Consider the following 72,089-nt stretch of genomic DNA (forward strand, 5'->3'; position numbering starts at 1 on the left):
GCTTTCTCTGCTCCTCCTCCAGCTTCCTCTTCTTCTTCCCCTCCATCTTCCTTCTGGCATGACGTCTGTAGTTGGTGTTCCCGTCTGAAAACCCCTCAAACCACGGAACAACACTTGCGCCTCGTGTTCTTCCCAGTCTGTAAGCTCGTCATTCTCTCTGTTGGGCGTGAACACCCCTGTTCGAGCCTCTTCCATTGCAACAAGTATTTTTTCCTCGATTCCTTTAAGACTTGCCTTCTTCAAAACTTGGCCTGTCTTTGGGTCCAACGCCCCCCCCCATGCGCATAGAACCTAGTCCAGCACCTGGAAGGCCAGCTCAATGTAATTGGAACAACCCCTGCAGCCTGCATCTCTTCCTCAGACTTATCCCACTTAGGACGGGCCACCACGTAGCCACCTGGCCCCAGCCTATGGAACTGCTCCTTTTTCGCGGCATTGATCGTGTTTATTCTCGACCGTTCCTTAGTTAGTTCCTATTCCTTGAATTTCACGAAATCTTCCGAGTGATCTTTTTCCTTCTCAAGTGTTCTCATGAATTCTGGAGTCTTCTTTCCTCCTTTGACGTACGCGGCCCATACAGTTTTCTTGTGGTTGTTGAATGCAACCGACATCTTCCTAAGAGCAGCTATCTTGACTTTCTCCACATCTTCAGCTCTGAAAAGATTTGGTAGCACGAAATGTGAAATGAGAGCTTCCCAAAGCAATTTTTTGGCTCTATCGTCAACAAAAGTAAGATCTGGACGTGGCTTTGCTGGGGTTTTCCATTCTTGAATGAAGACCAAGAGTTGGTCCTTCACAAGAACTCCGCACTGATGAACGAACTTGTCCACATTCTTCTTAGGCTTGCTTGGTTTGACGTTATCTTTAATGGCATCGATGTTGTACTTTATGCCTTCCTTCAACTTTTTGGCCGGGCCTCGCACTCTCCCTGCAGACGATTTGCTCGATCCGGAGGCTTGAAAGAAGAATGATCTCGATTCATTAATATATATATATATATATACAAAACCATTTAAAAACACGTGATGATCACTAGATGTCTGCTTCTATAAAGATGTACCTCGCCGGAATTTGCTATTTCAGGATCATCATCATAGTTCTGCACTTCATCAATTCGGTCGTCTCGATCGAATATCATATCACCCTCCCCGGTATTGTTCAGATATTGGGAGCCGTCATCTTCTTCATTCAGATCATCATCTGGCCGGCTCGTGGAGCGTATGAGATTAAACATAGGCTCTTCTCCTTCGTCTCTACTGGTATTGTCCACCATACCTTTTATTTAACTAATCAAGAAGAAGTATAAAACAATTTAGTATGCATCTCAATGCGGCACCCCGACTCAGACAAACCGGAACACCCCGTATTCCAGCCCAGAGATCGAGGAGAAGTCTTCTAGAATACGGCACTGCTTAGCATAGAATAAACTGGCTTTCTATTATTACACGAATATGAATAAAACGTCTCCTATATTACAATGAATAACATCAGCACATCGACAGTACGCCATCCTCAGTTTCTCTATGGAAGCAGCAGAACAACTCGAAGCAGCAGAATAACTCTAGCAGCAGAACAACGACGACGGTGGTGAACTCCACTCCGCAGGGACTCCGGCTGGAACGCTTATCCTAGCTCGCATGAACAGAAACCACGACAAGCAAGCAATCAAATCCGGCATGACCTGCAAGCTGGCATGACATGCCAGGTCAGTACATTGAATGTACTTGCAAGGTCACAATAACCAGAAGCATTCAAGACAGACAACGGCATGGCAATTATAGGTTAAATAGGAATTATCATGAGATCATCAGAATAACATGGCATGACCAATATAAACATGATACAGCTAACACAACATGAACATATTAATCCGACAATACTAGCATGCAACATTATGACACTATATGCACCATTTATCCTGCTCGGGTTACCTTGTAACCAACACATGCATCACTTACCAACCTCGGACATCACACAATCATCTCATGATCAAATAAAACTTGGTATGAACAATACTGTAGTGATCATTAAATGACCACAAGGAGCTTGATCTTTACTCACGATTCTCACACAACATCACGAATATCCAACAACTCGGTACCCTCGATACCACGGTGATCCTTACGGCGATCACAACCACGCCCAACACTTGGTCTCAAACTGTCATCCTTACGGTGATCACAACCATGGGTTGTCATTAATTAAGTTATTCTTATTACTGTTGACTCATGGTGTACCCTACTTTCGAACTTGGACCTTATCCGCGGGCGTGGCTATCGATAGATTTAATATACACTCTACAGAGGTTAGTACACTATACCCACACTACGGAACCCATGGCCTCGCACTCCCATTCGGGTGGACCAACGACGTTCCGACAAAACCACTCTATTGCCATGACACTCTCCCGGCCACTCCGACTCACTCCCCTCTGGGATAAGTCATGGGTGGCCCCATGTCTACATCAAGACACCTCAAACCACCATCATGGCCCAAAACAATACACCGTCCCAAACAGGGACATATGCACATAACAACAACAACGGGCACACAAGGCTTATGTCCGCCTACCTGATCAGGGTACCGCGCGCCCATAACCTTCCCTCGTTGGAGGCACCAGTGAGAGGCAGAACAATAGACCCAGTTAGGACCATCCCATACCGGTAAGTGTGGTTGCACTGGTCAGCATCGTTTCAGCGGCACCATGACTCAGCCAACAGTTGTTCAAGTACAATTTAATCCAGTTAACTTGAATGCAAATATGCCGAGCCATGATAAAATTTATGAACATGATATCAACATAATCATGAGGGTATCACATAACTATCCACCATATCAACAATAAATCATATCCACTGAGCATGGCACACTGACTAGCATGACCATCACCAGCATGAACATGTACTACTAGCAAGCATAAACATATGAAAGTAAATACTAGCAAGTAGAACATGATAACAGAGTACTAGACAACATAGCATAAAAGTGAACATGCAAAACTAAACATCACCGGAACAATGATAACCATCTTTTTAACAAGCAAACAATTAATAAAGATTCAAGTTGAAAACCATCGCTACTACATGACTATCATGCAAGTGGGTATCGTGGCTTGCCTGGGGATGAAGAAATCACCGGGAGAAAGTGCGAGAAACACGCAGAACGAATCGCCGGAAAACGTTCTCTCTTGGAGGGGGCTGAATAAGGGCAAGGACATAATGGTCATTTTCGCAGCGTCAAACCATAGTGAAAGCATGACCAACAGAACGGGCTCGACGAAACAAACAAGTAGGCTTTGGAATCACCTCATTTGGAGCTATAGTTAAAAAGTTATGAAGGGTTGAAGCTCAGGGACCTTTTTGCAAAAAATTCTTCACCAAATAGGTCCCTGAGTGGATAAGGCAGAAACGCAAATTGGAAATACGTTTTCTGTAGATGAAAACGCACGCGCCCAAAATGCGCTTCCACTTGCCACGTCAGCGCAGATAGGTCAACACGGGGCCGGCCCTTGTGTGGCTAACAGGTGGGGCCCGCGCTGCTTCTCTCTCCTCCCGCTTGTCTCCTTCTTCCTCTCGACAGAAGCAGGGGAGAGGCGACGCGGTGCAGCGCCAGCGATTGCCCCAGCAGCTCCGGCCGTCCCTGGTGGAGCTGGGACCACCGGCAGCTGCAGAACGGAGTGCTGCTCCCTCCTGGAGCAGCAGCAGGCACTGGGGAGGCTTGGAGTGACGGCGGCTGGCGGGGGCCGAGGGCAGCGGCGGCGGTTAACCTTGGGGCACGCGGCTAGGAGCACTCCGGTGACGACGGGAAGGATTGGGGAGGGTCACCGGAGCATGGGGAGGACGTGGGTGAGGTCAGGGAGAGGAAGGGTGGCTCGGGTCAGCCGGATTTGAGCGAAGCACCGTGGCAAGGCTACGGCCATGGGAGGGCAACGGGAGCTCCTCGAGCTTAATAGAGAGGCTAGGCGAGGTCCGGGGAGAGAGGCAAGGCCGATGGAGTGCTCGGGCGAGACGCAAACAGGCTATTTATAGACGGGGCGAGGGCACCTGAGCCGGTCCCCGCCGAGCGAGTCCGGCCACGGCTTTGTCGGCCGCAGCAGTCACAGGGAGGAGGAGGAAAGACGACGAGGGAGGAGCGGACGAGTGCCAGAGGCTAATGGAATCGAGCAATGCTCGCGGATGAGGGGAGGAAGAGGACAGAGGCGAGGAAGAAGACGATGGCCACGGGAGCACTGCTCGATCTTTGGCACGGCTCGTCGGGGAAGAAAATGGAGGGGGAGCGGGGTCCAGGCGAACGGCAACGACGAGGCGGAGCTACTGGACATGCGGGGACGAGCCAAATCAAGATGGAGCAACAATGCCGAGGCCAACAGTGACTAGACCATCGTTTTGGCTGGCTACCCTCGTGGTCACCACAGGCATGGAGCGTTCTGGAGGTTTTACTGAGGCGAAATCATGTGTACCGTGTAGTACTTTGATGATAGAGTGTTACTACGGTAAAGATACAGGCAGAGACAAAGAAAGATGAGTAAACCATGCTTCACAAGTTTGCTATCGCAAACTTGGCCACACTCTAGAGATAAAACCAGAGAGGGTAAATGGTAAACTTGATGTCTGGGAATCTTATGGTAGCAAGGACTACGGTCCTGGGGGTTTTGAGGGTAAATGGACCAAGATTTACTGCAGTTGCTTCATAACTGCATTTTTGGTCCATAAACTAGATCATGATGGTGCACTCACATGGAGTGTCCACTTGAGCTCAAATTGGGCAAGGCAGAGTCATTTGGTCATATAAAGATGATGTAAAAAGCTAATGCCAAATGGACAAACCAAAATAGCACTTGCTTCAGAAACATCTCCTCTGAACAGAAACTTGGAATAATCTTGGTGGTCAAATGGATCAATGAAATGATGCCAAATTGGGTGGAGATATGTTTTATGGATATAAGAATGATATGGTAATTTATCAGGATTTTTGAAGCAACATAAAATACACTTGCTTCACAACCTGAAAATAATGCGAGAATCAAAGATTTGGTCCTGTGCTCACGTAGATGATTGGATGGGGCTGAAAATGGGTGGAAGGGATTAATATGATCACATTAAGGAGTGTGCAAAATTTCATCTCATTTGGATACTCCTAGCTAGTACTTCCTTCACAAAGCCTGCTGTCTGATAGAAACTTTGAAAATTCACTCAGGAAGATTGGCTAGGAAAATAAAGTTGAACTTGTGCATGAGGCAATTATTTGGACATACAAACATGCCAAAAAAGGTTGGGAGCCAGTAGGAAAAATATAAGTGACACTTCCTTCACAAAGTGCCATTTAGGGCAGAATAGAAAAAGGAATATTGGGGAATTATTTTTGAACATGGCAATGAAACGTTTTGCCATATTTGAGCAAGATATGACCCAAAAAATTTATGAGAATTATTTGGGAATTTTAGGAGTGAGGGAAATATAGGTTGCTTCACAACCTAGGGCAATTTGAGTTATTCATTTAATAGAGAAGGAATATTCCCAATAAAAAGAATATTGGGATTTGGGCTAGGATGAAATTGACAGGGTCTAGGGAAAGATTTGGGAATGACAAGCCACTCTAGAAGCAAAGAAGAGGGCATCTTCTTCAATTTCCAGACCACAAAGCCACGAAAAAGAAAAACTCGGGCAAAAACCTCGAAAAAACAAAAGAAAAAGAAAGGGCCAGAAATCAGGCTGTCACAAACTTTACCCCCTTAAAGAAATCTCGTCCTCGAGATTTGGTTTCTCAGGGAACAAGTATCAATATTCTGACTTAAGGAAACCATTTCCAACTCGGGTATCCTTTTTCTTTTATTGTTGTTCCCACTAAATTTTTATCTGACTGGCCCTGGGTGGTTTGCTTTATTGTATCCACATTCTGACATATCTTACCTGGCTTGCTCATGCTTGTATAGGCTCCAATTTCTTTTTAGATCTGCTGACTAGCTGAGTGTGATTTAATCATCACGACTGAAAGATATGTTCATCTCACAAATCCAAAAGTGATTTCCGCTGGGTGTGCCACCCGGCACCGACAACCTTTCATGTAATGATGATCAGATTTTTCTGATGAAAACTCAAGCTCTCACTCATTGCATTGGGTTTCTCCACTAAATGCAGGTCCTTTGGGTTCCAAATAGTGAGTTAAAACATAACAATTTCCTGACAGATTCCGAATCATCGCAGAAGTTTCTGAATCATCTTAACCGGTCCGACTGTCGTGAGTATCGGATCCATATCAAATATTTGATTTTCTCCTGTCGCGGCTAGCATAAAGGGTTTGGCCTGTATGATAATATCTGCAGACTTGACTGGCGGTAGTTCTGACGGAAAATTTTTGTTCACGACAGGCTATCCATGATGATTCATATATAAGTGAGGACTGAGGCTTCCGGACTGTTATTCCTCATGCCGATTACTCATGCCGTAGGCATATCCATGTGGATCAATACTGACTTAGACTGTCCGGGGGATCTGCACCGTGGGGGTGATGTACAATTTTCATACATGCATCACTGGTCTTGCCCCTTCATTATCGTTTTCTTGGTCTGGATCTTTGGCTGAAAGCACTGGGCCATATTGCTTCTTCGTATGACCATAGGTACTGTCGGTGCAATTTTTTTTGGCAATTGTAGTTTATTCTCATTTTTCTGACAGGGTAACCCATTAAATGGTAGGTTCAACACCTCTCAAGTTCTGATCGTTGGGAAATGATCATCCGAAACCCTTGCAAGAAATCGACAAATAAATCAGTAGCCACCAGAACGGTCTTTACAACTCAGATCTGGGACATTACTGAAATAACTCAACCACGGCTCAGGACGGCCGAATAGCAGCTCAGAGCATGAGACCGGGTTGATAAGAAGAAGGTGGCAGCTCCCTAAAATAGCCAAAAGGCAGCTATAGGGCTACTATCACAAAAAGAAACTCAACAGCTATACGAGACGGCCGAAAAGCAGCTCAGACTCGTGACAGTAGTTGAAGAGAGAAAAAAAATCGGCATCCACCCTGGATAGCTAGAAACAGCTCAGATCACAGGCGTGGTGCCGTCAATGGAGAAAAAGGGGACAAGGGCTCATCAGGATCATTTTCGAGGTTCACGGGTACTTGTATTGAGCTCATTGATGTCGTCAATCCTCATAATCCTTTGTCACACTGTGGTGTATATTGGCTTTCTTCTCTTAATCATCCTCACGTGGTTATCGGATCCTCATCCGAGTGACTTGTAAGATCTTGATGGTATGCTAATTGAATATATATGGGGACCTGATTCTGAGACAGACGTGTATTCGGGCTGATTCTTGAGATTCACTGCCATATGCTGTCAATTCACAGTGTACTACCTTGTATCAATGTCTTACTGAGGAATATTTGCTGCCTTGTGCTCGAAACTTTCATCGGACAGCTTGCTGAAGAAGACTGTGTATCGTGCTTCAGAAGCATACCCCCTTAAAGACTTTGCTGGGGAAAGACTCAGTACCTTATGATGGAAGCTTTTGTGGTTGCTTACTGAAGAAGGCAGAGTACCTTGCGTGAAAAATTATCCATGTATCGTACTGAGGAAGATAGATGAATCTTGCCTTGGAAGCTTCTCTGGTAACTTGCGAGGGAAAAGTGGGTTGCTTACACCAGAAACTTATTATCGTGATATGCGGACCGATTTCCACATATACTTGCCATCTTAATATTTCCGATGTTGATTTCTTGTGTGAAACAGGGTTTTACTGGACTATCCTCCTTTCTGGGTATATGCCATATTTTGGCTTTCCTCCAGGCACATCGAGTTCCAAAATCATCCTCAATGAAAAAAAAACTTGTATCTAAGCCATACCTTTAATAATATTCTGTCAACCTTGCACACAATTTATCTTCTTGCCGATTTAATCATTTTGTTGTGATGAGTGCATGCTAATGCAAACTTGATACTGACGGTCCACCCAGGATTTCTTTTGCATTCAGACAAGATATACCAATTTTCATTGCAGTCTGCTGATAATTCCATTTTGTTTAGTTGAGTTTCCAAATTTATGCATTTCTTGCTGACTCTTTGGGTCCGGTGTCGGATGACGAGCAACTTTAATAGGGGAAAACTTTGTAACACTGAAGGCCCACAGAAAGGAACAAAAGAAACGACTAAAACAAAAGCACACAAGCATACTACTAAGATAATTAATCAAGCAATCATCACATATTACTGCTACTCACACAATAATATGCCTGCACAGCTAAGCACACAAATCTTGCGGAAACTCCGATATTGCGGTCTAATATGCTGTGGCGGCGTGCACAAAAATTATATCCATGTGTGGAAGGCGTTGGCGTAATCGAAGCTACACCAAGCACTGGCTGAATAGTGGCTGGATCTGGATGGATACACAGGTGAGGACGGACTTAACGACCAAGTAGCAAGACACAAAAGTCACGACTACCTCATCATCAAGCGTACAAAGGGAATCATGCCCGTCCAAAGAATGAAATGACGAGGCAAGATAACAATGGAAGACTGGGTCTAATGGCATTGCCCTTTTCTGATTACAAAGGTCAGCAAGGGTTGCCAAAAGAACGAGATGGAGGGCATGGATGATGATGTGGTTGCATCACACTGAAGAGAAGGTATGATTAGAAGGAGGGCGTAGGTAGTGGATCGGAACCGATACCACCTACACTCACAAGATTAACCATTAGTGACTAAATAATAATCTATATGCATGCTATGCGACAAACAAATGCAGCAATCAAGTGCAACAAACCAACGGGGGTCTATACTAATGCTTCCAAAAGATCGCGCGGTCTAGGGCATTCTACAGCCAGACCTGCTCTGATACCAAGCCTATGGCACCCCGGCTTAGAGAAACCGGAACGCCCCGTATTCCAGCCTAGATCTCGAGGAGAAGTCTTCTGGAATACGGCACTGCTTAGCATAGAACAAACCAACTTTCTATTATTACACGAATATGAATACAAGGTCTCCGATATTACAATGAATAACATCGGCACGACGATAATACGCCATCCTCAGTTGCTCTATGCAAGCAGCAGAACAACTCGAAGCAGCGGAATAACTCTAGTAGCAGAACAACGACGATGGTGGTGAACTCCACTCCGCAGGGACTCCGGCTGGAACGCTTATCCTAGTTCGCACGAACGAAAACCACGACAATCAAGCAATCAAATCCGACATGACCTGCAAGCTGGCATGACACGCCATGTCCGTACATTGAATGTACTTGCAAGCTCACAATAACCAGAAGCATTCAAGACAGACAACAGCATGGCAATTACAGGTTAAACATGAATTATCATGAGATCATCAGAATAACATGGCATGACCAACATAAACATGATACATCTAACACAACATGAACATATTAATCCGACAATACTAGCACGCAACATGATGACACTATATGCACCATTTATCCTGCTCGGGTTACCTTGTAACCAACACATGCATCACTTACCAACCTCGGACATCACACGATCATCTCAGGATCAAATCAAACTTGGTATGAACAATACCGTAGTGATCATTAAATGACCACAAGGAGCTTGATCTTTACCCACGATTCTCACACAACATCACGAATATCCAACAACTCGGTATCCTCGATACCACGGTGATCCTTACGGCGATCACAACCACAACCAGCACTTGGTCTCAAGCCGTGATTTTACGGTGATCACAACCACGGGTTGTCATTAATCAAGTTATTTTTATTACTGTTGACTCATGGTGTACCCTACTTTCGAACTGGGCCCTTATCCGCGGGCGCAGCTATCGATAGATTTAATATACACTCTGCAGAGGTTAGTACACTGTACCCACACTACGGAACCCATGGCCTTGCACTCCCATTCAGGTGGACCAATGGCGTTCCGACAAAACTACTATATTGCCATGACACTCTCCCGGCCACTCCGACTCACTCCCCTCTGGGCTAAGTCATGGGTGGCCCAGTGTCTACCTCAAGACACCTCAAACCACCGCCGTGGCCGAAAACAATAGACCGTCCCAAACAGGGACATGTGCACATAACAACAACAATGGGCACACAAGGCTTATGCCCGCCTACCTGATCAAGGTAGCGCGCGCCCATAACCTTCCCTCATTGGAGGCACCGGCGAGAGGCACAATAATAGACCCAGTTAGGACCGTCCCATACTGGTAAGCGTGGTTGCACTAGTCAGCATCATTTCAGCGGCACCATGACTCAGCCAACAGTTGTTCAAGTACAATTTAATCCGGTTAACTTGAATGCAAATATGCTGAGCCATGATAAAATGTATGGACATGATATCAACATAATCATGAGGGTATCACATAACTATCCACCATATCAACAATAAATCATAACCACTGAGCATGGCATATTGACTAGCATGACCATCACCAACATGAACATGTACTACTAGCAAGCATAAACATATGAAAGGAAATACTAGCAGGTAGAACATGATAACAGAGTACAAGACAACATAGCATAAAAGTGAACATGCAAATCTAAACATCACCGGAACAACGATAACCATCTTTTTAACAAGCAAACAATTAATAAAGATTCAAGTTGAAAACCATGGCTACTGCATGACTATCATGCAAGTGGGTATTGTGGCTTGCCTGGGGATGAAGAAATCACTGGGAGAAAGTGCGAGAAACTCGCGGAACGAATCGCCGGAAAAGGTTCTCTCTCGGAGGGGGTTGAATAAGGGCAGGGGCATAATGGTCATTTTCACAGCATCAAACCATAGTGAAAGCATGACCAACAGAATGAGCTCGATGAACACAAAGAAGTAGGCTTTGGAATCACCTCATTTGGAGGTACGGTTAAAAAGTTATGAAGGGTTGAAGCTCAGGGACCTTTCTGCAAAAAATTCTTCAGCAAACAGGTCTCTGAGTGGATAAGGCAGTAGCGCAAATTGGAAATACGTTTTCTGTAGATGAAAATACACGTGCCCAAAATGCGCTTCCACTTGCCAAGTCAGCGCCGACAGGTCAACGCGTGGCCGGCCCTTATGTGGCTGAAAGGTGGGGCCCGTGCTGCTTCTCTCTCTCCTCCCGCTTGTCTCCTTCTTCCTCTTGACAGAAGCAGGGGAGAGGCGACGCCGTGTGGCGCCGGCGATGGCCCGGGCAGTTCCGGCCGTCCCTGGTGGAGCTGGGACCACCGGCGGCCGCGGAACAGAGTGCTGCTCCCTCCTTGAGTAGCAGCAGGCGCTGGGGAGGCTTGGAGTGATGGTGGCTGGCGGGGGCCGAGGGCAGCGGCGGCGGTTGACCTTGGGGCACGCGGCTAGGGGCACTCCAGCGACGAGGGGAAGGATTGGAGAGGGTCACTGGAGCATGGGGAGGACGTGGGTGAGGTCAAGGAGAGGAGGGGTGGCTCGGGTCGGCTGAATTTGAGCGGAGCACCGTGGCGTGGCTTCGGCCATGGAAGGGCAACGGGAGCTCCTCGAGCTTAACTAAGAGGCTAGGTGAGGTCTAGGGAGGGAGGCATGGCTAGTGGAGTGCTCAAGCGAGACGCGGACGGGCTATTTATAGCCGAGGCGAGGGCACCGGAGCCGATCGCCGCCGAGCGAGTCTGGCCACGGCTCTGCCGGCCGCAGCAGTCAAGGGGAGGAGGGGGAAAGACGACGAGGGGGGAGCGGACGAGCGCTAGAGGCTCACGGAATCGAGCAACGCTCGCGGACGAGGGGAGAAAGAGGACAGAGGCGAGGAAGAAGAAGATGCCCACGGGAGCACTGCTCGATCTTTGGCACGGCTCGTCCAAGAAGAAAATGGAGGGGGAGCAGGGTCCAGGCGAACAGCGACGACGAGGCGGAGCTACTGGACATGCGGGGACGAGCCAAATCCAGCTGGAGCAACGATGCCGAGGACAACAGTGGCTAGACCACCGTTTTGGCTGGCTACCCTCGTGGTCACCACTGGCATGGAGCGCTCTGGAGGTTTTACTGAGGCGAAATCATGTCTATCGCATAGTCCTTCAACAATCGAGTGTTACTACAGTAAAGATACCGGCAGAGACAAAGGGAGATGAGTAAACCATGCTTCACAAATTTGCTGTTGCAAACTTGGCCACACTCTAGTTTAGAGATAAAACCGGAGAGGGTAAATGGTAAACTTGATGTCTGGGAATCTTAGGGTAGCAAGGACTACGGTCCTCGGGGGTTTCAGGGTAAATGGACCAAGATTTACTACAGTTGCTTCATAACTGCACTTTTGGTCCAGAACCTAGATCATGATGGTGCACTCACATGGAGTGTCTAGTTGAGCTCAAATTGGGCAAGGTAGAGTCATTTGGTCATATGAAGATGATGTAAAAAGCTAATGCCAAATGGACAAACCAAAATAGCACTTGCTTCACAAACATATCCTCTGGACAGAAACTTGGAATAATCTTGGTGGTCAAATGGATCAATGAAATGATGCCAAATTGGGTCGAGAGATGTTTTATGGATATAAGAATGATCTGGTAATTTATCAGGATTTTTGAAGCAATATAAAATACACTTGCTTCACAACCTGAAAATAAAGCCAGAATCAAAGATTTGGTCCTGTGCTCACATAGATGATTGGATGGGGCTGCAAATGGGTGGAAGGGGTTAATATGAGCCCATTAAGGAGTGTGTAAAAGTTCATCTCATTTGGATACTCCAAGCTAGTACTTCCTTCACAAAGCCTTTTGTCTGACAGAAACTTTGAAAATTCACTAAGGAAGATTGGCTAGGCAAATAAAGTTGAACTTGTGCATGAGGCAATTATTTGGATATATAAAGATGCCCAGAAAGGTTGGGAGCCACTAGGAAAAATATAAATGACACTTCCTTCACAAAGTGACATTCAGGGCAGAATAGAAAAAGGAATATTGGGGAATTATTTTTGAACATGGCAATGATTTTTTTTGCCATATTTGAGCAAGATATGACCCAAACAATTTATGAGAACTATTTGGGAATTTTAGGAGTGAGTGAAATATAGGTTGCTTCACAACCTAGGGCAGTTTGAGTTATTCCTTTAATAGAAAAGGAATATTCCCAATAAAAAGAATATTGGGATTTGGGCTAGGATGAAATTGACAGGGTCTAGGGAAAGATTTGGGAATGACAAGCCACTCTAGAAGCAAAGAAGAGGGCATCTTCTTCAGTTTCCATACCACAAAGCCACGAAAAAGAAAAGCTCAGGCAAAAACGTCGGAAAAACAAAAGAAAAAAATAAAGGGCCAAAAATCTGGCTGTCACACTCAAATAATAGTAGATACTTGATATGCATCTCGAATAATAGTAGATAATATATATGCATCTTTAAAGAAAAAACTGAATCATAGTAGATAATTAATATGAATCATCGAATATAATCTCGAATACATCATCGTCTCGAATATTATCGAATAATATATATAATCTCGAATACACATCGTATCGAATATTATCGAATACATCACTAGCTAGCTAATATAGATATAATACAATCGAATTATCTAGTTCACTTGCGGTTCCTGAGGCATGGGCGGTGGACACTCAAAGAGAAGGAACCACCACAGGATCATAGCTCGGGTGAGATCCCTGAAGAACCTGCCAAGTATTGGAGAACCTGACGTCCATAACAGCCATGTAGCGACGGACGTGCTCATCCTCATCCCTAACACGGCGGGGTACCACCTCTGGAAGAGCGGACCTCTAGGTCTTTCCAATAGGGCAGGTCCCAAAATATAGATTTCTTCTTCCACATGGGTGCGTGTCCGTCAGCGTCATTCGGAACAGATTGTCCGGCAGGACCCTTTCCAAAGATTACCTTCAAATCCTTGACCATGTCATGTACATCATCACCGGTACGGTGGTGAGGCTTCGTCCAGTGATCTGCCTCACCTTTGAAATGCTTGCCTTTCTTTCTTACGGGACGCCTGCGCGGAAGAAATCGACAATGTCCCGGGTATACATTCTTCTTACAATTATCCAAATATATACTGTTTGTATCATCCAAACAGTGCGTGCATGCGTAGTATCCCTTGTTTGTCTGTCCTGAAAGGTTACTGAGAGCAAGCCAATCATTTATGGTCACAAACAGCAACACCTATAGGTCAAATTCTTCCTGTTTGTGCTCATCCCACGCATGTGTACCTTTTTCATTCCACAGATGTAAGAGTTCTTCAACTAATGGACTTGGATGAGCACTGGCATCATAATGAACTTCCACTTCATGCACAACCAAGGAGGAAGGTTATACATACATAGGGTCACATGCCAGGTGCTATGGTTGCTGCTCTGCTCCCCAAAAGGATTAATGCCATCTGCGCTTAGACCAAACCATATGTTCCTTGTGTCACCTGCAAAGTCCTCCCATTACTTTCTCTCGATTTTCTCCACTGCGACCCGTCAACGGGTAATCTCAACTTCCCGTCTTTCTTACGATCTTCTCTCTGCCATCGCATCGACTTGGCATGCTCTTTGGAACAAACGTTTCAGCCGTGGTATTATAGGAGCATACCACATCACCTTCATAGGAATCTTCTTCCTGGGGCGCTCGCCCTCGACATCGCCAGGGTCATTGCGGCTGATCTTATAGCACAATCACCGTATACTGGGCACGCGTTCAAATCCTTGTACTCACCGTGGTAGAGGATGAAGTCATTAGGGAATGCATGTATCTTCTGCACCTCTAATCCTAGAGGGAAGAAATCCTTCTTTGCTTCACACGTACTCTCGGGCAATTCGTTGTCCTTTGGAAGCATCTTCTTTACCATTATTGGCAACTTTCCAAATCCCTTGTCAGATACACCATTCTCTGCCTTCCATTGCAGCAATTCCAGTGTGGTGCCCAGCTTTTTCTAGTCAGCTTTGCCATTCGGGTACAACAATTTATTGTGATCCTCTAACATGCGCTGCAACTTCTTCTTCTCCTTTTCACTTGCGTAGTTTCACTTTGCATCGGCAATGGCCTGACCAAATCATCAGCGGGCGCATCTGATGCCTCTTCTTCAGCTTCTTCCCGCATTGCCGGCTCACCTTCTTCCCCCATTGTTGTACCATCGTATTCAGGGAACCCATGGTCAGGATAGTTGTCGTCATCCTCTTCTTCTTCATTGTCTTCCATCATAACCCCTCTTTCTCCGTGCTTGGTCCAAACATTGTAGTGGGGCATGAAACCGGACTCAAACAGGTGGACGTGGATGGTTCTTGACTTAGAGTAATTCAGATTATTCTTACAGTTAGCACATGGATAAGGCATAAAACCATCCGCCCGCTTGTTTGCCTCTGCCGCAAGCAAAAAAGTATGCATGCAATTAATGAACTGGGAAGAGCATTCTTCATTGTACATCCATTGCCGGCTCATCTTCATTTACACAGCACCGAATAGACCAAATTAATACAAGTTGATACATCAAGTTCATACAACACTTATTCTCATAAAACAACATAAAAAAACTCTCTAGCTAAAGCATTTAAATGCAACAACAAATGCGATCAAGATCACAACTAAGGTAACAATTGATTCAACAGCATAATTATACCAAGCCTCACTATCGATGGCATATTTTCTAATCTTTCGAATCATCAAGCGCATTTTCTCCATCTTGATCTTGAGATTATCGACGACATCGGCAACATGCAACTCCAATTCCATCTTCTCCCCCTCAATTCTTTTCAATTTTTCTTTCAAATACTCATTTTCTTTTTCAACTAAATTTAACCTCTCGACAATAGGGTCAGTTGGAATATCCAGTTCACATACCTCCTAGATAAAAATATCTATGTCAACTTGATGGGCATAATTTGTCATAAACACGAAATTCAACAAATAGTTACAAAAGATAATATACCACATCCGAATCATAACCCGGACGAGGTCCGACGGGGACGGATATCAAAACCATGGCACTATGTATAACAAACAACGTACATGTATGATAATTATAAAAGTAACTATATATCTAAATAACACAAACATGATTTTTTTTCTTATTCTAAAAAGATAAGAACAAGAGGCTAATGACAAGGTTTGTGCCGGCGACGAGACTGTGGTGGCGATTGATGGTGGTTAGGACGAAGACGGGAAGGCACTAAGTAAGCCACACCTACATATGCAAACTAAGAGTTGTTTTGACCTCAAATTGCCTATAAATCAAATAAACTACAACATATAATTCCTCCCAAACTAAAAACCCACACATCACTATACTTATAGAACATTGCAAGAGCTAATCACTACAAAAAAAGACACATCCGTGACATTTTGGGCCGAACGAAATTTTTCGGTCATACTTATGACACTTCTATGACGATAATTGTGACAAAACTCAGTATCATCATAGATGCGGTGGGCTCGTACTTCTATGATTAAAAATGATGACAGAAAATGGGCTTTTTGTCCTGGGCGGGCCAGAGACGCAGCTACATGACATTCTTTGGGTCGAGCGAGGGCAAGGAACATATCGGGGAGTTCCCAGTTAAGGTGGGTGGTCAGGGACCGAGCGATGCGCGTTTCTCTCGTACCGTACGCGCGTGGGTGCGAGGCGTTGGGCTCTAACTGAACCCGAGCGAGGCGTCGCCTAACTGACTCGAGCGATTGCACTGCAGGCTACCATTACTAAACCCCAGCGATTGAGCGATTCCTTCGCTACTGCTGCTAAGTGAAGCGGATCGATGCTGCCTCTGGATGAACAGTGAGCATTGTTGGGGGGGTTTGGATGAACACCTCCCGATGGGGGTGGATGAAGAGGACCCCATGGTGTTTCCTCTGGATGAACAGGACCCCGATCGAGCCGGTTGGGGTTGGATGAACAGGACCCCGTGGAGGGCTGGATGAACAAGACGACCCCGTGGATGGATGGTTTAACGGTAGTTGGTGGAGGGTTGGATGAATAGTAGCCCGTGGAGGGGTGGTTGAACAAGACCCCATGGAGAGGGCTGGTTGAACAGTAGCCAGTGGAGTAGCACACGGTGGAGGATGGATGAACAGGAGCCTGTGGATCAACAGTCGGGGGTGGAGGATGGAGGAAGTCGACGGTGGTTGAACAGTAGCCCGTGGAGGCTGGAGGAGGTCGATGGTGGAGATGAATAGTATCCCATGGAGTCCCGCTTTGCTGTACGCCACACCCCTCGCGATGAACAGGACCCCCGTTTCGACTGTAGCGCTCCAACACAAGTCTGTTTCCTCCGTTTTGTGGTAGGCCACACCCCTCCCAATCAACAGGACCTCGTTTCAACCGTAGGAGGTCTAGAAGTCTGTTTCCTCTGTCTTGCGGTATGCCAGACCCCTCTCGATGAACAGGATCCCGTTTCAAACGTGGCCGGTCAAACACAAGGCAGTTTCCTCCGTTCTGCGGTATGCCAGGCCTTGTTTCCATCGGTTGTTCCGTCCTACCCCTCCCGATGAACACGACGATGCATTCCATTCTGAACAAGCCGGTTGGCTCCCTATGAACACGACGATGACGCTGTTTCTCCGATCTGACCCAGCCATGTACATGAGCCCTGGCCGTACGAATGCGCGAGTAGGCGTTCGAGACCCTGCCCGTATGTACGTATGTGGCCATATTTACTTTCTTGTACCATGGCCGTTGAACGTACGTGTATATGCTACGTGCGCACCTCTACTACAACACGTGCACGCCTCTATATCGACCAGTATGTATGTACACGTTCACGACAAGAATGACAATGTTACGTGTGCTTCGACTAGGTGGGTCCCGACTGCCAGACACTTCCTTGCCTGCAAAGATGTAGCTGGTGGGTCCCAGCAGTCAGGGGGCGAATCATTTTTTTGCCCATAATATGGACGTACTTCCTTGTGTGCGAAGATGTAGCTGGTGGATCCTAGCAGTCAGGGGGGAAATGTTTTTTTTGCGCAATACGGTGGCCCGTCTGGTGGGTCCCTGCTGTCAGGTGGAGTAATATTTATTTTGCGTGTAATAAGGAGGCACTTCCTTGCGGCCGCTGTGGACCCAGCTGTCAGCCTCTGCATGTAATCACTCTTCCGATGGAAGTCGTTCCTTGACCACATTGGCCACGCCGCGCCGAGAGCACCAGGGTGGCGGAGAACGGCGAGGCCTAGGAAGGGGACGACACGGAGCCGGGGAAGACGCGGCAGTGAAAGCCCGCGCGGTGAGGAGTACAAGCGTTCACTAGTTCGGCTGCGGTGTGAGGCTTCCGATGACTCTTGTTTGTTCATCATGTTGACCACACCGTGCCGAGCGCACTAAGGTCGATGGACGACGGAGAGGCCCCAGACTGGAATGACCCGGAGATGGGGAAGACGCGGCAGTGGAATCGCAGATGGAGAGGAGTGGGAAACTTGACCTGTTCGGTGTGCGGAAACACTGCGACCCATGGGAGACAGGAGCAAGAACAATGGTTGAAGAAGGAGCACGACTGTTCGATTAACATCCAATGGTCCAGCTGCTATAATCATTTGTTGATTAAGTTGACAAAGCCCTGCGTACACGTCTTCTTAGTAGGCCCACAAGTCAGCCACCAAGTCTGCCGGGTCCCAGCTGTCATCGGGAGGAATATTTTATTTTTGCATAAGAAGGAGGCACTTCCTTCCGTGCGAAGATACAACCGGTGGGTCCTAGCTGTCAGGGGGAGGAAACAACTTAATAAGGAGGAACTTCCCTTGCGTGCAACCATGGACCTCGTGGGTCCCGGTCATCAGGCTCTCACGTACAGTCCTCTTCCGATGACTCTCGTTTGTTGACCACGCCGCGCCGAGCGCAGCGAGGCGGTGGACGACAGTGAGGCCCCATCCTGGGAAGACGCGGTAGTGGAGTCGCAGAAAAAGAGGAGTGGGAAACTTTACTGGTTCAGGTGCGGGGTGGGCCTACACTCGGTAGAGAATAACAGGAGGCGTGGAGTGGAGGGATGGTCTGGCCGTCGGCGGGGTAGCGTTTCACTGCGAGGCGCGCAAGACAAAGCCGCTGGACGCCGGAGGCTGGAGCAGGCGGTCCCGGTAGTGCTGAGGGAAGAAGACGAGAGATTGGAGAAGAATGCCGGCCGTTGGATGTAAATCCAACGCCTTGCTTAGGCTTTGACCTACTGGCCCACATGTTAGCCAGTCCATTTGTTTTTTTAGTCCATTTGGTGGACTGGGTGAAACAATGATGTAGCATCTATGCAGCCCGTTTATATATATGGTAGAATTTAAATCCCATTTGCATTTTTCTTGAAATCGACGGACTTGCTGGGCTGGGTGAAAATATCATGTTGGGCTGGACGGGGAAATGTTATAAAAACATAAACACATGATTGCATGTCTATTACCGCATTGGTCAGTAAAATCTTTGCAAGCTTATGTACGCAATCACTAGGAGTTAACTTGCCAAGTTATATATAAACAATTATTATTATTATTTCGTAAGAACTTTCAATTTACAAAATAAAATTTCATTTTACTTTGATGAGTTAATAGGACATGGGGTATTATTATTATTTAGGCTAGACGTGGGACAGTTGAGTTGGATATAGGGAAAAGTACTGAGAGAAAACTCAGTTTACATCGAAAAAGAAAGTGGAAGAAAATTCAGATATAGGATAAATGAAAACAGAAAATAAAGGAAGTGGGAAGGTCTATAAAATGGTTGGACAAACGACGGGTTTAACTGAACTATTATTGAAGGGAAAACATAGGTCCTGTTTTGCATTCTTATAGAAAAATAGAACTGAGTTGTGCATCATCTTGAAAAAACAAACTTGGGGTGTTGATGTTGTAGACAAGCTAGGTTGGGAGGCCCAGAGGCCGCTTGATCAAAAAAAATGTTGAAACATGTCATGGGCTGCCCATGTTAAACAACAAAACCTGGGCCATGGACATGGTGGGCCCGGGACTGTCAGCCTCTCGACGAATAGTTGTCTCCCGATTCCTCTTGTTTTGATGACTATGTTGGGAATGACAGACGGCGGCACCGTGGCAAGAGCACCAAAGCAGAGGACGACATCGAGACCGTGGACCAAACGAACTAGAGCGGGGGAAGACGCAGGCGGAGGGGAGTACGAGGGTTGAGTTGGTCAGATGCAGGGTGGCCGGTGGAGCTCCTTGGTATCGTTGTCTTCTTTCATCTTGGCGTAGAAGGGGTTGATGATGGTCTCGGCGAGGTCAACCACAGAGTCCTTCTCCTGCCTGTTGTCCATGATCTTGTATTGCTTCTGGATGTCGACAAGCTTGTTGCACCAGATGGCCGAATCATCGCGTTCTTCCTTCTCTCCACCGTAGCGAAGGTGAAGTCGGCGCTGCCGATGAAATGGGCGAATGCTCCAGAACCTTTGATGGCCCTACAATAGTGGTAGACGAGAACCTTGTCTCGCATGCATACCTGGGCGACCGCAATTCGTTGGTCCCTGTTAGGAGATGAATGTATGGGCGCAAGGTCTAGTCCTCCGACCTTGAGCTTTCTCGTCCTGTAGGTACTGCTTGAACTCGGTGAGGCAGAGCTTTACCGAGTCCGGATCATTGGTGTACATCACATTCAACTTGGTGCCACCATGGGAGTAAATAGAGAACTCAAAGGTAAACTCCTTGCTGAAGTACATATCCAGCAGGCTCACCCCTCGGGTCGCCATTGGAGTCTCTCCAAGTGAACGAGTGAGTAGGCGGCAACAACACTAATCTAAGTGTGTATAGGCGACAACAGTTACTACCCATCCTTCGCCCGCCGCATGCCCGACACAATATGCACCCCCTGCGCATTCAAACGCCTCTATTAAGAAACCTATTCCAGCCACACACGTCGGTTCACGAGTGGGTCTGTATTGGTACTGTAATAACAAGTGTTAGTGGTCACTTTACTTAAATTTAATTAGCTTTAATTAAAATGTATTCTTAAAACAAGCAATGTATTGGCTTGTTCTATCAGTGCCACATGATCAACATGCACCACAATTAGAATTATTATTCTAAGCATGCACATGATCAACACATTTGCCGCACTTTCACACAGAAAATACTACCAAGTTTGAATAGTTTGTTATGCTTGATGTCCTCTGCATCATCATGCCATGTTTCCTAGCTTGCAAGATTCAGAACCAACAAAGAAGATTCAAATAATAAGTACAACAAAGATGCCTACACATCTCATTGATTCCCAACTTCCAAGATTCAGAACTAACAAATAAGATTCAAATAATAAGTACAACAAAGATGCCTACACATCTCATTATTCCCAGCTTGCAAGATTCAGAACCAACCCATTAGAGCCTTTTGATAAAGTGAATATCGGGATTAAATCCATCTTGGCTAGCCGTGTCATACAACCCAAGAACCTGGTGAATGCTCTTGACCATCACAACATATGTAGTAGAGTATTCTTGTTTGCACAGATAAGAAAGAGCATGGATTTAGGACTCTAGCAGCCGTAGAGATGGTTGTACAAACATTGGCCTTTTCTTTTGGCCACCAATTCTATCTATGTTCCTGATGCATCAATCTTTGACACATCCCTTGAAATTACTATAATAGTGGCACTAGTTGAAAAGCAAACTTTATTTCCAAAACAAGAAAAGATTGCGATAGAATAGCTTTATTTAAAAAATACAACGTTGGCACAACATGACAAAGCACAATCATGTTGATAAAGGACAATACTGACCGGTGTGAGGGGCCCTATGCTACCACGTCCTGATCTGGTGAACCTGCAACTCCACTCGGATGAGGTCAACTTGTAGCTCCATGATTCAATTCATGCGCCTTTTTCTGCAGTTCACCTGAAATCAAGCAAAGATTGCATCATTCAGCTATCAAGAAGTACTTGCTCTCATGAGCTGGCAAGTACTTCTTTAGTAGTTGCACTAAAACTGAGCAACATTAAGGTTTGTTGTCCTGCTCATGTAACGTGCAACTATAATTTGCTTATCCTTTTGTGCAGTTCCACAAAAATAAAGTGCCATTGTGGTGACAATGACGGCTCATCTTGCAAAAGCTAATCAAATGTTGGACGAGATTACCTACAGAATTTGATGGAGATTTTGGAAACTCCACTCACCATTTTGTGTAGTTCCACCAAAATTGAGAGCTATTGCCCACGTGGCATTTTAGTTGAACTGCACAAGACACTCATTCCAAAAGAAAGTGTTTTATGCAGTTCACCAAAAGGTCACAATAGCAACAGGTGAAATGGATATCCCTATCTGCACAAGAAGATAGAAAGTAAACAGTTGCTGGTCAATAAGAATATACAAAACATACACGAAATGAAAAGAACATATTAATTATGTTCATGGAAATCACGCAAGGACAATAGAAATTTTATAACATCGGCAATGCTTCATGTTACCGGGAGCATTACGATCAACTATGACATTCGTCAAATATGGGATTACTTTAATGGTGGCATTGCTTGTTTACCAGATACAGTAAATCAACATCAGCTAAAGAGTTGGTTTCAGGGCATGGGACCATGGGGACACCAGGTCACTCAGCAGCGTAAAGAAGCAACTTACTTATCATACTGGCAAAAATAGCAGGAGTACCATTTGTTAACATAGTTTAATTGCATCATATCACTAGAGGCATTAGATTAACAATAACATTGGTTAGACATGTCCTTAAGGTAATAGTGTGATCGCTTCATTTTACATGCGCCCTTACATTAACAACAGCAAAAGGATGGTATAAGGACATGCGACAGTGGACGCATCAGCACAATGTACCTACAAGGAGGCATAAAGTGGTGATGTTGAGTTTGTTAATGCTCTGTGAGGGCTTCAAATCTAATCCTGGAGAACTTTTCCTATGTGAGGGCAGCAAATCTAATCCTCAGGACCTTTTACTATGTGAGGGCAGCAAATCTAATCCTGGAGACCTTTTACTATGTGAGGGTAGAAAATCTAATCCTGGACATACTCTGTTGACTTGTCCACCTGCCGCCACTTTCTATCCTTTTTTCAACCAATAATAGATCTGTTCCTTATCCAGTTTGTACTGAGTTTTCCCATTATTTCCCTTTTCAACCAAGAGACCGATTGGGTATCCGGTCTCTACTACTTTCCCTCTGTTATTTCCTCTTTGAATCAAGTCCTAGATTTATGCTAAGATTTTCCCCCCTTTCTTCGTTGTTTGAACCAAGTCCTAGATTCGAATGCATGAAGTAGATTCACCTCTAATAATACTAAAAATTTAGGTTGATTTGGAAGAGCTGATGGAAGTAGAAAAAGATGCAGATGCAGACATGTTGGGAGCTGGGGCAGTAGAGCAAGGCCGATTTCGAAGAACTTCTACCTGAGGTTTGTCGGGATGTCGGCGGCGACAGGTCCGATCTGCGCATAATACGGTAGGAGGAAGAAGGGTCGGAGGACCTCCCGAGCCGGTGATGTGTTGGAGTGAACATCGCTGGCAAAGGATCGGGCCCCGCTGGCAGCTATGGGTTTCCTCCCTCGGTGGCGATGACCGCGTGAACGATGCACCTTTTAGTCCTCTACACACACCGGGCGAAGGGATCCGGTCGGATCTGTGACCAGTGGTGAGCAGAGAGAAAATGTTGCTACCGATGTCTTGTGATCTAGAGAGGATGAGAGAATGAAGAGAGCAACCCTAGTAAAGCAAGTGCTCAGGCCCCAGCGTACATAGATAGTGGAGTGATTATCTTTTTCTCTCCATAACAGGCAATTCAATTTGTGTATATGGCATTAAAGAAAAGAAACTCTTTATAAGGTGACTAACTGTACGACTCCTACTTACTACTAGTAGTACTAGTATTGTTCACTTGTGCTCCCCGGCCCTCCATTCATTGAATCCACACTAGCTCAGCACAAATACACTAGGAGCATGCATGAGGAGAGCATGCATGAGGAGGGCATGCATGAAGAGGGGTGTTGAGATGAGCATGCACGAAGAGGGAAAAACTATGCTGAGATGAGAATGCAACCAAACACACCCTGAACAACCCCACGGGTGAATAAACATATAGTAAGTATTTATATAGAACAAACAAGCTCGAACTATTTTCGCGTAGTTAAAATTTGATGGCGGGGCTTTTCCCGGGCAGTACGCGCGGCAGTTTTCGGGTAGGCGGTTTGACAGAGAGGCAGGGATGGGTGAGGGAGTGGCGGATTTAAACTTACTGTTGGAAAGGTTGGGCTGTGCCGATTTGACGACACTATAGTACTGGAAAGACTTGTGATATGACTACTCACTATAGTCATTAATTACTGGCGCTACGACTGGGGTGGTGCCCCCGTTCCATTCCGCACTCTAATCTAGTGCATGACACGTCGACCTGGATGCTGGCTCTCCCACATGTGGGGGAAGTATGTAGTAAGAAGGAGCAAAGAATGATGCGGTATATACTACTACTACTACTACTACTACTCATGTCGGAGGAGTGCGAACCATGGCAGCCCAGTGAACCAGCAGTGCGAACCACGGTAGCCCAGTGAACCAGCAGTAGAAAACAATGTGGTGATATGGCCATAAAAAACAATGTGCTATGGTCCATACTGTAGCATGTACAATACTACTCCTCTTTGTTTGGATCCCTAAATTAGAGCTAGTTTTGGTTGAAATAGCCTCAAATTATCGAAACAGGAGGGGTTAGTTTGAGCTAGTTTTCTCTAACCCAGCCAAAAAAACTAGCCCGATGGAGAGGTTCTAATTGGGTTAGTTATCCTCGGCCCCACTAAAAGAGAACTAAAAAATCTCCCCTACCCACACGAGATCGCTCCCTCCCCCCACCCCCTCGCACGACTCCACTCTGTTCCCCATCGGGCCGTCCTCCCAAGAGCTGCTCTGCCACTCTCCCTCTCTCTCCTCCGTCCGCCCTCTCCTTCCAGCCTTCGCCGCCCTACTCCGGCCACCCTCTCCCTCTGGCCTTCGAAGGTCGCCCCGCTCCCCATTCACCGGTCGTTTTTCTCCCTCTGTCGTGCACGGCGGCGATGCATCTACTAGGGAGGTCGAGAGTGGGGTGAGTTTCTTCGTTCCTTCTCTGTCTCACAGCCATATCATTGATCTTCCTCGCTCTAGCGCTAATTCTGATTTGGAAAAGTAGATCCTCATCAAACTTGGTATAAATTTGTGGTGCACGCATGGAATTGTTTGATGCTGTTTGAGGAGGTAATAAATCTTTCTAGAGGTCCAAAGATTTAGTTCACCTTTCTAGGTATTTCAGTTTGAGGCTTGCATTATTTCTAGAGGCCCAAAGATTTAGTTCACCTTTCTAGGTATTTCAATTTTAGGCTTGCATTATTTCTAGAGGCCCAAAGATTTAGTTCACCTTTCTAGGTATTTCAATTTCAGGCTTGCATTATTTCTAGAGGCCCAAAGATTAAGTTCCCAGTCGTTGGCAAGTGGCCCTGCCACCCATGCTGGTGCCAACCTCAACTCGCAAGCACCGACGTTGGAGGGGTTCCCGGGACTTGGGCTCTATAGAGCCTTCCTCCAGAGCGACTATGACGAGCTCCTCCCTTGGTGCGTGAGGGGCTCCGGGCTCCCTCCCTATCGTGAATGACTTCCGTGATGAGTTAGCTCATGCTTTGTTTCATGGAGTGTATTTTTTTGTGAAGCTTGATTGACGAGTTGTATGTTTAAGTGTGATATCTCATTTGTATGGACAAAGTAAAATTTATCATGTTTTTCATGCTTGATTTGTAAAGATGGTTCGTTTATGTCAATATTGAGCGGGAGGAGGCCACATAAGAGCCGACCACACCAAATCCGGTAGGAAATAGGGTCCAAAGTATTCAAATGATTGACAAAGAGCATTTATTGTTAATCTAACCCTGCCATCCATACACCTCATTGGTTTAGAGTTAGTTCAGGGTTAGCTCAGGGTTAGAATCTAACTCTAACCTCTAACTGAGTAAGAGTTATCCTCGTCTCGGTTCATCGCCATCATACTTTCCCCATTCCTGTGTTTTCAGTATCCTGCGAATCAAAGAGGCCCTTTTTTGCGGGAAAAATCAAAGAGGCCCTTAGACTGGTTTAGGTCCGGTCATTTTTTATAAACGTATTATATCCAAAATTTAATGAGCGTGCTCCGGTTTCTACGAAAATAGTCTGGTTTCATGTAGTAGTTCATTTATTTATTTATTCTTCTGCGGGGGGTTTGCATGTAATTCGTGAGGTCTGAAATGTAAAGTACCCCAACATATGCTCTAAGTCGTGCATGAAGTATGACCCAGATGCTCTATGTCCCACATGTCGGCGAAAGGGAGCACATGGAAATAGCCTAGGAGTACATATAGGAGGATAAATGCATGAAAAAATATGTACTGTGAAGTGTAGCTGTGGTTCGAAAAGAAGACCTAAAGTGATGACAGCTATAGGTCGCACAGACCCAACTAGTGGTACTAGATATACGACTATTTTTTCCCTCAAAAAAAGAGGTATGAGTGCTTAGTACTCCTATTCTATCAACACGAGTCCCATCTGACAATAGCATCCTTGCTACAGCTAGCTCTCCTCCCTTGTTTCTCTCTTCTAATTCTAAACTCGGCCGACGCCCGGTGGGCGGGGTTGGTTTGATCAACTGCGGCCCCACCTCACAGTGAAAACGTTACGACTGGAATAAAAATGCCATATACTCCCTCCGTTCCTAAATATAAGCCTTTTTAGATACTATTTCAAATGGAATACAACATACGGATGTATGTAGATATATTTTAGAGTGTAGATTCACTCATTTTGCTCCGTATGTAGTAGTCACTTGCTGGAATCTTTAGAAAGGCTTGTATTTGGGAACGGAGGGAGTACTATACTAATAAAACATTAAGGCCATGAGGCGATGCAGTGTTGGTTACATGAGGTGAGAAGAAGAGATGCATCCATCGACGACGTTCACCTTCTCGACTCAGGGCGTCGGCCCACCGAACGGAGCCTAAGTAGTAGCGGCTTTCATGGCCAGGTCGATGTGCTTCTGAACAATGGCGTCCAAAGATTCCAGCCGCTGGAAGAAGGACATCTTTTTGTCCTCGCTTGCCTTGTAGTGGCCTATGTAGACGATTTTCTCATGGACGTGGATGTGCAGGTCGACGGTTTCTTGCATGGCGAGGCGGTGCGCGGCGAGTGCGGCCTCGAGGTGCACATTCTTCGTCGCGACCTCCCGCACCTGCACGGCCACCAGGGCTTGAAAGAATTCATCAACATGGAGGCCGATGAGGGTGGCAGGCAATGAGGCGCCTGGGCGCGCGCGCGGGAGCAGACGGCAAGGTCATCCGCGCGCTTCTTGATGGCGGTGAACTTGCGGATGGAGTTGACCATCATGTCGTCCATGCGAGAGGCAAAGCCGGCATCGGCGAGGGCTACGATGCCGGCAGTCGCCAGCACTGTTTGGAAACGTTGTGTGCTGTGGGGCCGCATGCCAGTGCCTTGGATGATTTGGCACAGCCGACTGCCGCTCGCTTCCATCGCCTCCATAGGTGCTTGTGGCTTCTAGTCACTTGGTCTTGGATTGGAGTGAGCAGTGTTGCGCAGAGACTAGGAGTAGATGGATTGGAGTGGTGGGGCGCCTTTATATGAGAGTCCAAACTCTGTTGCATTCACATCATGCTGGCTCTATTCTGCTTCTCCAATTAAGTCCCTCTGCATGTAATTGAGAATGCATCATTGACTGTTCAACATCTTGGGAACCACTACCCTCTCCCTCCTTGGCATTCAAGCACCAATGGTGGCGATTGACGCTCGCGTCTATCGCGTGTCAGGAGACGTTCCCGTCGACGACGAGGTGCCTATGGTGACTTCGTAAATTTCAAGATGATAGTATCGGCTTAGTCTTTCGGAGGTGCTCATAGGGGTAGTGTGTGTCTGTGCGTTCATAGGGGTGAGTGTATGCACGTGTATATGAGCGCTTCCGTCTGTACTGTGTCAAAAAAACATAAATGCATGTAAAAAGAGACTAGGCAGTATACTCAATATTGTGCACCGCGGAGAGGAAAACGAGAGAACTACGTGTTTATTTACGGTGTAGATTCACTCATTTTGCTCCATATGTACTCCGTCTATGTGTAGTCTAGTCACTTGTTGAAATCTCTAGAAAGGAAAATACTCCTTTCTGGTTTACAGGGCTATACTAGCAAGTACGTACTACAATAGTGGGCTCACATAGCAATTTTGTCTCATGCAAGAGCCTGGCTATATGCGTGCTCCAGGGTTCGCAACTGCCACGTTCGGGTTGCGCTCGGCTCTTCGCCTCTTTGAGAAGATGAACAATGACGTTACTACTACTGCTTCTATAGTATCGAATCCACTGCTGCATGTCCGTCCACCGCGAGTGGGAGGGATAGCTTGTTGTAGTACTATAAGCAAAAGCATGTCCTCGTCTGCGAGCAACCGCGCGCATGGACGAGGGAGAAGGTGTGTAGTAGTAAAATCAACCTTATCCTCGTTGTACGAGTTGACGTGACACATCGTAGCACTCGCCCCACATGCTTGCCTCTAAACTTGGCTGAAAGACCCGCAATGTACAATATATTTGTTGCAACCTCTAACATTTACCCACCACAAATTAAAATATATATTCCTGTCTTGACCAGATGAGCATGCAAACTACAATCACCAGGATGACAGATAGGGCCAGAAGACTATTTAATTAAAAAAACTTCGAGACAGCCACATAGCATGGAGCCGACCCCAACGATTTTAAGCTTACAGGCACGGTACACGCTATCCTAGACTACTCTACACATGAAACTACCACACGAGTGTCCAGGCTGCGCTTGGCTCTTCGCCTCTTCGGGAAGTCAAACAATGATGGAGTACTACTGCACTGGAGGAGTACTACAGTACACTTCTGGCCATCTGCACCAGTTGAAATGCTACATGTCCACCGCGTGCGGGAGGGAGAGCTTGTAGCGAAAGCTTCTCCTAGTCCTGCTAGCCACCACGCTCATGGGCAAGGGAGGGACGCCGCTTCATTGACTTAGTGCTCCAGCCTTTGCGTGTATGACAGGTGGGCCCAACAGGTAGGTAACCAACCTATCATACAACCAAAGGCAGGTGCGGTTAAGTGTGCGAGGGAGAGGATAATCAAACTTCTCGTTGTTGTACGAGTTGACGCGACACATCAAAGCACTGCACTTGATATATTTCAATAATTTGCGTTTACCGATGCATTAATTACAACGCATGCATGCATGTCGTGACTCTCCTTTTGATACTTGCATGTGTGGATTTAATGCACCTTGAAATAGTATAAATATGTGACGGTAAAGCTTTGTAATGCCCCGGCCATAAAGCGAGAGATGGTTGTGCACGAGGAGGGCGAGATCATGCAGACCGAACAGGACCCGACGATGGAGCTCTCTATGGTCTCGATGGACCTCACCTTGGTCCACTGCCACTTGTGCCTCCGCCCCTTGACGCCTCCAGTGTATGAGGTTCAAATACAGCTCGTCCGTTCGGCTGATCAAGCAAGGTGCAGGTTTCTTGATTGATGTGTTGTTTGATTGATTTCTGCAGTGCAAGGGAGGGCACCTGGCCTGTGTGGACTGCCGCGTCGAGCGCCCCGGGAACTAGCGGTGGTGCGAGAAGTGCAAGCATGGCGGTGGCTTCGACGTACGGAACACGACGGTGGACGTCGTCCTTACATCGGTGAGGGTGGAGTGCCCGCATGAAGGTTGTGGGCTCTACGTCACTTACCAGAAGCTCGCCGATCACCAGAGCGTGTGTCCGCTTGCACCCTGCAAATGCCCCGTGCCCGTATGCGGCTACGAAGGCCTGGCGCCGGCGCTCTACCACCACATAAGCACCACGCATCCCATGCACGTGCACAGGATCCAGTACGGCAAGGTGCTCCAGCTGCAAGTACCACTATCGGAGCCATGGCTCTTGCTGTTCACGGAGGATGATGGCCGCGTGTTTTCCTTGGTCGGCGGCGTGCTTGACATCGGCGCGCCTATCATCGTGTCGGTCGTCTGCATCAGAGCAGGGGCATCCCCACTACCGCACTACGTGGCCAAGTTGTGGGTGGACGGACCGCCGGGGGACCAAAAGGCACGACCGACGCCGTCAAGGTGGAAATGGAGGTGACAAGCAGCAAGGATCTCGGCGACGTCGCTGTGCAGGAGCTGGCCTTCTTCACAGTTCCGCCCAAGCTGCTGGCCGGGCCTAAGCTAGTGTCCCTCCACATTCATATTGACCAGCTCACGTCCTAAATGTTTCTACAGTGCCTTCTGTTTATCTTTGTAATATGCTAATATAGGGATTAGCTCGGTCAGTAATTACTTCAACATCAGATCAGTAATTTCCAACAGTCAAATGGATATTTTGTGCTTGTTGGATATAAAGTTCCTTTGGCTAAGAAGTGCTACTTGACATCAAAATGGACAAAAGGAGATGTATTTAGACGTATTTTAGTTCTAGATACGTCCCTTTCTATCCATTTTGATGACAAGTATATGCTTGTTTGTTCACGAAGTGTCTCATACTTGTGCGAGTTGACGTGACACATCAAAGTAGTAGTACTAGTAGTAGTACTCCCTCCGACCCGAATTTCTCTGCGCATAAGTCGAGGCGCAGATACCAAGCAGGGCCTGGTTGTGTTAGACAAATCACTGGACTGTGCACCAGGCAGACAAAGCTCGTGTCGTGTTGGTGTAGTGTGCGGCCCGCACATTAACCAAAACCTCAGCCCTCCAACTTAGCCTCCACGTTTTAAACTTCTCAATCTCAAGGCCAAGGAGCAATGTGAATCCTATGATAGAGCCAATCAGTTGGTTGAGAACACTACAATTTGTAGCTACAGATGTGTGTGTGAGAGAGGACGAGTGCGTGCGTGCACCTCTTCTCTTCCTGTATAACGTACTAAACTCAGAGTACAAGTATATGTGGGTGGCATCGACCTAGGGAGCTAGAGATGGTGCGTGCGAGAAGTCCCGAGAGATAGGTTTAATGCGTCTGAAAAAAAGACTAGTCTATAGCTCACCACGCAGCTATTCCTGTTGAATTCCCCAATAGATGTAAGATATGTATCCGACGGTGCCAGTTATTGCATGTACAAAGCAATAGAAAAAGAACGACCATGGCATATGCTACACCACGACCGAGAACACGTGCCCACGTTACGCCATCCGGGAATAGTGCCGCACTTCAAAACTAGAATCGTCAATAAATTTTGAGCATGCGTCTCATCACATTCCAAATTACTACTACTACCATGCTATATTTAATTGCAAACCTGTTCACACCGATCACAACCTAAACGGTTTCCCACTTAGGAGCGTATTAGTACTTGGTTATAAATACTACTATGCCAAGATGACTGCACATTCGTCCTCGACTTCTCATCCACAAAAACAAACAAGTCATTCAGCATCCTTGCCTTGCGTTCGCCATGGCCAGCGTGAGTTCTGGGTTGAGAGATTACCACCAGGAAGAGGCGAGCATGGAAGCGGAAGCACGAGAGATGTCCTGCCTTGCCGTAAAAGTAGCCAACGTGTCCTGCCGCATGGTAGTAGCAGCACAGAGGTCCTGCCATGCCGCCGAAGTAGCACGGAGGTCCCGCCGTGCCGTCGATGCAGCAGACTGGTCCGGCCGCGCCGTGGAAGCAGCAGAGATGTCCCGCCGCGCCGCGAATGCAACAGGGATGTCCCGCCGCGCTGCGGCGGCCTGGGAAAATGTCTCGCGGGCAGGCGATGACTCTTACAGGCGCATGCATGCGATTGTCCATAGCCAGATGGATCAGATCTCCGGCTGGGCGAGGTTGCAGGACAACATGAAAGCCTCATTTGAACAGGCTACCAGCGTCATCCGGCAACTAAGGGAGGGCAATGAGAGGCTCTGGGCCGAGCGCGACCTGCTGACGGCGAAGATCGTCCAAAGTGCAGACCAGCAGGAGGACACTAGTGCCTTGTTGAAGAGGACCGGCGTCATCATCAAGAAACTGATGGACGAGAATGACATGCTCCGCATCGAGCGCCAAAGGCTGGTGGAGGAATCCGTGGATGCTCTCAAGCAGCATCTTGAGGACACGAAAGAGCTCATCGCCGCTTGCCGTGGATACTAGTTCCCACGCCTGCAGCAACGCGTCAAGAAAGTAGAGATCAGCTAGCCAGATTGTTGTCTTCCTTCTTCTTTTGCCCTTGTGTATTTCGGGCGTAGCCGCATGTGGCTTTTTAAATTATCTTCCTAATTATGTAAGACAATTATTATCCACTGTCGTCGTCCTTATATATTCATCAGTGTTGCTATAAGTCACAGTAGATGCTATATAGGTCCGTCGGATCTTACATCAAGATCCGTGCTTTCAGATTTTCTTTTTTCTCTCTTAAATCTCAGTCGAGTGAGACATGGCCACGCCATTAAACAAAAGCTCGGGCGCCATTAATGGAGACCTTGGGAGAGAGGTGGACTGCAGATGGAGGTCAAAGGGTTCTCCTCCCAATAAGCACGCGTAGGGGTCTGATCGCACGCCTCTCGTACTCAAATAGCTACCCTACACGGTGCCTCCTAGCTAATAAAAAAAGGGGACGCGTGGCGGCACGTAAATGGTAAATAGAACACCCACGGTTTCAATAATACTTGTGTTTCTGATTGTAACGTGACAGCACTTGTTCCAAAATGACTTTGTTGATTGTTAATGTGTGTGCCTTTGCTAATCGGATAGCAAAATTACCATAGCATGTTGGTGCCATGTCATGGCACCAAGCCAAGTTTCATTATTTTCATGCGTGTTTCGGATTTACAGGAATTAAAAAACTAAGATTCTCAATGTTTCCAGCCCAGCCACGACGCCCAGAATTTTGAATTTCATTCCCATTTCTTGCATGGGACCTAGAAATTTACCCAAGGACACACATGTATTTGTCAACCAACTTTGGTGCACTGGATCATGTGTTTGTATTTCAAATTTGAATTATGCACACAAAGGTGACACGTTCCCTCTCAGAACCACGAGCCTTCTTGAGAGAAGCTCCGGTTTGCAACAAGCTTACACCAAAATTTGCTCCTATTCGGCCAAAAAATTTTACCACAACATGGTACTACCATGACATGACACCATGCCAGGTTTCATGATTTTCAGGCGTGTTTTGGATTTACAAGAATTTTAAAACCAAGTCACTCAATGTTCTCGGCCGAGCCACGATGCCCAGATGTTTGAATCTTATTCCCATTTCTTGCATGGGACCTAGAAATTCACCCGAGGACACATACGTGATTTTTCAACCAACTTTGGTTCACGGGAGCATGTTCTTGTAGTTCAAATTTGAATTATGCACATTAAATGACCAGAAACTCAATTAATGTATAAAAAAGGCCAAATGAACCCGGAATAATTCCAAAATTTAACAGGGCACTCATGTAGAAACTCAAGGGGGGCAGCATATATCGTTTTGCACTCAAAGGTGGCACGTTCCCTTAGAACCACAAGCCTTCTTGAGAGAAGCTTCGGTTTGCAAGCAGCTTATACCCAAATTTGTTCTTATTCGGCCAATTTTTTACCACAACATGGTAGTACCATTACATGACACCATGCCAAGTTTCATGATTTTCAGACGTGTTTTGGATTTATAAGAATTTTAAAACCAAGTTTCTCAATGTTCTCGGCTGAGCCATGATGCCCAGATGTTTAAATTTTATTCTCATTTCTTGCATGGGACCTAGAAATTCACTCGAGGACATAGATGTGATTTTTCAACCAACTTTGTTGCACGAGAGCATGTGCTTGTATTTCAAATTTGAATTATGCACATTAAATGACCAGAAACTTAATTAATGTATAAAAAAGGACAAACGAACCTGGAATAATTCCAAAATTTAATAGGGCATTCATGTAGTTCTATGTTGCCTTTGTAAAGAAACTCAAGGGGGGCAGCGTATATCGTTTCGCACTCAAAAGTGGCATGTTCCCTCTCAGAACCACGAGCTTTCTTGAGAGAAGCTGCAGCTTGCAAGAAGCCTATGGGGCTGTTTGGATGGCAGCCCCAAGCTGCCCTTCCAAAAAATTGGTCATTGACCATACGTCGGGCCAGTGTTTGGATCGCAGCCAAGTTTTTGGCTCATAGCCAACTTTTTTGGCCACCCGTTGTGATTCCGCACTAGCGTGTGGGCGAGTTCCCGACGGCTATTTCCTGCGCCAAAATTTTGGCATGCCATCATTTTGGTAGGGCTGGTGGCCATAATCTAAACGGTCCCTATACGAAAACGTGTTCCAAATCGGGCCAATTTTTTACTGCGACATGTTAGTGCCATGACATGAAACCATGCCAAGTTTCATGATTTCTAGGCGAGTTTTGGATTTACATGAATTTAAATTCCAAGTTTCTCAATGTTCTCCGTCGAGTCATGATGCCCAGGTGTTTGAATTTCATACTCAGTTCTTCCATGGGACCTAGAAATTCAACCAAGGACACACATGAGATTTTTCAACCAACTTTGGTGCACCGAAGCATGTGCCTGCAGTTCAAATTTGGATTATGCACATTAAAAGTCCAGAAACTCAATAAATGTATAAATAGGCCAAACGAACCCGGAATAATTCCAAAATTTAACATGGCACTCATATAGTTCTATGTTGCCTCTGTAAAGAAAATCAGGGGGAGGCAGCGTATATCGTTTTGCACACAAAGGTGACACGTTCCCTCTCGGAACCACGAGGCTTGTTGAGAGAATCTCCGGTTTTGCAAGAAGCTTATACCAAAACTTGTCCCAATTCAGCCAAAAATTATACATATGAAAACAGGGTTTAGATTATCCCGAACATCTCGCTGCCTAGACCAATGTACTATGATTTGAATTCAACATAAGATGGATACAAATATTTGAATTGGAGATCGTATGGTACATGTAGTTCACAGTGAAATATGATTACTGCTATATGCATGTTTTTTGTTATCAAGATAATATTTAAATGATTGTATAACTTGACCACAATCATATTCAAATAAGGAAAATTGATTCAAATTTAGTCCATATGGTAGACGACAATATATATGTTCACAGGGTGGAGTAAAATGTTCATATATGATGGAATATCAAAATGTACGACTACATCAATTATAAACTGCAAGGTCACCTAACGATATATTCAAATTCAACATAACATGGATTCAAAATTTGAAATTCGAGATCCTGGCATTTATATTCATATAAAAAGGGACATTACTCTTTCTTTTGCTGGGAATTGATTTGTTTCTTATTGTTGTTGAGGGAAGTGTGAATCGATTTGGTACTGTATAGGGTAATCTTGTTCTCCCGATTTTTTCACATTTTTCTTATAGTTTTTTCAATGGCATCTATAGCAATATAGTAAAAGGGGACATGACTCTCTTGTGTCTTATATGAATTGTTTTTTTGTACACGTTAAGTTTGTTCTGCCGAACAAGGAATCCGCACCTTGTTATCTCGAAATTTTCAAGCTCGAGTATCTTTTGTCTCAACTGCTTTGAAACTCCCGCCTCTTCAACCCGCGCCGCGCCTTGTTATCCCAAAATTTCAACGCGCGCGAAAACTCCCTCCTCATCCAAAATTGGTCCCGCAGCCCAGACACGCGAAATCCACCTTCTACCCCTCAGCCGGAAATGAAGCTCGACGTCGCGCTGTCAAAACCGGTGGGTGAACACTGCTAACTTACCCTACATTTTGGACAAGCGTGTCTCTAAGCCATGACTCCCCCCTCCCTTCCCCTTCGTTCCCCTAATTCGTACACTGACGCCGCCAAAACCCGCGAAAACCCATGCTCCTCCATCGGCCTCCCGACCGCCGCCCAGCCGGAGACTCTTCCCCGATTACGTCGTCCACCGCAACAGCTCGCCGTCCCTCATCCACCGCATCGGATGAGGATCCGTCGTCGATCTCGTCGTCCTGCCGGATCAGCTGCCCCGTCCTCCACCTCCAAGGATCTGCCCCGATGTTCGCCTCGTCTATCGCGCCGTCTTGACCTGCCCCACCAGAACCGCAGCACCCTCACCAATTCCTCCAATGAAGTCGAGGCCAACTCGGCGCCACCAAGGAGGTTCTGCACTCACCACTGCATTTTATCTTTTATCTGATCTCACGGGGCTGCCGGTGCTCGATACCGAGCAACCATGGCGGGTCTCCATCGACGGCACTGTCGCCGGCCACTTCATCCATGGCGTCTCTCCCCCATGTCGTTGCATCCTCCAAAGCGACTTCCACACCGGCACTAGGTGCAGCTGCTCCGGCTCTCGCTCGCGATGTGGCTCTGTTCTTGCTATCGGTCGCGCTGTTGCACTGCTCTTGCTTTTGTTCATGCTGCTGCTCTGCTCTGCTATTGATGTCGGTCGTGCTGCTGCTTTGCTCTTGCTCTAGTTCGTCCTGCTGCTCTGCTCTTGCTCTCGCTCTCGCTGCTGCTGCTGCTGCATGACCTCCGGCAGCTACAGGAATTGCTGCTTTAGCACTCACTCACGATGCTACTACACGACTTGCTCTCTGCTAGTGTATTCCCTGCTCGAGCATCTGCTGATTTAGATCGCTGCTTCTCTGCTACTAGTGCTCGAACACCCTAAACATCTATTGCAATGCTCTACTGCTAGTTCAATCAGTTTTGGCAGTAAAATTCAGTTTCGACTGTAAAGTTCAGTTTCTTATGTTAAGTTCAAAGTGAACAGTACTTACAGCATCTGTCGGAGCGGCCGTGGTGCGGCTGATGCGTTTTACATCTAGCACTTTTTGGTGATGTATTTTACATCATCTATTGCAGATGATATTAGAGTCCCACTTCAGATTAACGTTGTCTGTCTTGTCCTGCTTCAGCCTCGCCGCCGTACACCTCATCGGAGCTGCTCCAACGATAAAACCGTCCATCACAGTGGAGCAGTACCCTCGGCGCCATTTCCAGAGGCCACAGATCTTCCTCCCCACCTCTGACAGTCACACCAGCATCACCATCCTCCAAGTCCAACCCAATGATGCTGAGGTCCACAAGGCTATGCCAAAGAGGTTGTACACTCGTCGCATCACTTTGTTACTTTGCATTCATGTCGATCCCTCAAGGATCCTTTGCTATGGAACTACTATGGTACTACTATTCGTGCATTTGGTTAGAAGGAGTCGAGCAAAGCAAACTGGAGGATTTTTTCCTTTGGTGTCTCTTTCAAAGGAAAAACGTAGGGATTTTAATATTCACTTGGACGTCCTTTTCAAATTAATATGCATGAAGAATAGAACTAATTGCATTACTGGCATAATAAGATTCTTATTTTTTCATTTTCACGTGGTTTGACTTTAATTTGACCATGTTTCTCCATTCCTGTGTTCTTCCGATTCATGTGAACCAAAGACCCAGGTTGACTAAAATCCTATGTTTCCAAATGCTCTGTTTTGCATGTGCATTCCTATCCAATTCCTGCGTTTATAGAATCCTCCAATTCTAAGGAGTGATACGTCTCCGTCGTATCTATAATTTTTGATTGTTCCATGCCAATATTATTCAACTTTCATATACTTTCGGCAACTTTTTATACTATTTTTGGGACTAACATATTGATCCAGTGCCCAGTGCCAGTTCCTGTTTGTTGCATGTTTTATGTTTCGCAGAAACCCAATATCAATCAAAGTCCAAATGGGATAAAAACGGATGGAGAATTGTTTTGGAATATTTTCGATTTTTGGGAGGAATAATCAACGCAGGACGGTGCCCGAGGGGGCCACGAGACAGGGGGCGTGCCCTAGGGAGGCAGGCGTGCCCTGGACTCTCTTGGGCACCCTGTAAGGTGGTTGACGCCCTTCTTTTGCCGCAAGAAAGATAATTTTATGAGAAAAATTTGGGCAAAAGATTCACCCCAATGGGAGTTACGGTTCTCCGAATATAAAAGAAACAGTGGAAGGGCAGAATCTGAGAACGCAGAAACAGAGAGAGACAGAGAGATAGATCCAATCTCGGACGGGCTCTCGCCCCTCCCAAGACATGGGAGCCAAGGACCAGAGGGAAAACCCTTCTCCCATCTAGGGAGGAGGTCAAGGAAGAAGAAGAAGAAGGGGGGCTCTCTCCCCCTTGCTTCCGGTGGCGCCGGAGCGCTGCCGGGGGCCATCATCATCACCGCGACCTTCACCAACACCTCCGCCATATTCACCAACATCTCCATCACCTTTCCCCATCTATATTCAGCAGTCCACTCTCCCGCAACCCGCTGTACCCTCTACTTGAACATAGTGCTTTATGCTTCATATTATTATCCAATGATGTGTTGCCATCCTATGATGTTTGAGTAGATTTTGATTGTCCTATCGGTGATTGATGAATTGCTATGATTGGTTTGAGTTGCATGTTTTACTATTGGTGCTATCCTATGGTGCTCTCCGTGTCGCGCAAGCGTGAGGGATTCCCGCTGTAGGTTTTGCAATATGTTTATGATTTGCTTATGGTGGGTGGCGTGAGTGACAAAAGCACAGAGCCGAGTAAGTAGGTTGTTTGCGTATGGGATAAAGGGGACTTGATACTTTAATGCTATGGTTGGGTTTTACCTTAATGATCTTTAGTAGTTGCGGATGCTTTCTAGAGTTCCAATCATAAGTGCATATGATCCAAGAAGAGAAAGTATGTTAGCTTATGCCTCTCCCTCAAATAGAATTGCAATAGTGATCATCGATCTAGTAACGTAGTCAATTGCTTAGGGGAAATTTCACAACTCCTACCACCACCTTTCCACACTCGCTATATTTACTTTATTACTTCTTTATCTAAAAAAACCCTACTTTTTATTTACGTGCTCTTTATTATCTTGCAAACCTATCCAACAACACCTACAAAGTACTTCTAGTTTCATACTTGTTCTAGGTAAGGCGAACACTAAGCATGTGTAGAGTCGTATCAGTGGCAGATAGGACTTGAGAGAATATTTTTTCTACCTTTAGCTCCTCGTTGGTTTCGACACTCTTACTTATCAAAAGAGGCTACAATTATCCCCTGCACTTGTGGGTTATCAAGACCTTTTTCTGGCGCCGTTGTCGGGGAGTCATAGTGTGGGGTGAGTATTCTCGTGTGTGCTTGTTTGCTTTATCACTAAGTAATTTTTATTTGATGTTCTTAGTTGTTTTCTATCTTTAGTTATGGATACGGAACACGAAATACCAAAAAAATTAGGTGTAGTTGCTACTCATGAAGATGGGGAACCTCCTAAAACCCTCGATGCTTGTTATGTGACAGAAATTATGTACTACTTTGATAATCCTGAGAAAACCCCATTCAATTTTGTTATGGGAGACATGTTGGATCAACGTGAATACTTTAGGGATTATCGCTTGACAACAAAAGGGAAACTATTATGGGATCAAATTCATATGTTACGTTGGTATGCTCGTCAACTATGCTTGATACATGATTATACTTGCTGCTCTAGGATGAAGGCTCCACACCTTCCATTTTCATGCAAATTTAATGATAATGAAACCTTAGCTTCTTATGCTAATGGTATTTATGATCACTATGATGTGGAACAAATAGAAGAAGTTGTTGCTTTTATGGGTGCTTATGAGATTGAATCTATGTTTAAAGTGTTTGACGATTTTGATGATTCAGTTTATAGACCAGAAATTTTTGCTATACTTAGATACTGCTATAAAAATTGTGAATACAATTACAATATTGATGCATTTATTGAGAAAGTCTCCTCTGTCCAAGAAGAGACTAATATTTTGCAGGAAGCTACGGAAGAAGAAATTGATGAAACTGTGAGATCATTGGATGAAAAAGATGATAAGGAGAGCGAAGAACAAAAGGAGGAAGAGCGAATTAGCTACCCGTGCCCACCTTCTAATGAGAGTAACTCTTCAACTCATACATTGTTTAATTCCCCTTAGTGCTTACCAAAGGATGATTGCTATGATGATTGTTATGATCCCGTTGATTCTATTGAAGTATCCCTTTTTGATGATGCTTGCTATGCTTGTGGCCAAGATGCCAATATGAATTATGCTTATGGAGATGAACTTGCTATAGTTCCTTATGTTAAACATGAAATTGTTGCTATTGCACCCACGTGTGATAGTCCTATTATCTTTTTGAATCCTCCAAACTACACTATATCGGAGAAGTTTGTGCTTTTTAAGGATTATATTGATGGGTTGCCTTTTACCGTTGCACATGATAATTTTGATAGATACAATATGCATGTGCTTGCTGCTCCTACTTGCAATTATTATGAGAGAGGAACTATATCTCCACCTCTTTATGTTTCCAATATGATAAAATTGCAAGAAACTGCTTATACTATGCATTGGCCTTTACTTGGTGTGCATGAATTGTTCTCTTATGACATGCCGACGCATAGGAAGAGAGTTAGACTTCGTTGTTGCATGATATATGTTACTTTGTGCTCACTACTAAATTTCAAATCATTGTTAATTAAAATTGGCTTTGATATACCTTTGGATCCGGGTGGATCCCTTACTTGAGCACTATATGCCTAGCTTAATGGCTTTAAAGAAAGCGCTGCCAGGGAGCCAACCCAGAAGTTTTAGAGAGTCATTTATTTCTGTTGAGTGCTTTCATATAGTTTAAAAAAAGAGGGGAACCGAAAACCTTTCAAAAAGAAAAGTGAAAGTGAGAAAGACAAGCATTGTTGAAGTGGGAGTTAGCCTTGAACTTTGTTCATGCTCATGGAGACTTTGTGAATCTTGATTACAGAAACTTTTCAACAAAAACAATTACCCCCTTGCACAATTCCATTGTATTATAAAAATAATGTGCCAGGGTTTGCCTTTAGGATGTTTATAATGCTTGTTGGTTTGTACGATGCAGGACAGAAACTTTGGCTGTAGAGCGCGATTTTAAATTTTTAACTAGAACGTCAAACAGTTCTGATTCTTTTTGCACTGTCTTTCTGTACAATTTTTTTATGTTTTCTAATTTTGGTAGAATTTTTGGGGTATCATAAGTATGGTGAATGTTCAGATTGCAACAGACTGTTCTGTTTTTGATGCATAGTTTGCTTGTTTTGTTGAAACTATCAATTTATATTAGTGCATTACGCCATGGAAAAGTTATATTACAGTAGACACAATGCAAAAACAAAATATGAATTGGTTTGCAACAGTACTTAGAGTAGTCATTTGCTTAATTATATTAACGAATATTACCGAGTGTTTGATCGAGGAGGTCTCGATATGAGGAAAAGGAAGAGAGGCAAGAGCTCAAGCTTGGGGATGCCCAAGGCACCCCAAGTAAATATTCAAGGAGACTCAAGCGTCTAAGCTTGGGGATGCCCCGGTAGGAATCCCCTCTTTCTTCAACAAGTATAGGTATGTTTTTGGATTCGTTTCGTTCATGCGATATGTGCAAGTCTTGGAGCATCTTTTGCATTTAGTTTTCACTTTTCTTTATGCACCATGCTGGTATGAGATGGTCCTTGGTTGATTTATATAATTCTCATTGCACTTCACTTAAATATTTTGAGTATGGCTTTATAGAATGCTTCCTGTGCTTCGCTTATATCATTTGGAGTTTGGATTGCCTGTTTCTCTTCACATAGAAAGCCGCCATTTATAGAATGCTCTTTTGCTTCACTTATATTTGTTAGAGCGTGGGCATATCTTTTGTAGAAAGAATTAAGCTCTCTTGCTTCACTTATATCTATTTAGAGAGATGACAAGAATTGGTCATTCACATGGTAGTCATAAAATCCTACATAAAACTTGTAGATTGCTGAATATGATATGTTTGATTCCTTGCAATAGTTTTGTGATATAAAGATGGTGATATTAGAGTCATGCTAGTGGGTGGTTGTGGATTGTAGAGACACTTGTGTTGAGGTTTGCAAGTCCCGTAGCATGTACGTACGGTAACCGTTGTGTGACAAATTTGAAGCATGGGGTGTTTCTTTGATTGTCTTCCTTACGAGTGGCGATCGGGGACGAGCGATGGTCTTTTCCTACCAATCTATCCCCCTAGGGGCATGCATAGTAGTACTTTGCTTCGAGGGCTAATAAACTTTTGCCATAAGTATATGAGTTCTTTATGACTAATGTGAGTACATGGATTATACACACTTTTACCTTTCCATCATTGCTAGCCTCTTTGGTACCGTGCATTGCCCTTTCTCACCTTGAGAGTTGGTGCAAACTTCGCCGGTGCATCCAAACTCCGTGATACGATACGCTCTATCACACATAAGCCTCCTTATATCTTCCTAAAAACAGCCACCATACCTACCTATTACGGCCTTTCCATAGCCATTCCGAGATATATTGTCATGCAACTTCTATCATCACATATACATTACTTGAGCATTCATTGTCATATTGCCTTGCATGATCGCAAGATAGCTAGCATGATGTTTTCATGGCTTGTCTGTTTTTTGATGTCATTGCTATGCTAGATCATTGCACATCCCGGTACACCGCCTGAGGCATTCATATAGAGTCATATCTTTGTTCTAGTATCGAGTTGTAATATTGAGTTGTAAGTAAATAAAAGTGTGATGATCATTATTATAGAGCATTGCCCCATGAAAAAAAGAATAAAAGACAAAAAAAAGGAAAGGCCAAAGAAGCCTAAATAAAAAAGGAGGCCAAAGAAGCCCACCCAAAAAAAGGAAAAAAATAAAAAAAAAGAGAAAAAAGGGGCAATGTTACTATCCTTTTACCACACTTGTGCTTCAGAGTAGCACCACATTGTTCATATAGAGAGTCTCCTATGTTATCACTTTCATATACTAGTGGGAATTTTCATTATAGAACTTGGCTTGTATATTCCAATGATGGGCTTCCTCAAATGCCCTAGGTCTTCATGAGCAAGCAAGTTGGATGCACACCCACTTAGTTTCTTTTGTTGAGCTTTCATACACTTATAGCTCTTAGTGCATCCGTTGCATGGCAATCCCTACTCCTCACATTGACATCTATTGATGGGCATCTCCATAGCCCATTGATTAGCCGCGTCGATGTGAGACTTTCTCCCTTTTTGTCTTCTCCACATAAACCCCACCATAATATTCTATTCCACCTATAGTGCTATATCCATGGCTTGCGCTGATATATTGCGTGAGGGTTGAAAAAGCTGAAGCGCGTTAAAAAGTATGAACCAATTGCTCGGCTTGTCATGGGGGTTGTGCATGATGGGAGCATTTTGTGTGACGAAAATGAAGCATGGCCAAACTATATGATTTTGTAGGGATAAGCTTGCTTTGGCCTTGTTGTTTTGAAAAGATATGATTGCTTTATTAGTATGCTCGAAGTATTATTGTTTTTATATCAAATGATAGACTATTGCTTTGAATCACTCATGTCTTAATATTCATGCCATGATTAGATTACATGATCAAGATTATGCTAGGTAGCATTCCACATCAAAAATTATCTTTTTTATCATTTACCTACTCGATGACGAGCAGGAATTAAGCTTGGGGATGCTGATACGTCTCCTTCATATCTATAATTTTTGATTGTTCCATGCCAATATTATTCAACTTTCATATACTTTTGGCAACTTTTTATACTATTTTTGGGACTAACATATTGATCCAGTGCCCAGTGCCAGTTCCTGTTTGTTGGATGTTTTATGTTTGCCAGAAACCCAATATCAAACTGAGTCCAAACGGGATAAAAACGGACATAGAATTATTTTGGAATATTTGTAATTTTTTGGAGGAAGAATCAACGCGAGACGGTGCCCGAGGGGGCCATGAGACAGGGTGCGCGCCCCAGGGAGGCAGGCGCGACCTGGACTCTCCTGGGCACCCCGTAAGGCGGTTCACACCCTTCTTTTGCCGCAAGAAATCTAATTTTATGAGAAAAATTTGGGTGAAAGATTCACCCCAATCGGAGTTACGGATTTCCGAATATAAAAGAAACGGTGGAAGGGCAGAATCTGAGAACGCAGAAACAGAGAGAGACAGAGAGATAGATCCAATCTCGGACGGGCTCTCGCCCCTCTCAAGCCATGGGAGCCAAGGACCAGAGGGGAAACCCTTCTCCCATCTAGGGAGGAGGTCAAGGAAGAATAAGAAGAATGAGGGGGGCTCTCTCCCCCTTGCTTCCGGTGGCACCGGAGCGCTGCCGGGGGCCATCATCATCACCGCGATCTTCACCAACACCTCCGCCATCTTCACCAACATCTCCATCACCTTCCCCCATCTATATTCAGCAGTCCACTCTCCCGCAACCCGCTGTACCCTCTACTTGAACATGGTGCTTTATGCTTCATATTATAATCCAATCATGTGTTGCCGTCCTATGATGTCTGAGTAGATTTTCGTTGTCCTATCGGTGATTGATGAATTGCTATGATTGGTTTGAGTTGCATGTTTTATTATTGGTGCTATCCTATGGTGCTCTCCGAGTCACGCAAGCGTGAGGGATTCCCGCTGTAGGGTTTGCAATATGTTTGTGATTTGCTTATGGTGGGTGGCGTGAGTGACAGAAGCACATACCCGAGTAAGTAGGTTGTTTGCGTATGGGATAAAGGGGACTTGATACTTTAATGCTATGGTTGGGTTTTACCTTAATGATCTTTAGTAGTTGCAGATGCTTGCTAGAGTTCCAATCATAAGTGCATATGATCCAAGAAGAGAAAGTATGTTAGCTTATGCCTCTCCCTCAAATAGAATTGCAATAATGATTATCGATCTAGTAACGTAGTCAATTGCTTAGGGGCAATTTCACAACTCCTACCACCACCTTTCCACACTCGCTATATTTACTTTATTGCTTCTTTATCTAAACAGCCCCTACTTTTTATTTACGTGCTCTTTATTATCTTGCAAACCTATCCAACAACACCTACAAAGTACTTCTAGTTTCATACTTGTTCTAGGTAAGGCGAACACTAAGCGTGCGTAGAGTCTTATCAGTGACAGATAGGACTTGAGAGAATATTTGTTCTACCTTTAGCTCCTTGTTGGGTTCGACACTCTTACTTATCGAAAGAGGCTACAATTATCCACTACACTTGTGGGTTATCAAGGAGCCCTTACAGATTTACTTCATTTTCAGATAGGCGTCAAAGAAAACTCTGTGTGTTATGTCCTATTCCTGTCGTGTCGTCATCCACCCCACCTGAGGTGCACCATCGACAGAAGTGTTCACTGCAGCAGAGATCCCCCCTGCAGACTTTCTTTCGCCACCTCAGATCATCTTCCCCATTACCGGTAGCCACGCTAACTGCAATACAATGATCGACTGAGCGGATGAACCTGAGGACTACATAGTTCCGGAAGAGAGGTCGCAGTCTTTCATGTTTGCTTAAGTTATACATCGGTTATTATTACCTTCTACTTTCTCGTTAAAACTTGAGTTTCAAAATGCCCGTGGGTCTCATATCGAGGCAGCAACGAATAGTATATGTCTACTATCTAGTTCATCTGGGGTCTTCTATGTGGTCCATGTTGGGTGGGCAACAAACAATAGATGATCCATTGTCTATCTTTTTAAACTGAAGTTATAATCTACCTGATATCATTAGTTTTGGATCCATCCACTCGTTTGCTACCATCAGTCTTGATTTTTTCATGCACCCCTTAGGCCTTACAAAATCTAACTATATTTTTTATTATGCATGTCAGATATTGTACACAATCGTACTGAACATGTCGAGAAAAAGAGAAGACTGTTGCGTGGGAATATAATGTCATGCAGACGCCGCTCCATGGTGGGCAAAGTGCCCCCTCCCGCCATTCCAGATTGTATTACAAAGGAAGATAACTGTTGAGATGGGGATTCAGAGGGAGCCGACCACTCATGTTTACCACCTGAGGTGTTTGCTCTAACATGGAATGTTGATGTTGGTCATATCACGCATATGGCGCCACGCATTGCTTACATTATACATCTTATATGTCATCAGCTTAGTTTAGATTTTCTTTGTGTGAATTCCACCTATTTGGTTTCTATATCATACTCCCAACGTTCCTACATATTTGTCTTTTTAGAGATTTCAACAAGTGACTACATACGGAGAAAAATGAGTGAATCTACACTCTAAAATATGTCTATATACATCTGTATGTGGTAGTCCATTTGAAATCTATAAAAGACAAATATTTAGGAATGGAGGGACTATATGGGAATTATGCAATTCCATCTTCTTTAGCCAGGCATCATATACGTGAATCATGTAATGCCATCCTGTTTAGTCAGTACAAAATGGTAGCTAATCTCGTGAGCGCAAAAGTTTCTGTTTTTTACAGCAAGATCGCATAGACTTCACCCAAGTCTTCCCAAAGGTTCTACTTGGGACAAACACTAATTAAAACATAAAACCACATCTAACTAGAGGCTAGATGAATTATTTATTACTAAACAGGAGCAAAACTAAAGAACAAAAATAAATTGGGTTGCCTCCCAACAAGTGCTAACGTTTAACGCCCCTAGCTAGGCATGATGATTTCAATGATCCTCACATAAAAGATAAGAATTGAAACATAAAGAGAGCATCATGAAGAATATGACTAGCACATCTAAGTTTAACCCACTTCCTATGCATAGGGATTTTGTGAGCAAACAACTTATGGGAACCATAATCAACTAGCATAGGAAGGCAAAACAAGCATAACTTTAAAACTTTAAGCACATAGAGAGGAAACTTGATATTATTGCAATTCCCACAAGCATATATTCCTCCTTCATAATAATTTTCAGTAGCATCATGAATGAATTCAACAATATAACCTGCACCTAAAGCATTCTTTTCATGATCTACTTGCATAGAAAATTTACTACTCTCCACATAAGCAAAATTCTTCTTATTCTGAATAGTGGGAGTATCATAAGAGACTCAAATACTATAAATTATTTCCATATTAAAAGAGTAATGTTCAGAAAAAGGGTAATCATAATCATGACAAGTTTTATAAATATAATCATCACTACTTTTTATAGCATAAGTTTCATCACAATAATCATCATAAGTAGCAACTTTGTTCTCATCATAATCAATTGAAACCTCTTCCAAAATAGTGGATTCATCACTAAATAAAGTCATGACCTCTCCAAATCCACTTTCATATATATTATAATTTTCAACACCCTCCAAAATAGTGGGATTATTACTTCCTAAAGTTGACACTCTTCCAAACCCACTTTCATCAATATAACCATCATAAATAGGAGGCATGCTATCATCATAATAAATTTGCTCATCGAAACTTGGGAATCTAAAAATATCATCTTCATTAAACATAGCATCCCCAAGCTTGGGGCAAACATTAATTGCAGCAAATATATTCTCAAACATGTCATTCTCATCAAACATAGCATCCCCAAGCTTGGTCCTTTTCATATCGTAAGCATAATCACTCTCATCATTAATAGTATGGATAACACCGATAGTATAGCAATTATCATCATCACAATGAGTAGTAGGAGCAACATCATTTGAGAGGGATACCTTTCTACCTTTGCTTCTCCGTCTTTTCTTTTTCTTATTCACATCATGTGTGGCTTTAACCCTCTTTTTTGAGCTCCTTATTAATGAGATTGGTTGAATAGAAGGCTCCTCCTCGTTACCTGATTCATCATAAGAAATAATAGGAGGATATTGGGAAGTCTCTTCCCTTTCATTAGTACTCTCTTCATCTTCTATTTGGTTTCTTTTCTTTATATAATTGGCAATATAAGGATTTTCAATGCAATTCACCGCACAATACATATAAATTTCCTCTAGATCAATATCAAGAAATTTCTTAAGGTTAAATTCTGGAATATGCTTAGTTAAATGTTTCATCTCTTCATAACCCAAAAGCAAACTAAGTTCATTATGATGCGCAAGGGAAATCAAGTCATCACAATTTTTTGACACAATTCGATCATGAAACAATTTGCATCGGAGATTTGAATGACCATGTTCATTGCAAAGTTCACAAGTACGGTAAAGGAATTTTAAATTTTCAGCACTCACATCTAGCCTTTCTTGCAACCATTTAGTTTCTAAAGACTTATGCCTCTTGCAAAATCTATCTTCCCTATTTGGTGTGTACTTGCAAACTCTATGCACTCCACAAAAATGGACATGCTTATAAGAGACATTTTCATCATGACTAGTGCATTCATCATTAGTACTATGGATGTTCAAAGAGTTCATACTAACAACATTGCAATCATGCTCATCATTCAAAGATTTAGTGCCAAACAATTTATAGACTTCTTTTTCTAGAACTTGAGCACAATTTTCGTTTCCATCATTCTCACGAAAGATATTAAAAAGATGAAGCGTATGAGGCAAACTCAATTCCATTTTTTTGTAGTTTTCTTTTATAGACTAAACTAGTGATAAAACAAGAAAAAAAAGATTCGATTGCAAGATCTAAAGATATATCTTCAAGCACTCACCTCCCCGGCAACAGCACCAGAAAAGAGCTTGATCTCTACTACACAACCTTCTTCTTGTAGACGTTGTTGGGCCTCCAAGTGCAAAGGTTTGTAGGATAGTAGCAAATTTCTCTCAAGTGGATGACCTAAGGTTTATCAATCCATGGGAGGCGTAGGTTGAAGATGGTCTCTCTCAAACAACCCTGCAACCAAATAACAAAGAGTCTCTTGTGTCCCCGACACACCCAATACAATGGTAAATTTTATAGGTGCACTAGTTCGGTGAAGAGATGGTGATACAAGTGCAATATGGATGGTAGATATAGGTTTTTGTAATCTGAAAATATAAAAACAGGAAGGTAACTAATGATAAAAGTGAGCACAAACGGTATTGCAATGCTAGGAAACAAGGCCTAAGGTTCATACTTTCACTAGTGCAAGTTCTCTCAACAAAGATAACATAATTGGATCATATAACTATCCCTCAACATGCAACAAAGAGTCACTCCAAAGTCACTAATAGCGGAGAACAAATGAAGAGATTATGGTAGGGTATGAAACCACCTCAAAGTTATTATTTATGATCGATCTATTCAAGAGTCCATAGTAAAATAACATGGAGCTATTCTTTCTGTTCGATCTATCATAGAGTTCGTACTAGAATAACACCTTAAGACACAAATCAACCAAAACCCTAATGTTACCTAGATACTCCAAAGTCACCTTAAGTATCTGTGGGCATGATTATATGATATGCATCACACAATCTCAGATTCATCTATTCAACCAACACAAAGTACTTCAAAGAGTGCCCCAAAGTTTCTACCGGAGAGTCAAGATGAAAACGTGTGCCAACCCCTATGCATAAGTTCATTGAACCCGCAAGTTGATCACCAAAACATACATCAAGTGTTCTCAAATCCTTAAAGACTCAATCCGACAAGATAACTTCAAAGGGAAAACTCAATACATTACAAGAGAGTAGAGGGGGAGAAACATCATAAGGTCCAACTATAATAGCAAAGCTCACGATACATCAAGATCGTGCCAAATCAAGAACACGAGAGAGAGAGAGAGAGAGCAAACACATAGCTACTGGTACATACCCTCAGCCCCGAGGGTGAACTACCCCCTCCTCGTCATGGAGAGCGCCGGGATGATGAAGATGGCCACCGGTGAGGGATCCCCCCTAAGGCAGGGTGCCGGAACAAGGTCCCGAATGGTTTTTGGTGGCTACAGAGGCTTGCGGCGGCGGAACTCCCAATCTATTGTGCTCCTGGTTGTTTTCAGGGTATATGGAGATATATGGGCGAAAGAAGTTTATCAGGGGAGCCACGAGGGGCCCACGAGGGTGGGGGCGTGCCCAGGGGGTAGGGTGCGCCTTCCTGCCTCGTGGCTTCCTTGTTGCTTCCCTAACGTCTACTCCAAGTCTCCTCGATTTCTTCCGTTCCAAAAATAACTCTCCCGAAGGTTTCATTCGGTTTGGACTCCGTTTGATATTCCTTTTCTTCGAAACACTGAACTAGACAAAAAAACAGCAATATGGGCTGGGCCTCCGGTTAATAGGTTAGTCCCAAAAAATAATATAAAAGTGTATAGTAAAGCCCAATAAACATCCAAAACAAGTAATATAATAGCATGACTACTTCATGAATTATAGATACGTTGGAGACATATCAACATCATATAGTATTGTCATGTCATCATGTTTAGATACTCATCATATGTTGAATTATGCCATTATATCCTATTAAGTTATCCATCATATATCTGAAATTATGTCATGCTATCCTGTTTAGTTAGGCATCATATATGTGAAATTGTGTCATGCTGTCCTGTTTTGTTAGACAACATATATGTGAATTACCACAGCTGTCTATCATACAATGTTTGTACATTCAATTTCTTTTCTTGATTATCAACCATTTGAATTGGAGGGTTGATGGGAGTATCTAAGGGAGCAAAAACCCATTCTTCACAAAAGACAGTGCTCCCCGTCGATGTAGATAGAACCATGGTTGCACTAGCCCACAAACTAGCCCCACCACACATAATCGAGACTCTTCCAGATTGCACACTTACACCATTGGGCAGAGAACCAGCTACAACCCATCTAACCGCAACCCCAGCGGATAGTAACCCACTTCTAGTTGACAAAGCACCATGTCCACCACAGAGTACCCCCACACGAGCAGTTTGTAAAGCAACTGCAGTGCGCAAAGCACGAAGACCACCACAGCTAACCCAAACTCTACATTTAAAGTAGAAGAGCAACTGTTCTCAGGTCAGATTCCGTAGCTATGGTCCATACTCCTTCGATGTTGCATCACTGTATTTACTGCTACCAACTACTTTCGAATTTGAAGGATCCAATTACAACTCCAATGGTGCAACGGGTATGTTTTAAACCTATTTCTTTAACTAGATTGTTGTTCTAACTTCTTGCCCTATGTTGATTTCAGTTTAAGTTATATAAACAGTTATGTTCGAATGTGATGCACATTACAAGTGTTGACAATGTTGTGTAGTTTCTCACACTTATATTCTGTCTATGCTGTTGCGTCTTAAAAATATATGGGTTGAACTGTGTCTCTATCTTTATTAGGCAACATAAACTAGAATGATATGGACAATACAGTCACCATAGTACATAGATATATGTTTGTTTCATGATGTTATCCTGTCTGCCTTACTATTGAACCGGTTTACCAAAATGAGTTTCGTATACTACATGCTAAACGTGTGATGTGTCTACTTATTTCTCTTGTAGTATGCAAACAAAATATTGGAGTAGAGCACCCCACTATATAATGGTAGAGAAAGTAATGCTGATAAGGTTAAAGATAGTGAGACAACCCTGTTGGTCTCTAAGAAAGGTGATCAAAACGATCTTGTAGGAAGTGAGAAAACCCCACAGTCCTGCGTTGATGTAGTGTTCGAGTTACTGGCCAGTACCGCTAGCACAAGCTCTTCGAACTTGCTGCTTGAATCACTTCGGCTTCTTCAGTCTTAGCTATAAGCTGAAAGGCATCAGTCAGCTGTGTTGTGGCAAGAAGTCGAAGGACTGAGGAAGTCCCTGCATAATTCAGATGCATACTTTCTTGTGCAACAGCAAGCGCTGGAGGATTTAAGCGCCAAACAAGAGAAATTTAATAAACATACTAAGCATCTTGCCAGCAATATGGGTACCCAGGATATTGTTTCTTGAGCTCTTTTGAAGTGGTTTCAGTTCTGGACTTGTTATGTTGTGGCGTTAATATGCTGCTTTGTTCCCTATATTTGCACTGGTGGCGAACTTTGATGCCCATTGGATGTAATATGTGTAATAGCCGTGATAGCCTAGCGTAAGTTGCTTGCTTATTTATTTCCTTGTCGTCTTGTTTATTTGTTTGCTTGTAGTCAGTGCGGTTCTTTTTCCGCGGTTTGCTAGTGGCCGCAATAACCTATTTTTTAAAACTAGGCCACAATAACCATGGGCTACATATGTATTGTAGTGACACTGGGCCTCCTACCGGCCGTAGAAACAATGGGCCTTCTACCGATCGTAGAAACAATGGGCCTTCTATGGGCCATACACACAATGGGCCTTCTACGGGCCGTATCATCAATGGGCCTTATATGGGCCCTATGATCGATTGGCCAAACATGGGCCAATAACAGACCGCATTATGGTCGTAAATGGGCCAGAGTTGGAATCATCCATTCATGGGCCGACCATAACGGGCCATTGTTAATAGGCCGTATTTGATGACGCTATGAAAATGGCCCAACGTATTAACGAGCCACAAATGGGCTGACTGTAACAACGGGCTGAATTTGGCCCACAAGCAGAAAATGACAGTACGGGCTTTAACTAATCAAATGCTGGAAATGAGCCCAAGAATAAATGGGCCCTGAGAAGGCCGAAAGATAACATGGGCTGGAAACAGCCGAATGGAATAATGGGCCGTTAATGGGTATAAAGTGATACATTGTTCACTACGGAACAGTTTCACCACGGGCCATTAATGGGCCAAGAGTTACAAAGGGCCTCATATGTGCCGAAAGACGTCATGGGCCATACATGGGCCGGAAGTTAAAACGGGCTGGAATCATATTGGACAGCCCAGATGACGCTACTGGGCCTAATTCGGATAGGCCGTAACTGGCCCTGGGTTAGCGGGCTGTAAATGGGCTATATGCGAACACGCCGTTAACAGGCTTTTGAGAAAGTCAAACGGGTCAGCCTTTTCACGGGAATGGGCCTCTGTTGGGCCATGCCACGTGTCGACGTATCATAGGCTCCTTCGATCAAATGAGTGGATGACATCTGTCCCAATGGTGAACCGACACGTGTTTCCTCCAACCAATGATGATTTTACATGTGGAAAATCCACATTGGTCGGGGCTGTTAACGGGTTAGCGAATCCAAAACCGGACCCGATAGCTTAATGGCATTCCGTTACGGTGGATGCCACATGTCGGTCACCCTTGACGAAAGCACTTCTGTGACGCGCGATTTATCGTCATGGAAGTGGACACTTCCGTGATGATAATTTTGGTAATGTCATGGAACACTTCTACGACAGCACATGTATGACTATCTTGATTCTATCATAAAATCGTCATGGATGTACATGCATGACACAAAACGTGACCTACTGTGACAAACACGTATCATCACGGAAGTGTATTTTTTTGTAGTGAATGTAGCAATGAGAGATGAAAGGACAGAGTTGCTAACCTTTGGGATCACTTGGATGGATGGGGTGTCTTCAGATGTTGGAAAGTTTTGGAAAAAATGGAGGTGGGAGCTCGATCTAGAGGGGTAGAAAACAAAGAGGAGTGGAAAACAGAGGGCTTTGGCTCGGGTTGGAAGAAGCACTATATATAGTGATATCTGTAGTCCCGGTTGGTTACATGAACCGGGACTAAAGGTGAACTTCTAGTCCCGGTTCATGGCATGAACCAGTACTATAGGTAATGGTGTGTTAGGGAGTCCTGGATAAGGGGGTATCCGGACAGCCGGACTATATGCTTTGGCCGGACTGTTGGACTATGAAGATACAAGATTGAAGACTTCGTCCCGTGTCCGGATGGGACTCTCCTTGGCGTGGAAGGCAAGCTTGGCGATTCGGATGTAGATCTCCTTCTCTGTAACCGACTCTGTGTAACCCTAGGCCCCTCCGGTGTCTATATAAACCGGAGGGTTTCGTCCATAGGACACAACAACAATCATACCATAGGCTGGCTTCTAGGGTTTAGCCTCTCTGATCTTGTGGTAGATCAAATCTTGTAATACTCATATCATCAAGATCAATCAAGAAGGAAGTAGGGTATTACCTCCATCGAGAGGGCCCGAACCTGGGTAAACATCGTGTCCCTAGCCTCTTGTTACCATTAGCCTTAGACGCACAGTTCGGGACCCCCTACCCGAGATCCGCCGGTTTTGACACCGACATTGGTGCTTTCATTGAGAGTTCCTCTATGTCGTTGCTGTAAGGCTCGATGGCTCCTCCAACCTTCAACAATGCCGTCCTGGGTGAGACTTTCCTCTCCGGACAGATCTTCGTGTTCGGCGGCTTCTCACTGCAGGCCAACTCGTTTGGCCATCTGGAGCAGATCGACAGCTACACCCCTGGCCATCAGGTCAGGTTTGGAAACCTAAACTACACTACCAACATCCGCGGAGACTTGATCTTCGACGGTTTCAGGCCCATGTCAGGAGCGCCGAACGATCACGACGTGCATGACCTAGATCTGCAGTCAGACAGTATTCGGAACATCGCACCTGCTACGGCTCCAGACATCATTCTAGAGCAGGTCGTGCCTTCCGAGGACGGGTGATTGGACCCTGCCCCGGAGGCCGCAGACTCATCGGTGTTGGAGCCGAACACAGACTCCGCTCCTAAGGAGATTTTTGTCTCTGGACCCCCGGACTTGTCTCCGGCCGTGTGTTCAGGACAACGCGCATCCATGCCCATCAAATCTAATTGGGCTCCGGTTATGGAGTTCACCGCCGCAGATATCTTTCAACACTCACCCTTCGGAGATGTGCTAGATTTATTAAGGTCTCTCTCTCTGTGAGGAGATTCCTGGCCGAACTATGTTCGACTCGAGTGGGAAGCTGGCGACGAAGAAATTCGTTACCAACCCACCACCCACTTAATAGCCACAGTCGATGACTTGACCAACGTGCTTAACTTCGATTCCGAAGACATCGACGGTATAGAAGACGATGCGGGAGAAGAACAGGAACTACTGCCCACAGGGCGCTGGACTGCCACCTCTTCATGTGATATATATATATGGTGGATACTCCCAAAGAAAACAATGGAGAGGAGGAAACAAGAGATAACCCCTCAGGGAAGAAATCAAATTAAAGCATGGGCGTCACCGGCGCCACTCCAAGCCCCTCCACAGCAACACCGGCACTCGAGAATAAAATCCCGATGGTGCCGAAGACGAATATGATCCTGATCAACCCACCTTCAAGTAAGCCGAACAGGAACACGGGCAGGCCAGCCCAGACGAACAGGCGGTGGACGGATACATGGAGGATGATAACTATATGCCTCCCTCCGAATACGAGGTGAACCTTGGTGACGACGAATTCGGCGTACCAGAGGATCCCATAGAGCAGGAGCACTTCAAGCGCTGGCTTATAGCCACTACAAGAAACCTGAAAAAGAAGCAGCAGCAGCTCGAAGCTGATCAAGATCTGCTCGCAGACAGATGGACTGAAGTCTTGGCGGCCAAGGAATACGGACTTGAGCCCCCCATCAGGGGATACCCAAAGCACAAATCGCTAGAAGAGGAGGCCGAAGAGACTGAACTTCTAGCACAAGATGAGGCTGACCGGCCACCCCGTGGCCGGGATAAAACGGCATATAAGGCCGGATACCAGCCCGCACCCCCACACTGGTTCACAACGGCCCGGGGCGGTATGCAAGACCTGCAAGACATATTGGAAAACAATGCAGGACAACCAAGATCGATCTACGGATCACGGGGGCGCGCCACTGATCGTTATGCCGGATACAATACTGATAAATCCGGCCAGGACGAACACAACCGACCAGACCTAATCTGATTGCGCCGCGACATAGCCCGACATAGAGGCGCCGCACACACCCTCTACTTCACTGATGAAGTAATGGAACATGAATTCCCAGAAGGGTTCAAACCCATCAACATCGAGTCATACGATGGCACAACAGACCCTGCGGTGTGGATCGAAGATTTTCTTCTCCACATTCACATGGCCCGCGGTGATGACCTACACGCCATCAAGTATCTACCACTCAAGCTTAAAGGGCCAGCCAGACATTTCCTGAATAGCCTGCCAACAAACTCCATTGGCAGTCGGGAAAATCTTGAGGATGCATTCCTCGATAACTTCCAGGGCACCTACGTGCGACCACCGGATGTTGTTGACGTAAGTCACATTACCCAACAGCCCGGAGAGTCAGCCAGGAAATTCTGAACTCGGTTCCTAACTAAAAAGAACCAAATTCTCGACTATCCGGATGCCGAGGCCCTGGCGGCCTTTAAGCATAATATCTGCGATGAGTGGCTTGCCCGACACCTCGGCCAAGAAAAACCGAAGTCCATGGCGGCCCTCGCGACACTAATGACCCGCTTTTGCAGGGGTGAGGACAGCTGGCTAACTCGTAGTAACACCGCGCTAGGAAACTCTGGCACTTCAGATATCTGTGACAGTAACGGAAAGCCACGGCGCAACAGACACAAACATCGAAACAATGGCGACAATGCTGAGGATACGGCAGTCAATGCCGGATTCAGCAACTCCAAATCCGGTCAGCAGAAGAAGCCGTTCAAAAGAAACAATCCGGGATCGTCCAGTCTGGACCGCATACTCGACCGCTCAAGCCAGATTCATTCCACCCCCGATAAACCAGCCAATCACACTAACAGAGATTGCTGGGTATTCAAACAGCCCGACAAGATAAATGCCGAGAACAAGGACAAGGGGCTGCACAGCAATGATGACGAGGAGCCCCGGCGTCCGAACACTGGGGGAAAGAAGAAATCCCCCGCCCCATGTGGAAATAGTGAACATGATCTATGCCACTCACATCCCCAAACGGGAGCGAAAACATGCACTTAGGGACGTCTATGCGATGGAGCCCATCGCCCCAAAGTTCAACCCATGGTCATCCTGCCCGATCACCTTTGATCGTAGGGACCATCCAACCAGCATCCATCACGGCGGCTCTGCCGCATTGGTCCTTGACCCAATCATCGATGGATTCCACCTCACGCGAGTCCTCATGGACGGTGGCAGCAGCCTGAACCTGCTCTATCAGGACACAGTGCGCAAAATGGGCATCGATCCATCACGGATCAAACCCACCAAAACCACCTTCAAGGGTGTAATTCCAGGGTAGAGGCCCGTTGTACGGGCTCAATAACACTGGAAGTGGTCTTCGGATCTCCGGATAACTTCCGAAGCGAGGAGTTAATCTTGGATATCGTCCCTTTTCGTAGTGGCTATCATGCACTACTTGGACGAACCGCGTTTGCCTGATTCAATGCAGTACCACACTATGCATACCTCATGCTCAAAATGCCAGGACCTCACGGGGTTATAACAGTCAATGGAATCATAGACCGCTCCCTCCGTACGGAAGAGCACACTGCGGCCCTTGCAGCAAAAGTACAAAGCAGCCTCCTTTGACAAACTGCCAATTCGGCAACGACAACCCCGAACACCGTCAAGCGAGTCCGGAGCACCCCGCAACAGGACCATCAGGCATGCCAGGAGCTCAATTAGCAATCCGGCCTCCACCCCAGCCCCATTCAGGCGGCGTTTGTGCCACGCGTACACACATACGCGCTTAAAATACCATGGGCATAGGTGGAGGCGAGACGACAATGCGGCCTACGGTGCGGTTCAGCCGCCATGAGGCCCGCATAATATTTTTCTTTCTTTCTTTTAGGACCCTACTTTCGGGCAGCCCCTCTAGAGAGATCGGATAACTAGACTCATCGCAGGAGGGAACACCAAGGAGGCAAGAGGCTTTGCACACAAGAGAGTACCCAGGTGGTCTCTGTTAATGATCATTATACCTGTTTCACATACCTGCATGCAGCCTGCCCTTGGATAGGCCATGTCAAATGGTCCTATTTGTTTTTGCTTAATGCATTAATTGTAAGCATACGCCTTGATGTATTATGCAAATAACAACGGGAAACGGTATAACAGCGTCTGGTTTTTACTAATATCTTCATATTTTCCCTTGAATATTTATTTACTATCGCATCCGTACATTTTGGTACGCTCAGTTTGCCAGGGGCTTCTTATCGAGCCCCATAATATGGCAAGACAAGTCCGAACACTTTCGATAGTGCGGCACCCCAAACTTATAGCATTATATGCATCAGCTCTAAATCATGTCTTGGGTCAATAGTTGGGTTAGCCCGGCTCCCTTGTTTTGATACCTTACGTTCCGTTACATCGGCTAAGGTAGCGCAGGGAGAACTACTGCGATTGTGTCCCGGTTCTTCCGGACGAGCACCTCAGTAGAGAAAGCCGAAAACTGAACGTCATGATACGGCGATAGCTGGTCGCTGTTCGTGAGGTACTAAATCCTTAAAGATTTTTTTTCGCTTAAGGCGAGTAATCGGCCTTGCCCGATTTAGGCATGTATGGCGCCCCAGTTTGGCCTTCCGAATACTAGGGGCTTCGCCGAAATTTAAAATTATAGACTTCTATGGCCAAGTGAGAGTTATAAAGCCGAATAGTCCGATTGCCTTGTTCGTTGCGCTAAACACCTCCTTAAAGGACCAAGAATTTGGATAAAGAGTGTTTGGGTTTTCCACGAACACCCCAGTACTAGTTACAAGGGGGCGGAAGCCGACGACTTGCCTACTTTCAGATTTTGATAAACGGCCGCACAGAAGATAATATTTTAAATCAAACAAAGCGTTATACAGCGCACACAAACTCGTTCTCATATTACAAAGACGACATGAGTACATTCACTCAAAAATTATGTTCTTGGGACACTCATTTGCCACAGGACGAGCGCCTTTCATAACGCCATCATAATATTTTTCGGGGTAGCGATGCTCCTTACCCTCCGGGGGTCCGTCCTTCACGAGCTTCTCAACATCCAGTTTGGCCCAATGCATCTTCGCTCGGGCAAAGGCCCGTCAGGCACCCTCAATACAGACTAACTGCTTGATAACTTCTAGCCGTGGACAGGCATTCACCATCCGCTTTATCAGGCCAAAGTAGCTGCCGGGCAGGGGCTCGCCAGGCCACATCCGGACTATGAGGTCTGATACGTGTCCAACGTATCTATAATTTTTGATTGTTCCATGCTATTATATTACCCCTTTTGGATGTTTATGGGCTTTATTCTACACATTTATATCATTTTTGGGACTAACCTACTAACCGGAGGCCCAGTCCATATTGATGTTTTTTTGCCTGTTTTAGTATTTCGAAGAAAAGGAATATCAAACGGAGTCCAAAAGGAATTAAACCTTCGGGATCGTTATTTTTGGAACAAATCTGATCCGGAGATCCTGGAGTGCAAGTCAAGAAATCTCCGAGGGCCCCACGAGATAGGAGGGCGCGCCCCCTATCTCGTGGGCCCCTCGGGCGTCCACCGACGTACTTCCTCCTCCTATATATGTCCACTGACCCCGAAAACATCCAGGAGCACCACGAAACACAATTTCCACTGCCCTAACCTTCTGTATCCACGAGATCCCATCTTGGAGCCTTCGCCACCACTCTGATGGAAGGGGAATCGATCACGGAGGGCTTCTACATCAACACCATAGCCTCTCCGATGAGTTGTGAGTAGTTTACCACAGACCTACGGGTCCATAGTTATTAGCTAGATGGCTTCTTCTCTCTTATTGGATCTCAATACAATGTTCTCCCCCTCTCTTGTGGAGATCTATTCGATGTAATCTCTTTTTGTGGTGTGTTTGTCGAGACCCGATGAATTGTGGCTTTACGATCAGATTTATCTATGGATATTAATTGAATTTTCTCTGAATTCTTTTATGTATGATTGAGTTATCTTTACAAGTCTCTTCGAATTATCAGTTTGGTTTGGCCTACTAGATTGATCTTTCTTGCCATGGGAGAAGTGTTTAGCTTTTGGTTCAATCTTGCGGTGATCTTACCCCGGGACAGAAAGGGTTGCAAGACACGTATTGTATTGTTGCCATCGAGGATAACAAGATGGGGTTTATATCATATTGCATGTGTTTATCCCTCTACATCATATCATCTTGCTTAATGCGTTGCTCTGTTCTTATGAACTTAATACTCTAGATGCATGCTGGATAGCGGTCGATGAGTGGAGTAATAGTAGTAGATGCAGGCAGGAGTCGGTCTACTTGTTATGGATGTGATGCATATATACATGATCATGCCTAGATAACGTCATAATTAATCGCTTTTCTATCAATTGCTTGACAGTAATTTGTTCACCCACTGTAATACTTAAGCTCTCGAGAGAAGCCTCTAGTGAAACCTATGGCCCCCGGGTCTATCTCTTATCATATTTGCTTTCAATATACTTTTATTTGCATCTTTACTTTTCTGCATCTATATCACAAAATACCAAAAATGTATTTATCTTATCTTACTATCTCTATCAGATCTCACATTCGTAAGTGACCGTGAAGGGATTGACAACCCCTTTATTGCTTTGGTTGCGAGTTCTCAGCATGTTTGTGTAGGTGCGTGGGACTTTTGAGGAGCCTCCTACTGGATTGATAACTTGGTTCTCAAAACTGAGGGAAATACTTACGCTACACTTTGATGCATCACCCTCTCCTCTTCGGGGAAAACCAACGCTAGCTCAAGATGTAGCAAGAAGGATTTCTAGCGCCGTTGTCGGGGAGGTCTTCGCTCAAGTCAAGACATACCAAGTACCCATCTCCCTCGCATTTACATTATTTGCCTCTCTTTTTCCTCTCGCCCCACTTCACCCTTGCCGTTTTATTTGCCCTCTCTTTCCCAATCTCCTCCTCTCTTTTCCATTTGCCTTCCCTTTGCCATGGCCGAGTCAAAAAGAACTAAGGGTTTTCTCCTGAGCTCTAGTGCCTTGGACAACCCATCTATCCTCTCTAAGCTCAAGAACAATGACACTATAAGACCCATCGGGGTCTCCAATGAGATATTGAATAATTTTGATGAGGATGACTCTGGAATTTTTCGTTATTTACTTGATGAGTCTTTAAAATATGCTTGGGATAGGTTATTAAGAATTCGGGCTAGCTATGTTCCACAATATCAAATTGAAGATTACTTAAAGAGTTTTTATGTGGGCTTGCCTGCTTCTTTTAAACAAGTTTTATATTCTATTTTGGAAGGAAGTTTTCTTGAAAGGGATGCTATAGATACTTATGAAAAGATAAAAACCATATTTGGGCACCCTTTGAATGATAAGGTTGAATCAACTACTCTCTTGTGCTTTTATCAAAATGAAATTATTAGAGATGAAGTCTAGTTTGGAGGCAAACTTCCGTAACGTGCTTAATCTTACTTCTTCCATCAATGGCCATGTGCTTACTTTGAATAGAAGAATGAATGCCATAGAAAGGAGATCCCCCTCATCAAGTGCCAAAGATGGCACTAGTTAGATCTATCCTTGCTTTTATGCCTAGCTAGGGGCGTTAAACGATAGCGCTAGTTGGGAGGCAACCCAATTTTCTTTATGTTCTTTGCTTTTGTTACTGTTTAGTAATAAATCTTGCATCTACTTTCTGTTTAGATGTGTTTTATATTTTAATTAGTGTTTGTTCCAAGTAGAACCTATAGGATAAGCTACGATGATAGTTGATTTGATTCTGCTGAAAAACAGAAACTTTGCACTCACGAGAAAAAATTCAATAAATCACAGGAACGTGCTTTTGCATTGATTCTTTTTGCTGATGATCAATAGACAAATTGTCCAGTACTTACTATTTTGGGAGGAATTTTAGAGTTCCATAAGTTTGCGTTAGTTACAGATTTCTACAGACTGTTCTGTTTTTGACAGATTCTGTTTTTCCTGTGTTGTTTTCTTATTTCAATCCATCTATGGCTAATAAATTAGTTTATAAACCATAAGGAAGTTGTAATACAGTAGGTTTAACACCAAAATAAATAAAGAATGAGTTCATTGCAGTACCTTATGTGGTGGTTTTGTTTTCTTTCACTAATGGAGCTTATAAGATTTCCTGTTGAGTTTTGTGTTGTGAAGTTTTCAAGTTTTGGGTAAAGCCTTTATGGACTATGGAATAAAGGGTGGCAAGAGCCTAAGCTTGGGGATGCCCATGGCACCCCAAGATATTCAAGAGTAGCCAAAAGCCTAAGCTTGGGGATGCCCCGGGAAGGCATCCCCTCTTTCGTCTTTGTTCATTGGTAACTTTACTTGGAGCTATATTTTAATTCGCCACATGATATGTGTTTTGCTTGGAGCGTCGTGTATTATATTAGTCTTTGCTTGTTAGTTTACCACAATCATCCTTGCTGTAACACACCTTTTGGGACAAGCCTATTTGATTAGAATTTTCTAGAATACTCTATGTGCTTCACTTATATCTTTTGAGCTTGATAGCTTTTGCTCCAGTGCTTCACTTATATCTTTTAGAGCATGACGGTGGTGTCTTAATTTTGAAGAAATTGCTAGTATCCCAGGCTTCACTTATATCATTTTGAGAGTTTTTTAGAACAGCATGGTATTTGCTTTTGTAACAAAGTTGGTCCTAGAATGATGAGCATCCAAGTTGGGTATAATAAAAACTATCATAGGAAGTGAATTGGATCCTATGATCAACTTGATACTTGATAATTGTTTTCGGATATGGAGGTAGTAATATTAAAGTCATGCTAGTTGGGTGATTATGGTTTTAAAGAATGCTTGTGTTGAAGTTTGTGATTCCCGTAGCATGCACGTATGGAGAACCGCTTTGTGATGAAGTTGGAGCACAATTTTATTTATTGATTGTCTTCCTTATGAGTGGCAGTCGGGGATGAGCGATGGTCTTTTCCTACCAATCTACCCCCCCCCTAGGAGCATGCGCATAGTGCTTTGATTTTTGATGACTTCTAAATTTTTGCAACAAGTATATGAGTTCTTTTGATTAATGTTGAGTCCATGGATTATACGCACCCTTTCACCCTTCCACCATTGCTAGCCTCTTTTGTGCCGCGTAATTTTCGCCGGTACCATACACCCACCATACTCCTTCCTCAAAACAGCCACCATACCTACCTATTATGGCATTTCCATAGCCATTCCGAGATATATTTCCATGCAACTTTCCACCATTCCGCTCATATGACACACATTACTTTTGTCATAGTGCTCTTTGCATGATCATGTAGTTGACATCGTATTTGTGGCAAGGCCACCTTCATAATTTTCATACATGTCGCTCTTGAGTCATTGCATATCCCGGTACACCACTGGAGGCATTCATATAGAGTCATATCTTGTTCTAGCTTTGAGTTGTAAATCCATAAAAGTGTGATGATCTTCATTACTAGAGCATTGTCCTCGTGAGGAAAGGATGATGAAGGCTATGATTCCCCCACAAATCGGGATGAGACTTTGGACTTTACAAAAAAAGAAAAAGAGAGAGAGAGAGAAAAAAGGGGGGGGCAAAAAGAAAAAAAAGAAAAAGGCCAAAGAAAAAAAGAGAAAAAATAAAAATAAAATGAGAGAAAAAGAGAGAAGGGGCAATGCTACTATCTCTTTTTCCACACTTGTGCTTTAAAATAGCACCATGATCTTCATGATAGAGAGTCTCATATGTTGTCACTTTCATATACTAGTGTGAATTTTTCATTATAGAACTTGGCTTATATATTCCAATGATGGGCTTCCTCAAAAGTGCCCTAGGTCTTCGTGAGCAAGCAAGTTGGATGCACACCCACTAGTTTTGTTTTGTTGAGCTTTCATATATTTATAGCTCTAGTGCATCCGTTGCATGGCAATCCCTACCCACTCACATTGATATCTATTAATGGGCATCTCCATAGCCCGTTGATACGCCTAGTTGATGTGATACTATCTTCTTCCTTTTTGTCTTCTCCACAACCACCATTATATTCCACATATAGTGCTATGTCCATGGCTCACGCTCATGTATTGCGTGAAAGTTGAAACAATTTGAGATTATTAAAGTATGAAACAATTGCTTGGCTCATCATCGGGGTTGTGCATGATTAAATACTTTTTGTGATGAAAATAGAGCATAGCCAGACTATATGATTTTGTAGGGATAACTTTCTTTAGCCATGTTATTTTGAGAAGACATGATTACCTTGTTTAGTATGCTTGAAGTATTACTATTTCTTATGTCTTTATGAACTTTTATTTTGTATTATTTGGATCTGAACATTCATGCCACACTGAAAGAAAATTACATTATGAATTATGCTAGGTAGCATTCCACATCAAAAATTCTCTTTTTATCATTTACCTACTCGAGGACGAGCAGGAATTAAGCTTGGGGATGCTTGATACGTATCCAACGTATCTATAATTTTTTGATTGTTCCATGCTATTATATTACCCCTTTTCGGTGTTTATGGGATTTATTCTACACATTTATATCATTTTTGGGACTAACCTACTAACCGGAGGCCCAGCCCATATTGTTGTTTTTTGCCTATTTCAGTATTTCGAAGAAAAGGAATATCAAACAGAGTCCAAACGGAATGAAACCTTTGAGAGCGTTATTTTTGGAACAAATCTGATTCGAAGAGCCTGGAGTGCAAGTCAAGAAATCTCCGAAGGCCCCACGAGATAGGAGGGCGCCCCCCTAGGGGCGCGCCCCCCTGTCTCGTGGGCCCCTCGGGCGTCCACCGACGTACTGCTTCCTCCTATATATGTCCATGGACCCCGAAAACATCCAGGAGCACCACGAAACACAATTTCCACCGCCGTAACCTTCTGTATCCACGAGATCCCATCTTGGAGCCTTCGCCGACACTCTGCCGAAGGGGGAATCGATCACGGAGGGCTTCTACATCAACACCATAGCCTCTCCGATGAGTTGTGAGTAGTTTACCACAGACATACGGGTCCATAGTTATTAGCTAGATGGCTTCTTCTCTCTTTTTGGATCTCAATACAATGTTCTCCCCTTCTCTTGTGGAGATCTATTCGATGTAATCTCTTTTTGCGGTGTGTTTGTCGAGATCCGATGAATTGTGGGTTTATGATCAGATTTATCTATGGATATTAATTGAATCTTCTCTAAATTCTTTTATGTATGATTGAGTTATCTTTACAAGTCTCTTCGAATTATCAGTTTGGTTTGGCCTACTAGATTGATCTTTCTTGCCATGGGAGAAGTGTTCTGCTTTGGGTTCAATCTTGCGGTGATCTTACCCCGTGACAGAAAGGGTTGCAAGACACGTATTGTATTGTTGCCATCGAGGATAACAAGATGGGGTTTATATCATATTGCATGTGTTTATCCCTCTATATCATATCATCTTGCTTAATGCGTTGCTCTGTTCTTATGAACTTAATACTCTAGATGCATGCTGGATAGCGGTTGATGAGTGGAGTAATAGTAGTAGATGCAGGCAGGAGTCGGTCTACTTGTTATGGATGTGATGCATATATACATGATCATGCCTAGATAACGTCATAATTAATCGCTTTTCTATCAATTGCTTGATAGTAATTTGTTCACCCACTGTAATACTTAAGCTCTCGAGAGAAGCCTCTAGTGAAACCTATGGCCCCCGGGTCTATCTCTTATCATATTTGCTTTCAATCTACTTTTATTTGCATCTTTACTTTTCTGCATCTATATCACAAAATACCAAAAATATATTTATCTTATCTTACTATCTCTATCAGATCTCACATTCGTAAGTGACCGTGAAGGGATTGACAACCCCTTTATTGCTTTGGTTGCGAGTTCTCAGCATGTTTGTGTAGGTGCGTGGGACTTTTGAGGAGCCTCCTACTGGATTGATAACTTGGTTCTCAAAACTGAGGGAAATACTTACGCTACACTTTGATGCATCACCCTCTCCTCTTCGGGGAAAACCAACGCTAGCTCAAGACGTAGCAAGGTCCTTCATGGCCAGTTCGGCCATATTGTGGAGTTCGACCAATTGCTTCAGTTGGTCACTTAGAGGCATCGGGTGTTCGGTTCCAATGTATTGGGACCAGAACAACTTCTCCATTGAGCTGCCCTCTTCAGCACGATAGAACTCCGCGGCATCCGAAATGCTGCATGGCAGATCTGCGAATGCCCCTGGAGAGCTCCGAAGTTGTGTAAGTAAAAGAAATGACTCATCCACATGCTTGCTTTGCATAAAGAATGCCTTAGCCTCCACTATCTTCTTGGCCACCTGGATCTCCTGGAGGGCCTTTTGGGCTTCGGCCTTGGCGTCTGTCACACTCTGGAGGGCCTTCGCAAGCTCAGACTCTTGCGTCTTGAAGTCATGCTGCAAGGACTCGAACTTCTTGCCGAGCTCCTGGAGCTCTTGCTAACCTATCCCACCCGAGTATCTTGCTTCTCGCGCTCGGCACGCTCCGTAGCCACCTTGGCTTCGGTTGTGGAGAGCGCTTTCTTCAGGGCCGCCACTTCGGTCGCGGTTCCTATCAAAAGCCATGATGCTTTTAGTTAGCATCATCAACTTTTTCTCCTCTATATGACACACGGACGGGGTTTCACTTACCTTTGTTCTACTCGAGCTGCTTCTTTACAAGGTCGAGCTCTTCTTCGGCTTGCCCCAGTTCGCGCTTGAGTCTGGCAACCTCAACCATGCGCGTAGCGGCGGTCAGTAGCAATGCCTATTTGTTCACATAGACAATTACTATTAGCTTCCTGTGGTTTTTTAGTTGACCCTCCGTTTGGCTTTTTGTCCCGAACACCAACCAAAGTATCAGGGGCTACAGTATATCGGGTGATATTTCCTCACACTTTTTCATCACTTACCTCAAAGCCTGTTAGTAGGCTGGTGCAGGCTTCGGTCAATGCGCTCTTGGCGAACCGAACCTTTTCAATCACCGCACTCATAAGAGTACGCTGCTCAGCATCGATGGAAGCGCCTCGAAGCACTTCCAACAAATTATCCGATGCGTTCGGCGGGGCGGGGGTCATTGGCACGGCCGGCTCGCTCTCCTTCACGAGGGGCTGCCTTCTGGAATTCAGAACCTTTGGAGGTTCTGGCGCAGTGCCAGCTGGGAGCCAGACTTGTTGTGGCTCCCGTCAACGTAATCCATGGGGTCTTACCCCCCATGCGCCCGGCGTCCGGGATCTCGCCTTGAGGCGTCTCTGGAGTCGTCGCCTCCTGCTCGGGTTTCCTTCGGGACAACACCTCGGTGTCATCCGCAGGTCGCGGGGAGGTGGCTGTCGGGAGTGAATTCATCTCCGACTCGCCCAGAGACTCCTCCGAAGAAGACACCCCGAGATTGGACCCGGCCGGACTGCATATACGTGTTCGGCGTTATTGAGAGCCACAAGGTCAAAGCCACACGAAAAAATATTACAGAATGCAGATACTTACAACCTCGCCCGGGGCTTGCCCCTGGGCAGCCACTCCTTGTCGCTATAAGCAGCGGTTGAGGAGTGATCTGGAAGGGACTCCTTTCCCTTCTTTGGCGTCCCGGTCTCCCCCGACGGGGCGACCTTCCTTTTCTTCTCCTCCCCAGTACGGGGAGGGGCATTTATTCATGTTTCCCCCTGTCTTCGGGGGGGGGGGGGAATCTTCCGTGTCACCTTCGGATGATGATTCTATCACGGCCTTGCGTCGGAGACCTTTTCTGATCCCCGCGGCCGCCTTCTTGGACCCTTCGGCCCCTTCAGTTGAGGCGGCCTTCCTATTTATCTCCTCCCCTTCGTGGGAGGAGTGCGCCTCGTCATCTTCTGGCGAGGCGTCGGGCGCGGCCTCGCACCGGAGACCCTTCCGGGTCCCCGTGGCCTTCTTTTCGGTCTTTTTCTCCGGCACTTTGTAAGGCGCCGGAACCAGCATCTCCGCTAGGAGTGCGTCTACTGGGTCCTCAGGCAACGGAGCCGAACAGTCGATCCGCTCCGCCGTCTCCACCCAATCCTGTTTGGTGAGCATGGTGACTCAAAAATCCTCCCACGAATGTTCTAGGAAGGGAACATCTTCTGATAGTTAGAGGGCTTACCGGACTGGCGAGGTGCTTTGCGCTGAGCCAGCGGTCCTCGGAAAGGGGAGGAGGAACTTCGCCGGTCTTGAACAACACTGAGGGAGTCCCGGATTAGGGGGTGTCCGGATGACCGGACTATAACCTTTGGCCGGACTCCTGGACTATGAAGATACAAGATTGAAGACTTCGTCCTGTGTCCGGATGGGACTTTCCTTGGCGTGGAAGGCAAGCTTGGCGATACGGATATGTAGATCTCCTCCCATTGTAACCGACTCTGTGTAACCCTAGCCCTCTCCGGTGTCTATATAAACCGGAGGGTTTTAGTCCGTAGGACGAACAACAATCATACCATAGGCTAGCTTCTAGGGTTTAGCCCATCTGATCTCGTGGTAGATCTACTCTTGTACTACCCATATCATCAATATTAATCAAGCAGGAGTAGGGTTTTACCTCCATCGAGAGGGCCCGAACCTAGGTAAAAACATCGTGTCCCTTGTCTCCTGTTACCATCCGCCTAGACGCAGAGTTCGGGACCCCCTACCCGAGATCCGCCGGTTTTGACACTGACATTGGTGCTTTCATTGAGAGTTCCTCTGTGTCGTCATCTTTAGGCCCGATGGCTACTCCGATCGTCAACAACGACGCGGTCCAGGGTGAGACTTTTCTCCCCGGACATATCTTTGTATTCGGCCGCTTTACACTGCGGGTCAATTCGCTTGGCCATCTGGAGTAGATCGAAAGCTACGCCCCTGGCCATCAGGCCAGATTCAGAAGTTTGAACTACACGGCTGACATCCGCGGAGACCTGATCTTCGACGGGTTCGAGCCACAGCCGAGCGCGCCGCACTGTCACGATGGGCATGATCTAGCTCTACCGCCAAACAGTGCCCAGGAGGCCGCCCCAGTGTCCGCTCCGACCCTTAGTTCGGAGCCGACCGCGCCAATCGAGGAAGGGTGGCTGGACATCGCCTCGGGGACTACAATCTCTACGGCGATCAAGCCGAACAACAGCCTTGTCCTTTGCGAAGCTCACGACTCCAGGGTACCGGACCCCTACCGATCGAACCCGATTGGGCGCCGATCATGGATTTCGCCGCTGCAGACATCTTTCAGCACTCGCCCTTTGGCGACATTGTGAATTCACTAAAGTCTCTCTCTTTATCAGAAGAGCCCTGACCGGACAAAGGTCAGCAAGGTTGGGATGCAGACCACGAAGAAATTCAAAGCCCACCCACCACCCACTTCGTAGCCACTGTCGATGATTTAACCGACATGCTCGACTTCGACGCCGAAGACATCGATGGTATGGACGCCGATGCAGGAGACGACCAAGACCCAGCGCCTCTAAGGCACTGGAAGGCCACCTCGTCATACGACATATACATGGTGGACACCCCAAAAGAAGGGAATGGCGATGGAACAACGGAGGATGACCCCTCCAAGAAGCAGCCTAAGCGCCGGCGTCAGCGGCGCCGCTCTAAATCCCGCCAAAGCAAAAACGGTGATTTTGGCATGGGAGATAATAACACCCCGGACAGTGCCAAAGACAACCCCCTCCAGCTGGATTCAGCACAGGAGGATGGAGAAGCCAGCCCTCATGAGAGAGCGGCAGATAGAGAGGTAGAGGACGATAATTACATGCCTCCCTCCGAAGACGAGGCAAGCCTCGAGGACGACGAATTTGTCGTGCCTGAGGATCCCGTCGAACAAGAGCGTTTCAAACGTAGGCTTATGGCCACGGCGAGCAGCTTCAAGAAAAAACAGCAGCAGCTTAGAACTGACCAAGACTTGCTAGCCGACAGATGGACTGAAGTCCTTGCGGCCGAGGAATATGAACTCGAATGCCCCTCCAAGAGCTACCCAAAGTGCAGGCTGCTACCCTGATTAGAGGAGGAAGCACCTAAACCTACATCACCAGCGCATGACGCGGCCGACTGGCCACCTCATGGCCGCGACGGAGAGGCCTCTCAGCCATCCACTCAAGCCGCACCCCGGCGTCGCTCAAAAAATACCAAGGCACGGGGAAATGCACCAGACCTGCGAGACATATTGGAGGACAAGGCAAGGCAAACAAGATCGATCTACGGATCGCGTGGGCGCCCCACGGCACGTGACGATAACTGTCATGCCGGATATGGCAAATACGGCCAGGCCGAACACAGCAGACAAAGCTCATTTGAGCTAAGTCGTGATATAGCCCAGTACAGAGGCGCCAAACACCCACTATGCTTCACAAATGAAGTAATGGATCATCAAATCCCCGAGGGTTTTAAACCCGTAAACATCGAATCATACGATGGCACAACAGATCCTGCGGTATGGATCGAGGACTATCTTATTCATATCCACATGGCCCGCGGTGATGATGTACACGCTATCAAATACCTCCCACTCAAGCTTAAAGGACCAGCTCGGCATTGGCTTAACAGCTTGCCAGCAGAGTCAATTGGTTGCTGGGAGGACCTGGAAGCCGCATTCCTCGACAATTTCCAAGGCACCTATGTGCGACCACCAGACGCCGATGACCTAAGCCACATCATTCAGCAGCCAGATGAATCGGCTAGACAATTCTGGACACGATCCTAACCAAGAAAAATCAAATAGTCGACTGTCCGGACGCAGAGGCCCTCGCAGCCTTCAAACATAACATCCGTGACGAATGGCTTGCCCGGCACCTAGGACAGGAAAAGCCGAAATCCATGGCAGCCCTCACAACACTCATGACCCGCTTTTGCGCGGAAGAAGACAGCTAGCTAGCTCGTAGTAATAACACGACCAAGAGCCCTGGTAATTCGGATACCAAGGGCAACAATGGCAGGTCGCGTCGCAACAAACACAAGCGCCGCATTAACAGCGACAATCCGGAGGATACGATAGTTAATGCCGGATTCCGAGGCTCTAAACCCGGTCAGCGGAAAAAGCCATTCAAAAGAAGTATTTCGGGCCCGTCCAATTTGGACCGAATACTTGATCGCTTGTGCCAGATACACGGCACCCCCGAAAAACCAACCAATCACACCAACAGGGATTGTTGGGTGTTCAAGTAGGCAGGCAAGTTAAGCGCCGAAAACAGAGACAAGGGGCTGCATAGCGATGACGAGGAGGAGCCCGGGCCGCCGAACAATAGGGGACAGAAGGGCTTTCCCCCACAAGTGCGGACGGTCAACATGATATACGCAACCCACATCCCTAAAAGGGAACGGAAGCATGCACTCAGGGACGTATATGCGTTGGAGCCAGTCGCCCCAAAGTTCAACCCATGGTCCTCTTGCCCGATCACTTTCGATCGAAGGGACCACCCCACTAGCATCCACCACGGCGGATTCGCCGCATTGGTTCTAGACCCAATCATTGACGGATTTCACCTCACTAGAGTCCTTATGGACGGAGGCAGTAGCCTGAACCTGCTTTATCAGGATACAGTGCGAAAAATGGGCATAGATCCCTCAAGGATTAAACCCACAAAGATGACCTTTAAAGGCGTCATACCAGGTGTAGAGGCCAACTGTACAGGCTCAGTTACACTGGAAGTGGTCTTCGGATCCCCGGATAATTTCCGAAGCGATGAGTTAATCTTCGACATAGTCCCGTTCCGCAGTGGCTATCACGCCATGCTCAGACGAACCGCATTTGCAAAGTTCAATGCAATGCCGCACTACGCATACCTCAAGCTCAAGATGTCAGGCCCTCGAGGAGTCATTACGGTCAATGGAAACACAGAACGCTCTCTCCAAACAGACGAGCATACGGCAGCCCTTGTGGCGGAAGTACAAAGTAGCCTCTCAAGGCAATTCTCCAGTCCGACTATTAAACGTCCGGACATCGTCAAGCTCGCCCGGAGTAACCTACAACAAGACCGCCTGGCACGTTCCGTGCAAGCGTAGCAGTGCGGCCCCAACCCCAGCCCACGTGAAATTGCGAAACCAGTACTACGCATACATAATTACGCTCTGGAAATACCATGGGCATAAGGGGAGGGGCACAACCACGACACACCCAAAATACGGCTCAACCGCACTAGGGGCTCCCGATTTTTTCATTTCTTTTTTCTTACTTTCAGGACTCCATTCTCCAGAAGGCCTGTCCGGCAGTACAATTGTCGAACACACGATGCAACAGCCAGGGAGGCAGCAAGCTACGTCGAATGTCCAGGTGGTCTCTATAACGAGCTAAATACCTGTCTTACATAAAGTCTCACAGCTTGCCCGTGGAGGGGGACATGTCAAATAATCCCATCTGTTGCTTATCGCACTATTTGTATCATTCTGCTCTCATAGCAGCCTTTTAATAAACAATACATAGCTCTTGTCTATTATTGCATTCACTTTTCATGTAAATATGTTCATTTATGACATTATGCAACCGTGCACTTTGGTACGGCCAATACACCAGGGGCTTAAGTACCCCAGAATATGGTGTGAGGAGCCCAAACACTCTCACGAGTGCGGCACCCCGAACTTATAGCATTATATGCATCGGCTCCGAATCATGTCTTGGGTCAATAGTTGGGTTTACCCGGCTCCCATGTTTTGGTACCTTACGTTCCGTTATATCGGCTAAGGTAGCGCTGGGAGAACTACTGCGGTTGTGCCCCAGTTGAGATGGGTTAAGCACCTCAGTAGAGAAAGCTAAAACTGACCGTCATGAAAGGGCGAGAGTCGGTCGCTGTTTGAGAGGTTTTCGAGTCCCTAAAGACTTATGCCGCTTAGAGCGAGGAGCTGGCTTTGTCCGGCCTAGGCATGGATAGCGCCCCGAACTCGGTCTTCCAAATACTAGGGGCTTTGCCAAAATTTAAAATTATAGAATTCTATGCCTAAGTGAGAGTGATGAAGCATTATAGTTCGATTGCCTTGTTCG

Source organism: Triticum aestivum, chromosome 3B (genome assembly GCF_018294505.1).
Source record: "Triticum aestivum cultivar Chinese Spring chromosome 3B, IWGSC CS RefSeq v2.1, whole genome shotgun sequence".
In the NCBI taxonomy this organism is placed as follows: Eukaryota; Viridiplantae; Streptophyta; class Magnoliopsida; order Poales; family Poaceae; genus Triticum; species Triticum aestivum.